The 61,868-nt window shown below is 39.7% G+C and overlaps 2 protein-coding genes and 1 non-coding gene across 4 annotated transcripts; 2 read left to right on the forward strand and 1 right to left on the reverse strand.

Annotated features, from left to right (window-relative positions):
* The first annotated feature begins 4,469 nt into the window (after nt 1-4,469).
* FAM151B (family with sequence similarity 151 member B) lies at nt 4,470-33,970 on the forward strand. 2 transcript variants are annotated; one of them, XM_069492178.1, is made up of 6 exons: nt 4,470-4,620; nt 14,403-14,528; nt 20,796-20,961; nt 25,868-26,085; nt 28,513-28,648; nt 32,441-33,970. In XM_069492178.1, the coding sequence occupies exons 1-6, from the start codon at nt 4,596-4,598 to the stop codon at nt 32,598-32,600; spliced, it is 831 nt and encodes a 276-aa protein (XP_069348279.1). In that variant the 5' UTR covers nt 4,470-4,595; the 3' UTR covers nt 32,601-33,970. The 2 variants fall into 2 exon arrangements, with proteins under 2 accessions (XP_069348279.1, XP_069348280.1); XM_069492179.1 differs by lacking the exon at nt 32,441-33,970 and adding an exon at nt 31,203-31,302.
* Nucleotides 17,684-17,790, forward strand: LOC138398472 (U6 spliceosomal RNA). Its single transcript, XR_011235964.1, has one exon. It is a non-coding gene; the product is annotated as a U6 spliceosomal RNA (small nuclear RNA).
* Nucleotides 33,971-44,230: 10,260 nt separating the features above from the next.
* ANKRD34B (ankyrin repeat domain 34B) lies at nt 44,231-45,775 on the reverse strand. The gene has a single exon (XM_069492177.1). The coding sequence runs from the start codon at nt 45,773-45,775 to the stop codon at nt 44,231-44,233; it is 1,545 nt and encodes a 514-aa protein (XP_069348278.1).
* Between the last annotated feature and the right edge of the window lie 16,093 nt (nt 45,776-61,868).

Below are 61,868 nucleotides of genomic sequence, written 5' to 3' on the forward strand. Positions count from 1 at the left end.
TCGTAGTGTACACAGCCTGGAACTTAACGCCACAAATGATTCTCCACCTCAGCCTCCTGAGTAGCTGAGACTACAGGTGTGTGCCGTCACACCTGGCTCCCTTGTGATTTATTATTGCATTTCATAGACTGGATAATGAGCTCAGAGGGAGTAATGTGCCCAAAGTCAAACAGCTAGGAACTAACTGAATTGCAATCTAAAGGAAAACTTTCTAGCAATTAGGACTCTTCACAAATGAAATAAGCTATACTTACTTATGCAGATTTTTTTTTTTTTTTTTTTGAGACAGCGTCTCACTCTGTTGCCCGGGCTAGAGTGCCATGGCATCAGCCTCGCTCACAGCAACCTCAAACTCCTGGGCTCAAGCAATCCTCCTGCCTCAGCCTCCCAAGTAGCTGGGACTACAGGCATGCGCCACCATGCCCAGCTAATTTTTTCTGTATATATTTTTAGTTGTCCATATAATTTCTTTCTATTTTTAGTAGAGACGGGGTCTCGCTCTTGCTCAGACTGGTCTCGAACTCCTGAGCTCAAACGATCCACCCACCTCGACCTCCCAGAGTGCTAGGATTACAGGAGTGAGCCACCGCGCCCGGCCAACTTATGCAGATTTTTATGGCTCTGCTTATAATTTCAGAGCCAGAAATAAAGGTAAAGATCATCTAATCCAATGTCCCTCCTTTTACAAATAAAGAAAATGAAGTCCTAGTTCTAGGTCACAATGGCTATTTATAAAGCTAGAGGTCATAGAGCTGAAACTAGAAGCTAAAGCTCCTAACCAGTGCTCCTCTTGATACACCCACTGCTCATAATCTAGAAGATGTCTAAGGTTCATTTTGAACCACATGATTCTGGGTTTTCATGTTTCTCTCAACATTGTACGAGGACACAGTAGCAACAATAATGGATAGATTTATGTCAAATTTAAAAAAATTTTAAGCAGCTAAAGGTATTTAGCTTTGATTTTCCAAACTCTTTGACTAAGTTTTACCCTGAAGGCCATTAAAATTCATTAAATTACATTAGTTTTGTTTTTGCTTTTAATCACAACTTAAGAAATTTATAATTAGTAGGATCTCTGGGGTTAGCATAAACTTATGTGCAGGAGAGAATATATTGCAATGAGTAAAAATTTAGCAGATGACTTTTAAGCATCTTTTGATAGGAAAATGTCCATTGAACTGCAAAATTAACCTGAGACAAGGGTCAAAATAAGTGGAAGCTGAGCATCAATGTAGGCACTTTTTAAAATAATTAGAAGCTGGATATGGTGGTGTAAGCCTGTATAGTCGCAGCTACTCAGGAGGCTGAGGTGGGAAGATTGCTTGTACTCAGGAGTTCAAGGCTGTAGTGAACTATGATTGTGCTATAATTGAGAGGAAAAAATATATATATACATATGTAAAATGCTGAAGGGAAAGTAATTAAATTCTAAGGTCAGCTACTTTCTTTACTCAAAAGTGAGTTATATACATTGAATCAAAGGTTACCTATTCTTATTCTACTCCTCTAATATACATAATCTCACCACCTCTACCCAGTTTGAGTCAACCAGAATTAATATTACACTATTCCTGTATAAATGTCACAAAAAGCAGCCCCGGACTCGGGTTGATGGCCATCTTTCACATTCTAATCCTGGTAAAGCTCTGTGTATCTGCTGTTCTTTCCCCAACACATCATATACCTTAGCCTATGAAACGTTTCCTTTGTGCCCCCCCTGAAAAAAATGTAATTAGACATATTTACTATAAAATTTCCAAACACTGAAAAGTAAAATAGTACGATGAAACTCTATATACATATCCTACAACAATCCTGAGAATGAACACATCAAGATTTGCCTCTTTTGCTTCATCTATCCCTTAATTTCTTTGCTGGAGAATTTTAAAGCAAGTCTCAGACATCATCATTTCATGCCACATACTTCAGTATGCAGCTCTAACAAATGGAGAGTAATTTCGAGTTAGTTACTGTAAAATCTATAAAAATATTGAGACAATATTGTGACCGATAGGTCATAAAAACTTTTGTACTGCAATGAATACCATCATGAAAGTGAAATTACAACATCAACTCTGAGCAAAATGGGAGAAAATATTTGCAAATCATGTATCTGTTAAGGGACTTGTACTCAGACTATATAAAGAACTTTCACAATTCAACAATAAAAACACAATCCAATTAAAAAATAAGCAAAGGATTTGACTAGACATTTCTCCAAAGAAAATATATAAATGGGCAATAAACACTTGAAAATATGCTCAACATTATTGGTAGAGAAATGCACATCAAAACAATGATGTACTACTTCATATCCACTAGGATGGCAATAATTTAAAAAAGACATATAACAGGTACTGGTAAGGATGTGGAGAAATTGGAACCCTCATCCACTAATGGTGGAATGTAAAATGTTATAGCTGCTTTACAAAACTGGGGTTCCTTACAAAGTTAAACATAAGAATTACCCTATGAACAAGCAATTCCACTCCTAGGTACGTACACAAGAGAAATATGTCCATATACGTCCACACAAAACTTGTCCATGATTCTTCATAGCAGCATTATTTATATTAGCCAAACAGTAGAAACAACCTGAATGTCCATCAACTGATAAATGCACAAATAAAATATGGCATATGCAAACAATAGAGTTTATTCCAACATAAGAAGGAAGTACTGATACCTGTTAAAACATGGATGAACTTTGAAAAGAAAGAAGCCAGACACAAAAGATCATATATTGTATAATTTCAGAATAGGCAAATTCATAGAAAGATTAGTGGTTGCCTAGGGTTGAGGAGGAGGGAAATGGAGAGTGATTGCTTTGGGGTGATGAAAATGTTCTAAGGTTGATTGTGGTGATGGCTGCACAACTCTATGAATATACTATAAATATATTGAATTATACACTTTATGCAACATTATTAATGTTAACGGAAAAAAAGCCAAACTGTAAAATAATTTTAAAGAGATTTACTGTGAGCCAAATTTGAGGATCATGACCCCGGAGGCCAGGCCCAAGAAGCCTTGAGCAGGTGGACTCACTGTGGTTGGGTTATAGTTTGGCTTTATACATTTCAGGCAAACAGGGGTTATAGGTAAAGTCATAAATCAATACATGGGAAACATACATTGGTTTGGCCAGAAAAGGTGGACCATCTTGAAGGGGGGGGTGTTACAGGTTATGGGTGGGTTTAAGGATTCTTTGACTTGTAATTGGCTAAAGACATGAAGCTTTGTCTAAAGGCTTGGCATGTTTTAACATAAGGAGCTGTTTATCAAAGATAAGCCACCTGACATATATTTGTTGTTTAAATTGAGGAGCTGCAGGTTTGTCTTGCATACCTTTAGGCCTGTTAAGGGGTTACAAAGGATGTCCCCAAAAAGGAGGGGGGCATGATGAGGCATGTCTGACCACCCTCCTCCTGACAGTTTTAAGATATTCCTTTGGCCAAGAGGGGGTCCATTCAGTCAGCCAGTGGTAGGTGAGCCTTAAGATTTTATTTTAGTTCACATTAGTCATTAGAGAATGTAATCAAATGCAAATCAATTATAGATCTCAAAGCTATTTTTAATTAAAAAGTTTTAATAAAAGTAGAAATTTTTAAAATTTTAAAATTAAAAATGTAATGACTTCAGAACTGACGTCATTAAGACTAGTGATTTCTGAAACTCAAGAAGTCTGAACTAGAGAACATTCAGAGACTATGGAGGCCTGCCTGAGGACAGATTAAAATAATTACAACTGAAGTCTAGAAAGACTTAAAAATATTAAAATCTGAAATGTTGGGCGAGAATAGCTACCATATGTGTTATGTGTCACGTAATGTGTTCTTGTCCTAATTTTACAACTGGCAAATTAAGTTGTGTCAGAGTCACAGAAGCTAACTAAAAATGGCTTCAGTCTGATTCCAAGGAACTCTTTCCTGAAGCAGGTTGGATTCAGAAAGTAAAGAGTTAAGGAAGGCCGGCTGGTCTCCCCCCTCCCCCGCCCCCCTCCCTGGAGGGGGGGAAGTTAAGGCCAAAAGTCTGTGGGTGGGAGAGCCCAGTTGTTGGGAGTACTTTCTGAGTGAACACTGTTAGACAAAGCCGGGGAGAGAAAACTTCGAAGTTAGCAGCTCAGTATCCTTCTGCGGAAGCACTCATTTTTATTGAGTAATGATTCCACATCTTTTGAGGATGTTATTAAAATTAAAAAGAAGATATATCCAATTTGAGAAATCCGTATACCACACCAGCAACTGCTTTCAACCTTCGGACATCATCCGCTCCCTAAAGCAGCCTTATTCCCGGGAACCACACCACCAGCGTCCTCTGAAGCCCTTCAGAAGAGAGAGCAGTGCGCGACACAGGCACACCGAGCAACGCGCACGGAAAACTCGAATCCCCGCCTCTGCGCGTGCGCGCCGCGCGGACTCCACCCCCACCCTCGTTTCGGCTCCACTTCGCATGGACAGCTGCGGAGGCTTCGCTGGCTGCTCTCCTGCCCGCAGCCTGAGGTCTGTGGAGGCAGGTTTCCACGCCGCCGGTGAGAGGCCTGGGGGGCGCCAGCCGCTCGGCGCCTGCGCAGACGGCGGACGTCCGCCACCATGACAGCACCCGCTGGGGGCCCGGGTAAGCGCCGGTCCCGCGGCTTCGGCCAGGCCCGGCTTCCCTGAGGTGGCCTCCAGCCCTGGCGACCCGGGGATGGAACCCGGTCCGCACTCTCGCAGCGCGCCCAGATGACCGGGCGAGAACTTTGCTTTCGGGTGGGCGTTAAGGGAAAAGCGTTCGGGGAAGCCAAGAATGGCAGGGTTATTGCCTTTTAAGGTCTTGGTTGAAAAGAAAGGAATATGACATTTTCTAATCCTTAATTTCAGCAGATCAAATGGAGAGGAGTTTGTGGTCAGTCCAGTTCCTCTTTGGGAATCAGGCGAAGGTTGAGAATGCAGACGGAGGGACGCGGCGGGGCGTTATTCCAGCCGCTCAGTGCACAGCCGCGGAGAGCTGCAAGTGTGTCTCGCTTGTTAGACCCATAGAATTAGAGACGTTTTAAACTGCAGGCGAACAATTCCACTCCAGAAGGTTACAGTATCTTTTTTTTTATTTTTTATTTTTTTAGGACAGAGTCTCACTCTGTTGCCCGGGCTAAAATGCTATGGCGTCAGCCTAGCTCACAGCAACCTCAAACTCCTGGGCTCAAGCGATCCTCCTGCCTCAGCCTCCCGAGTAGCTGGGACTACAGACAGGCAAGCACCACCGCGCCCGGCCTAACAGTATCTTTTATATACATTTAAATAGTCGCATGAGACAGCCTCAGTGACATTCTTTTATTAAATTTAGCTGTTTTTAAAAATTGTAAACACAATACACGCTCATTATAGAACATTTATAAAGTATATTGAAGTAAGGGAAAAAATCCCCATAATGCTGATACTTAGAGACACCACTAGTAACTTTTTGATATTTTGTAACAATCTTGACTTTTTAAAAATAGGGTTAAAGGCCGGGCGCGGTGGCTCACGCCTGTAATCCTAGCACTCTGGGAGGCTGAGGCGGGCGGATCGTTTGAGGTCAGGAGTTCGAGACCAGCCTGAGCAAGAGCTAGACCCCTGCCTCTACCAAAAATAGAAAGAAATTAGCTGGACAACAAAAAATATATAGAAAAATTAGCCGGGCATGGTGGCACATGCCTGTAGTCCCAGCTACTCGGGAGGCTGAGGCAGTGGGATTGCTTCAGCCCAGGATTTTGAGGTTGCTGTGAGCTAGGCTGATGCCACGGCACTCTAGCCTGGGCAACAGAGTGAGACTCTGACTCAAAAAAAAAATAATAATAAAAAAAAAAAATAGAGTTAAGATCATAGTAAACATGGAATTTTTAAATCTTGTATTTTCTCATAATATCTCTATGTCACACTATCTTTTTATGAACATTTAAATGATTAAAATTGTTTTATCATTCAATTATACTGTTAGTTTACTTACCCAATCTACTAATGTTAGGCATTAATAAGTCGTGGGTTTTTTTGGTTGTTGTTGTTGTTATTGTTAGAACTAATTCTGTAATGAACATCCTTCTATACTTCCTTGATTCTGATTTTTTTTTTTTTTTTTTTTACCCTGGACAGGATTCTTGTAACTGTAATTATTGAATCAAAGGGTCTGGACATTTTTTAAAGGCATGTGCCAAACCTCTGCCGAACATTTTATTCAGACCAGGGTTTTCCTTTTTTAAACCTTGGGCTCTTTACATCTCAGTATAAATCTTTTTAATGCATAGTTTTTCTAAAAATCCAAATCTGGGGCAAAGCTCACACTCTAGACTTTCACCGTTCTCATTATCAGGCTGTATAAATACAGGTTCTCTTCTAAATTGATGCAGCATTTACAAAATCTTGGAAAAAAATGTGTACTCAAGTGAAAAATGTTCCAGATCCCGACACATGCTATTTTTAAAACAATAAGTTCTGTTCTCATTACTGAGTTATTGGTGAGGCTAATTCTTCCATTATGTGAATGATTTTCTTCCCTTAACTTTTTAAAAAATAAGTAATACATTCTTAACATTAAAAGATTCAAAGGGCACGGTAGGATTTATAGTGAGAAGTTCCATCCCATGCCCCAACCAATTGATTCCCCTCCACATAGGTCCCCTATTCAGAGATTTTTTTGTATACATGCCACCATATACTATATATTTCTTTTTTTGTCTTTCTCCCATTTTTTTACCTACAAATTATTTTTTTATGGCATTAATTTTTAGAGGCATAGAGCAACATAGATTTATTATCTTGTAGTTCTGAAGGTCAGAAATCTGATAGATCTCACTTGGCTAAAAAAAAAGTGTCAGCAGGGCTGCATTCCTTCTGGAGGCCTAAGGGAGAATCAGTGTTCTTGCCTTTACCAGCCTCTAGAGCCTGCTTGTGTTCCTTGGCTCGTGTTCTCTTCCTGTGTTTTTGAAGCCAGAAATGACTGGTTGAATCTTTCTCACACTGTATCACTCTGACACTGACCCTCCTGCCTCCCTCTTTCTTTATTCTTTTTAAGGGCTGGGTGATGTTCCGTTGTATGGATATACAATAATTTACTGAATCCACTGTTGATGGACAGCTTTTTACTCTTTTATAAGTAATACTGCAATAAACATCCTTATATGAAATGTGTTGTTTTCCACATGTAAGCATATCTGTCTCTGGGGTAAATTTATAGAAGTGGAAAATATATAGATGTATTTTTAAAACTTTTCCCTTTTTAAAAAGTCTTTATTGATGTATAATTTATTTACCATACAATTCACTCATTTGAATAATATAATTTAGTGGGTTTTAGCTCATTCACAGACTTGTACAACATTACCACAATCGATTTTAAAACATTTTCATCTCACAAAAAGAAACACCACCCCTGCCACATATACCCTTTACCATCCTCAGCCCACAACCACTATTCTACTTTCTGTCTCTATCAATTTGCCTATTCTGGACATTCATGTAAATGGGATCATGCAATGTGTGACCTCTTCTTTCACTTGGCATAGTGTTTTCAAGGTTCATCCACATTATAGCATGTATCAGTATTTTATTCCTTTTTATGTCTGAATAATATTCCATTGTATACATATACCATATCTTGTTTATCTACTCATTAGTTGATGGACATTTTTCCATCTTTTGGCTATTCTGAGGAATGCTGCTGTGAACATTCATGTACAAGTTTTTGTGTGGCCGGCCATACGGCACATTATTTTTAATGATAAATTACTGCTGGTAGTCACTTTTGGAAACTGGAAGGAACCTTAATGTTTGCCTCGTCCAGGGGTCAGCAAACTTTCTATTTAATTGTATTTTTAACTGATAAATAATTTTATAAATATATATATTTATGAGGCACAGTGTTATGTGCATACATTGTAGAATGATTAAGTCAGGCTAATTAAGGTAATATATCCATTACTTCATACATTTATCATTTCTCTGTAGTGAGAACATTTAAAATCTACTCTTTTAGCAATTTTGAAATGTATAATATGTTGTTTCTTACTATAGCCACCATGCTGTGCAATAGATCACTGCAACTTATTCCTCCTGTCTAGCTGAAACTTTGCATCCTTTGACTAACAACTCCCCTGTCCCATCCAAACTGTCCCCCTTCCCCTATTCCTGGCCTCTGGTAACCACCATTCTATTCTATGAGCTCTACTTTTTGTGAATCCACATGTAAATGAGATCAAACAGCATTTTTCTGTGCCTGGCTTATTTCACTTAGCATAATGTCCTCCAGGTTTGCTCATGTTGTTGCAAATGATAGAATTTCCTTTTTAAGGCTGAATAATATTCTATTGTGTATATATACCATATTTTCTTTATCAGTCATCCGTTGATGGCCCTTAGGTTGTTTCCATATCTTGGTGGTCAGTAAACTTTTTCTGTAAAGAAGCAGATATTAAATTTTGGGCTTTGCAAGTCATAAAGTTCTGTTCCAACTAATCAACTCTGCTGTGGTGGTAGCTCAAAAACAGCCACAGATTTCACAGGGAGGAAGGTTGGGATGAATAGGTAGAGCACAGACATTTAGAACAGTGAAACTGTTTTTTTGTATGATTTTGTAATGGTGGATTCATGTCATTGTTTGGGTATACCTAATTTTATTGTGCTTTGCAGATAATGCATTTTTTTGGAAATTGAAGGTTTGTGGCAACCTGCATTTAGCAAGTCTATCAGTGCCATTTTTTTCAACATTTGCTCACTTTGTATCTGTCACATTTTGGTAATTCTTGCAACATTTCAAACTTTTTCATCATTATTATACCTGTAATGGTGATCTGTGATCAGTGAACTTTGATGTTACTATTGTAATTGTTTTTGGTCACCACAAATCATACCCATGTTAGACGGCAAACTTACTCAGTAAGTGTGTGTGTTCTGACTGCTTCACCACCCAGCCGTACCCCCTCCCTATTCCCTGAGACACAGCAATTTTGAAATCAAGGCAATTAGTAACCCCATAATGGCCTGTAAGTGTTTAAGAGAAAGGAAAATTCACATTTCTCTAACTTAAAATCAAAAGCTAGAAATGATTTACGCTTAATGAGGAAGTCACATTGAAAGCTGAGATAGGCCAAAAGCTAGGCCTCTTGTGTTGAACAATTAGCCAAGTTGTGAATGCAAAGGAAAAGTTCTTGAAGGAAATTAAAAGTGCTACTCCTGTGAACACATGAATGATGGGAAAGCAAAATAGCCTTATTGCTGATATGGAGAAAGTTTGAGTGATCTAGATAGAAGATTAAACCATCTACAACATTCCCTTAAGCCAAAGACTAATCCAGAGCAAGTCCCTAACTCCATTCTTTTTCTATGAAGGCTAAAGAGATGTGAAGAAGCTACAGAGGAAAAGTTTGAATCTAGCAGAGGTTGGTTCATGAGATTTAAGGAAAGAAGCCATCTCCAGAACATAAAAGTATGAGATGAAGCAGTAAGTGCTAATGTAGAAGCTGCAGCAAGTGATCCAGAAGATCATTGATAAAGGAAGCTGCACTAAATAACAGACTTTCAATAGATGAAACAGCCTTCTGTCAGAAGATGCCATCTGGGACTTTCATAGCTAGAGAGGAGAAATTAATACCTGGCTTCAAAGCTTCAAAGGACAGGCTGACTTTCTTGTTAGGGCTAATTCAGCTGGTGGTTTTAAGTTGAAGCCAATGTTCATTTACCATTTCAAAAATCCTAGAGTTCTTAAGAATTGTGCTAAATCAACTTTGCCTGTGCTCTATAAATGGAACAGCAAAGTGTAGCTGACAGCACATCTGTTTATAGCATGGTTTACTGAATATTTTAAACCCATTGTTGAGACCTGCTCAGGAAAAAAATATTCCTTTAAAAATATTACTGTTCATTGACAACGCATCTGGTCACCCAAGAGCTCTGAAGGAGATACGAAAGGAGATTGATGTTGCTTTCATGCCTGCTAACACAGCATTCATTCTGCAGCCCATGGATCAAGGAGTGTTTTTTACTTCCAATTATTACTTATTATTTAAGAAATACATTTTGTAACCATTTTGTAAGGCTATAGCTGCCACAGATAGTAATTCCTCTGATGGATCTGGGAAAAGTAAGTTGAAAACCTTCTGGAAAGGATTCACCATCCTAGATTCCATTAAGAACATGCCTGATTCATCGGAGGTCAAAATATCAACATAACAGGAATTTGAAAGAAGTTGATTCCAACCCTCATGGATGACTTTGAGGAGTTCAAGACTTCAGTGGAGGAAGTAGTGGAAATAACAAGAGAACTAGAATTAGAAGTGGAGCCTGAAGATGTGACTGAATAGTTGCAATCTCATGATAAAACTTTAATGGACGAGGAATTGCTTCTTACGGATGAGCAAAGAAAGTGGTTTCTTGAGATGGGATCTACTCCTGGTGAAGATGCTGTGAACATCATTGAAATGACAAAGGATTTAGAATATTATTTAAACTTAGCTGATAAAGTAGCAACAGGGTTTTAGAGGATTGACTCCCATTTTGAAAGAAATTCTGTGGGTAAAATGCTATCAAATAGCATTGCATGCTATAGAGAAATCTTTCATGAAAGGAAGATCAATCAATGTGGCAAACTTCATTGTTGTCTCATTTTAAGAAATCACCACAGCCACCCCAACCTTCAGCAACCACCACCTTGATCAATCAACAGCCATCCATACTGAGGCAAGACCCTCCACCAGCCAAGAATATGAGCTCAGATGATTGTATTTTTTAGCAATAAACTTTACAGAGTCTCACTCTGTTGCCCGGGCTAGAGAGTAGTGTCATCATAGCTCACAGCAACCTCAAACTCCTGGGCTCAAGTGATCCTCCTGCCTCAGCCTCCAGAGTATCTGGGACTATAGGTAATGCACCACCATGCCTGGCTAATCTTTCTACTTTTTGTAGAGATGGGGTCTTGCTGTGTTGCTCAGGCTGGTCTTGAACTCCTGGCCTCAAGCTATCCTCCAGCCTCAGCCTCCCAAAGTGCTAGGATTACAGGCATGAGCCACTGTACCCAGCCAGCAGCAAAATACTTTTTAATTAAGGTACATGCACTACTTGTTTAGATATCTGCTATTACATACTCAATAGGCTATAATATACTATAAATATAACTTTTATATGCATTGGGAAACCAAAACATGCCTGTGACTTGCATTTTAGCAATAGTCACGTTATTGCAGTGTTCTAGAACTGAACCTGCAATATCTCCAAGCTATGCCTGTACATTTGTCAACTCATACAATGTATACCAAAAGTGAATTTGAATGTAAACTATGGATTGCAGTTAATAATAGCATGTCAGAATTGTCTCTGGTTGTAATAGACATACCATACTAATGCACGATGTTAAAAATTGGGGAGCTTCAAATAAAAATTTTTTAATTAAAAAAAATCCAGGGAAGGCTGGGCGTGGTGGCTCACGCTTGTAATCCTAGCATTCTGGGAGGCCGAGGCAGGTGGATCGCTCAAGGTCAGGAGTTCGAGACCAGCCAGAGCAAGAGTGAGACCCTGTCTCTACTAAAAATAGAAAGAAATTATCTGGCCAACTAAAAATGTATACAGAAAAAATTAGCCGGGCATGGTGGCGCATGCCTGTAGTCCCAGCTACTCGGGAGGCTAAGGCAGTAGGATTGCTTGAGCCCAGGAGTTTGAGGTTGCTGTGAGCTAGTCTGATGCAGCGGCACTCTAGCCTGGGCAACAGAGCGAGACTTTGTCTCAAAACAAACAAACAAACAAACACGCCAGGGGAATTGGAGGGAAGGGTGGGAATCATGTGGAAACTCTATACTTTTTGATCAATTTTTTTCTATAAATCCAAACCTTCTCAAAAAAACTTACTCTTAAAAAATTGGAACGAATGAATTTTGCCTTCTTGGCCCTATTTTTAGAGTTATAGCCTATTTAAATTATAATACTAATACCCTAGATCATAGGTAATTGGATTTTTCTTAAATTTTAAGATATACACAGTTGTGTCTTAAGTACAAACTAGGGATTTCATCTAGTAAAAGAGCAAAGAGAACTTTTTACTTCAAATGTTTTTAAACTCTAGAGTCATGGCATTTTATTATTAATTTATAAGTTGCCTTTATAAAAGTCCTGAATGAAGAGTGTTTAGTTGAAAGGTGCTGTGGAAATGTCCAATATGCACCATTAACTAACATTTAGGTTTTTTCATGTAACATACATGATTATCATTTCTCTAAGTCATTTGGTACATTTCAAAACCTTTATGTTTAACAGCCACATTAGTCACATATTTTGTCATGAGTATATATTATGACTTAATTGTTTTTCTATTGTTGGACATTTTATAGCCAATAATGTGCCTTCCAAAATGCCTAACATTTTTTCTTTTTTCCAGAGACAGGGTCTTACTTTATCATTGAGGCTGGAGTATAGTGGCTTGGTCGTAGTTCACTGTAACCCCAAACTCCTGGGCTTAAGCAATCCTCCTGCCTTCGCCTCCCAAATTGCTGGGATTACAAGCTTGAGCCCTTCATCCAGCTGGCCTAAAATTTGAAAAATGATGGCTGCATATTGCCATCTAGGTCTGAAAGGTCTTGTATATGTCACCTAGGGCCATGTGTTTTGAGTAGGAGAGTGCTTAGGTATAGTGGATGCTCCAGCTAGCTTTCTTTTTTTTATCCTATAGCCCAATATTCAAAGTGGTCACTAAGTCCCATGTATGACAGAATTTATCTTTATATGCCCCTCCATTCTCTGTTTGAATTTTACTTTTTCTCAACGTTTTATTGGCAGTTTCTGATAGCCAGTTTTAGGTTTTTAACTGTTGTTAGGCAGAGTTAATAAATAAATAATTAACGGAAGACAGAATTTCACACATGGGGAATTTGCAGCCACTTGGTAGGCAGTTAAATGTTTAAATGAATGAATGAGAATTAAGGAGGTAAAATTATGAACAACTTTTTTCACTTTTTAGCTTTGTCAGTGTTATTTTAGGACATGGTATAGTATGGAGTAGATCTAGATTCCAGTATTTTTTCTACCACTTACCTTAGTCTTGTTTAACTCACAAATTTAATGCTTAATTAAGAGAAAATCTGGTATACCAAAAAGTAGTTGATAGATATGAAAATTATGTATATTTGTACATGCTATGTAAATCTGTTAAATGCTAATTCAAGAGTTTACTTAGTTACTCATATAAATATTGCTGAGAATCATCTGAAGGTGAATATACAGTAAAAATGTACAATTTAAATTCTAAATTGTTAATATAATATAGAATGGAGCTTCAGGTGAAGAAAACAATTAAGTTGTACAAAACTTAGAATTTTAAATATAGCTTTGGCTTTATGTAAATTTTACTTGTGGGGCCAGGATTATAGAGAACATCATATGAAATTTCCTGCTTTTAAATATCTGCTACTTACCAGTTTTATTTTTTTCCTACATACTTTCTTATGCTTCTGATTTTCAGGCTGTCCTATATGTCTACAAATTATTATTAACATAACATACAACATGTTTATATATATATATATATATATATATCATATACCTGTCACATAATAATACTTGATCTCTATTTTTAAAATCTTGTGTTTTTCCCAGTCTAATTATTTTGTTATTCTCCCTCAACATATCCTCTGTCCTTTTTTGTTAAATTTTTTTTACACCATAACTCAGCAATCCCTTTTCTGGACACATACCCAAAGGAAATGAAATCACCACTTTGTAAAGATATCTGCACTCCCATGTTCATTGCAGTATTATTCACAATAGCCAAGGTACGGAAACAACCTAAGTGTTTGTTGATGGACAAATGGACAAAGAAATTGTGGTACATATATACAGTGGAATATTATTCAGTCCTAAAAAGAAAGCGATCTTGCCATTTGCCACAATACGCATAAGTCTGGAGGACATTATGCTAAGTGAAATATGCGAGACCCTGAGAGAAAAATATTATTGCATGATCTCACTTTTATGTAGAATCTGAAAAAAAATTCAAATATGCAGAAATAAAGAACAAAACAGTGGTTGTCAAGGGTGGGGATGTGGGGTAGGTGGAGGTATTGGAAATGGGGATATGTAAGTCAGAAGATACAAAGTAGCAGATATACGGGATAAACAAGTCTGGAGATCTAATGTGCAACATGAGGACTATAGGTAATTAAATTGTACTGTATATGAGATTCATGCTAAATTAATAGATTTTAGCTCCTCTTGACATAAAAACAAAAAAAGCGTATGTGAGATGATGGATATGTTGATTTGCTTTACTGTAGTAGTCTTTTTCCTATCTATTTTTAATCCCATAACATCATGTGTATACCTTAAATATGTACAATAAGATTTATTTTAAAAGATTTTACCCCATAAAAAACAATATCCTTTTTCATGTAAATACTGTTATTTTAGGATCTTGGAGTGAAAATATACTGGAATATTTTCTGAGAAATAACCAGATTACAACAGAAGATGGCGCTGAGATCGTCTGGTATCATGCAGCTAACCACAAGGCACAAATGAATGAAGCACTGAAAAGTAAGTCACTACAGTTGCTTGGAATTTACTTTGGATAATAGATTAATTCTACTCCTTTTTTGACATCTAGGCCTATTTATAGGTACAAGAGATTTAGGTGATCTAAATGTAAGTTCTAGGATGACATGAACATTTTTATGAAGTGTTTCATTTTGTTTACAAAATGGGAACAAATTGCATAATTGAAGAATTTTCTTATTTTCTAGAAGTGATTTGCCTCGACATGTCTTACTGGAACCCTCATATATTATTACACTTTCTTACATATTCTAATGATTTGAATATAACTTTTAAGATCAGGATCATTGTAGTATCTTACATATCTGTGTCTTTCATAGTATACTAATGAGAGGCTCAATAAATATTTGTAGACTAGATGGATGAATCTGTTGATTTCTAATTCATAATTAATTGCTTTGGGTAGTATTTCTGACTAAGCTAGAAATCAAGCCTTTGGTTTGCTAATTCAACCTGTAGTCAAATGTATATATCCCTTCATTATATAGATCAACACTTTAGCTGTGCTTAGCAGTGTTTCTCAGCCTTTTCCTGTGAAGCACGTGTTAGCTGCAGCAGGAAACGACAATGAAAGCATATCACTAGAGGGCTGGGGCACAGCTTACAGTATCCTGGTCCAACAAGGAAACTTCCTTGAAGTCTCATGTTTTATTGTAAAACTTGATGCATTTTCTGCACTCCATTATATATCTGGGCTTCTTTTACTATAAAAACACTGTTATAACTTGTTTTTCTTTGCTCCTCAAAAGGAAGATCTTTGTTTTGTTTAATATTGAATCTCTAATGCCTAAAAACAGTACCTAGCATATAATAACCACACAGTGATTATTAAATAAATGAATTTTAGCAAAAGTTATGCTTCAGGAAAAAGTTGATTAGTGGTTATCAGGAGTTGGAGGGAGCAAATGCTAAGGGGTACATGGTTTCTTTTTTTGATTATAAAACTTTTCTGGAATTAGATAGTGGTGATTGTTGTATTAGTACAACCTTCTGAGTATAGTAAAAACCACTAACTAGTATACTTTAAAAGGGTGAATTTTATAGTATGTGAATCATATCTCAATTTTTTAAATGGAAAAAAATAGGAAAAGAAGAAATATAACTGTTATTCACAGACAATATGATTGTGTATATAGAAAATAAAATAAGATTCTATAGATAAATGATCATAAATAAATAGGTGAATTTAGAAAGTCTCAGGATACAAAGTCAAAATAGAAAATCAATTGCCTCTCTAACAACTGAAAATTTAGAAATGAAACTTCAAAAATTATACAATTTATAATATTAATAGTATATACAAAGCCCTTTTGATATTGCAGGTTGGGAGTAGTGAAAAGTTGCTTTTGCTCTGGTGTACAGGAGCTGGTGAGGCAAAGTGAAGCAAAGCAAAGTCTGGCTGTGGACACAATGTGGAGCTCCTGTGATTGGGTTGACATTTATCCTTTTGTACACACTTCTTCCTCTGGCTCTCCTTGTTATTTGAAACTATTGTGACTAGGCAGTCTCTCAAGCAGAAGTATTCCCTGACCTTCAAAAGCCTTATACCCACGGGCCAGGAATGGGAGAATCGAGAGAAGGGCTGGGCAGCTCCTATATATATGTCTCCAGGCCAGGCCTACCTCTCCTTAGTGTTAGTCTCTCTAGCTGCTTATTGATGTTTGTGCTTAGAGATCTCACATGCATCTCAACTTTAAGTTATTCAAAATGGAATTCTTGATTACATTTACTAACCTGCACTTCCTACAATCTTTCCTGTCTCAGGAAATGGCACCACAATCTACTTAGATGTTTGAATCAGAAATCTGAGAGTAATCCAATCTGTTTATTTCTTATATCTGATCTATCATGCAATCATTATGATTCTGTTTCAAAACACATTTTGAATTATTCTTCATCTCTCCATCTTTCTTATCATTATCCTAAAAGCCACCAGGATTTCTTGCCCTTACTGCTATAGTTTCCCAGTCTTTTTCTTGTAGGAGACCTTAGGAACATACTTTAAATAGTGCCTAAGACTCTTCAACTTGCTTTTTACTGATTTTTTTTTTTTTCTATTTATGGGAAACAAATGGAATTAACAGACCATGACTATTGCTCTTAAACAAAGGAGTCCATGCTGTCATGCCCCTTCATAACTGTACTGATGGAGTAGGAGATAGAATGCCTGCATATCTTTTGCTAAACACCACTTTTTTGAGAAATCATGCTTGCTTTTTTAAAAAAAATAAAATTAGAAGCTTGACCCATTACATCTTAAGTATGGCAGTAGAAAATTGGGTTGGATGATACCATGGACCCACAACTCCTCTTCTGCAACCTCATCCTGGGAAAAAAATAAAAGATCAGATCATCTGTATTTTTGTTATTCCGTTTGCCCTCTTGTTCTTTTTTGTGTGTGTATGGAAACAGAGTCTTGCTCTGTCGCCCCAGCGAGAGTGCAATGGCATCATAATAGCTCACTGCAACCTCAAATTCCTGGGCTCAAGCGAGCCTCCTGCCTCAGCCTCCCAAATAGCTGGGACTTACAGGAGTATGCTACCATGCCTGGCTAATTTTTCTATTTTTTTAATAAAGATGGGGGGTATCACTCTTGCTCAGGCTGGTCTCAAATTGCTAAGCTCAAGTGTCCTCCTGCAGTGCTAGGATTACAGGGATGAGCCACCATGCCCAGCCTGCCCTGTTGTTCTTATAGAAGTTTGGCCATTGGCTAAAAGACAGAATTCTCTGCATCTGCCCTCCCCATTGCCAGGTGAGCCACCCAAACATCAGGGCTTGGTCCTATATACATGGTTGAAGAATCCTACCTTTGGCCAATGGCTGGTTTGGATAGTACCTAGACAATCCTTAGAATTGCATTTGATAGAGAATAAAGGGAATATAAAACTCTCTGACTGGTCTTGATGTTTTGTTATTCTGTACTTTGTCCCACTGTAATTAAAAGAACCTAAATGTGATCTAGCTTAGGGAAGAGAAACATAGCAAATACCCATTGGCTGCCTACCTTATCACCATTCCCCTTTTCTTCCTTCCTAAAAGAACTGCACTTTTATTAAGGTATCCATTTCTGCTCCATACAAGTACATGGAAGCTGACTGCATTTCTAGCACCAGGGGTGGATTAAAATAAGTTAATCAGTGCTGGCTTCAGCAGCTCATATACTAAAATTGGAACAATACAGTGAAGATTAGCATGGCCCCTGCACAAGGATGACTTGCAAATTCATGAAGTGTTCCATATTTTTTGAAACAGTTCTAGATAGCAGCCTGGGCAAAGAATTTATGACAAAGACCCCAAGGGCAATTACAGCAACTACAAAAATAAATAAATAAATGGGATTTAATTAAATTAAAAAGCTTCTGCACAACTAAGGAAATAATCAACAGAGCAAATAGACAACCTGCAGAATGGGAAAAAATATTCACAAAGTATACATCCAATATCCAGAATCTACAAAGAACTCAAGCAAATTAGTAAGAAAAAGCAAAAAACCCCATTAAAGTGTGGGCAAAAAACATGAACAGAAGCTTTTCAGAAGAAAAATGGCCAGTAAACATGTGAAAAAATGTTCAGCATCACTAATCATCAGAGAAATACAAGTTAAAACCACGATGAGATATCACCTTATCCCAGTTAGAATAGATTTTATTAAAAGTCCAAAAACAGGATGCTGGCATGGATGCAGACACAAAGGAACATTTATACATTGTTGGTGGGATTGCAAGTTAGTACAGCCTGTATGGAAAACAGTATGGAGATTCCTCAAATAATTAAAAGTACACCTACCATTCAATCCAGCAGTCCCACTACTGGTATCTACCCAAAGGAAAAGAAGTCATTTTATCAAAAAGACACCTGCACTTGAATGTTTGTTGCAGCACAATTCATAATCACAAAGATGTGGAATAAACCTAGTGCCCATCAATTCATGAGTGGATTAACAAAATGTGGTATATGTATACCATGGAGTTCTACTCAGCCATAAAAAAGGATGAATTAATGCCTTTTGCAAAAATTTGGATAGAACTAGAGACCATTATCCTAAGTGAAGTATCTAAAGAATGGATATACAAACACCACATGTACTTGCTATTAAATTGAAACTAACCAATGAGCACAAATGTGTACAGAGGGAAGTAAAATTCAGTGGAAATCAAGCAGGAGGGAGGGGGAAGGAAACTAACATGTACAAGAAACACAGTTTGGGTGATGGGCACACTTATTGCCACGACTCAAGCATTACAAAAGCAATCCATGTAACCAAAAACATTTGTACCCTTTTAATATTTTGAAATAAAAAATAAATAGGCCAGGCACGATGGCTATGCCTGTAATCCTAGCATTCTGGGAGGCTGAGGTGGGAGGATTCCTTGAGCTCAGGACTTCAAGACCAGCCTGAGTAAGAGCAGATGCCATCTCTACTAAAAATACAAAAGTTAGCCTGGTGTCATGGCACACGTGTATAGTCCCAGCTACTCAAGAGGCTGAGGCAGGAGGATCACTTGAGCCCAGGAATTTGAGGTTGTGGGGAGCTATGATGACACCACTGCAGTCTAGCTTGGGTGAGAGAGTTAGACTCTGTTGAATGAATGAATGAATGTAAAAGTAAATAAGTAAGTTAATTGGCACTTGCAGTTTTCCTGATGATTCATATTGTTCCCATAGTGGGCAAGTGGTCTAACTAGGCTCAATCAGACCCAAGTAAAGTAATTTTAATTATTGAAGAACTTTTATGTCTTTTTTTTTTTTTTTTTTTTTTTTTTTGAGACAGAGTCTCGCTTTGTTGCCTGGGCTAGAGTGAGTACTGTGGCGTCAGCCTAGCTCACAGCAACCTCAAACTCCTGGGCTCAAGCGATCCTACTGCCTCAGCCTCCCAAGTAGCTGGGACTACAGGCATGCGCCACCATGCCCGGCTAATTTTTTCTCTATATATTTTAGTTGTCCAGATAATTTCTTTCTATTTTTAGTAGAGACAGGGTCTCGCTCTTGCTCAGGCTGGTCTCGAACTCCTGACCTTGAGCGATCCACCCGCCTCGGCTTTTATATCTTAAAACTTAAAATTGTGGCTATGAATCTATGTGGCCCCAGTGGTTGTTGGTAGCTATCTTATAATCATGAGATGAAATTAGCCTTAAGGTGAAGAAAATAACAAAGAGAGTGAAGAAAAAAGCCATAAGGACCCTGATAAGATCACTGAGTTGCTGATTGGCTCACACTAAGAGCTCACTGGACCTCCGGACTTCTAGTTATATGAGATGATAAATTTCTTTAGTAGCTTGAATCTGATTTCTGTTTATTTGCAGCCAGAAGCATCCAATAGGTTATGAGTCACCCCTTTGACAGATTATTTTCCCTGCTTCCACCCTTGTCCCCGTCCAGTTCCTTTTCCACCCAGCATCCACAGTGGTATATTCAAACATAAGTCAGTCCTTCTTTTTTCTCAAGTGGTTTTCCATTTAAAATTTTTAATATAATCATTAGAAGGAAACGCATTTGGTTCCACCACTCTAGTTTCCAAGAGAAGAGATTTCTCCCCAGATGCTTTGGCCTTTTACTTCACTCTTTATTTGTCTCATGGGGGTGAAGAGATTTTTTTTTGGCATGTAGTATAGCTAATCTATCAAATGTTCTATACAAAGGAATAAGTTCTCTCCTCTTCCACCTGGGCAGTGAGAAGCAGACCAGATGGGTATTTGTATTTGATAGACTATTGCTTTGAAGGGGCTATTCTAAAATTTGGACTAGGGGGTGACTGTGGCAGTTAGAAGTTAGCAGGCTTATTTAGCTTATTATCTGTTCAAAAGATATATGCTTTTAAACAGTAGCTAAGCTAAGTCAAAGAAATGAATTTTTAATGTAGAGTTTCAAACATAAGCAATAGATATCCATAGTTTCTAATTTGAGGAGTGAGAAGATAAAAGTACTATTTTTATTCCCAGAAAACTTCGACAAATACTTGTTAAGCCTCCCATTATGTACTCCCTTTGCTAGGTACTGGGAAGAAATTCACAAGTATGACAACAGCTTAAGCGCTATGTGACCTAGCGAAAGTCATTTAACTTCTTGGCACCTGTTCATCTGTAAAAAATAAGGACAATATCTAAAGGCCTAGTATAGTACCTGACATGTAGTAGTTACTCAGTAAGTGTTACTTTTCTTTCCTTTCTTTTGTCTTCCTCAAAAGGATACTGGGCATGGCATTTCCTATAGTTCTGCCCCCGTTTTATTAGCATTAACTTATTTGGACAGGTACTGCTCACATGATAGAGGCTGATGTCCTCCTGCCAAATGATGGATCAGAGCATGGCCAACCAATTATGGCCCATCCTCCTGAAACAAACAGTGATAATACCCTACAGGAGTGGCTGGCTGAAGTTATGAAAAGCAATAAAGGCATCAAGCTGGATTTCAAGAGGTATTTGTACAAACATGTTCAATTTTCTGGTTATTATAGAATAACTTTAGAGAGAAAAAGTAATAGCTGCATATGTCCATGCCTGACTACCTCTTTTTATATTTATCCAAACTGAAAATGGATTTGTACACTCTAATTAATGTTTCAGGAATGGATCTAAGATCCAATAAATTGTTTACTAAAATTGTTTTTGGGGGACCCTGATAGGCTAACGTTAGGTTAATTTTTATAAAGGAATTTATTATAAGTGACCATTGTGGTAACAGACAGGTAAATTTAAAATGCTACTTTTATTAAAAGGTAGTCCCGGAGAGTGAGAGTTGGGAGAATTTTTTTGAGGTTGTTAATGCATATCCTATTTGATTTACGTATTATGTTTGTAAAGGGGATTATTTAGAAGTCTTTAATAATGAAAGTGTTTCTTAATAATCACATTTTGGAGGCATTAACAATGAAGAGCAAGATTAAGGGTCGTTTCTTTTGCTGTGGCCATCACAGTAAATTTTACTTTTGTAGCATTTTGGCAGTGTAAATATTATAGATAAAGCCAGGAATACACTGTGACACCGCAGAAGCACGCCATAAGCCCCTATTATGGGTCTTAATAGAAGGCAGCTGCTATTGAAATTTAGGATCGACAGTAAATCTACCTCATCTCTGAGTAGTGTTTTGAAACTGAATTATCTCAAGGAATTAAGGACTTGGAATCTTGTAGAATTTTTTTTTTTTTTTTGAGACAGGGTCTTGCTCTATTGCCCAGGCTAGAATGCAGTGGCGTGGCATGATCATAGCTCACTGCAACCTCAAACTCCTGGGCTCAAGTGATCCTCCTGCCTCAGCCTCCTAAGTAGCTGGGACTACAGGTGCGTGCCACCACACCTCGCTAATTTTTTTTTTTTTTTTTTTTTGTAGAGACCAGGTCTTGTTATATTGCCCAGGCTGGTCTCAAACTCCTCGGCCTCAAGCCATCCTCCCACCTGAGCCTCCCTAATTGTAGGATTTTTAAGATGACTCTAATCATTTGTTGTGAAGCAAACTGTACCAGTAAACCTCATAAAACTGTTGGTAGATGAATGGATATACAAAATTTTGATATACAGGAGTTCGGGGATGATAAAGACTTGGAATTAAAGAATTATCTTAAGATCATAAACTTTTCAAGTGATGAATAGTTCAATTCTGTTTTATTGACAAAGAAACTTAGTCCCAGAGAGGTTAAATGATTTGCTTAAGGACAACAGCTAAGCTTTGACAGGCAAGCTAGACCAGATCCCAGGTCTCTGGGAGCCAGTCCAGTGTTCTCTGTACCATGAAATAAAGCATTTGCTCTTTAATGCCTAGTGACTTAAACTTTCAGATCTCCTTGCCTTGTCATGTGCTCAATTTTTTATTGTTTATTGTAGCCCCTTGCATTGTTCTCTGTGACGTATTCTTTGGCTCCTCGCCAATCATATCAGCTCATTCATTCCTAAATGCTAGCAGCTACCACAAAAGGGCAGAGCCACTAAAATAAACATTTTGCAAGTTTTTAAAATTATAACATATTTGGAGAGGAATAAATATAAACTAAATTATATGAACACCTACTATATGTCAGATACTGTTCTAAAAGTATCACATGTATTTTTCGTTTAATTCTCATAACAATCCCAGGAGGTAGGTTATTACTGTCATTCTCATTTTCCAGAAGAGGCAATGGAGGCAGACAGGGCTAAGTAGCCTGCTTGTGGTCACAGAGTTGGTCATGGAGAAGGAGAGCCATCAGCCTTGCCGGAGAGTTCACACTCTTAACCAGAGTGCTGCACTGCCTCTGTAAGAGTAGCTGAATGTTACCTCTGAGTCAAATTTTAGTAGTTCTTGTCTTATGCTTCTAAGTAATTCTGCTTAGTACACAAATAATAAGTAATATATTTTACATTTTTATCCAGAGTTTTAGCAAACTCTCCAGTGTTTTAGCAAAGAATTATTTCCCCTTAAAATGTAATTTTAAATAGTTTATTACAATTTTAAGTATGATTTTCATTTTGTTATCTCTAGTTTCTAAATGAAATTAATAGGAAAGTAGGATAAGATATTCACAAGCTTGATTTACAAGTAATTTTCTAGGAAAAAAAAATCTATTCTATAATAACTAAGTTTATATTATTTTCTAGGGATTTAAATAAATACTACCAAAGAGCAATTTTAGGTAGTTTTCTAATCAGGACTTTCTTCTTCAAATGATCATCCTGGCAAAGCTTTTGGCACTTTCCTTTGGGAAACTTGATACTAATGCATATAAAAGTTGACAATGTTGGCCCTTGGTATTTTAAATTAGAATTACATGGAGTTTGTAGATTAATTTAGAAAGATATGTCATTTTGTGATATGTACAATATTGAGTCTTCCAGCTAGGAACATGGTATGTTATTTTTTTGTAGTATACAGTAGTCCTCTGTTATCTGCAGTTTCTGTTACCTGAAGTTAAAAATATCAAATGAAAAATTCTAGAAATAAACAACTCAGAAGTTTTAAATTGCACACCATTCTGCATAGCACAATGAAATCTTATACCATCCCACTCCATCCTGCCCGGGACATGAATCATCCCTTCCCTTTATCCAGTGTATCCACGCTGTATATGTTACCTGCCTGTTAACCACTTAGTAGCCGTCTAGGTTATCAGATTGACAGATCACAGAAAGGTGAGTATAGTACAGTAAGCTACTTTGAGAGAGAAAGAGAGATCACGTGATGTTCACCTAACTTTGATTACAATATATTGTTATAATTGTTCTTCTTTAGTTATTGTTAATCTTTTATTATGCCTAATTTATAAATTAAACTTTATGATTTGTATATGTTAATAGGGAAAAGCATAGTATATATAGTGTTTGGTACTATCTGGTTTCAGTCATCCACTGGGGGTCTTGGAATATATTCCCTGCAGATAAGGGAGGACCACTATATGTTGTATTTTGTTGTTTGGAAAAGTTTGTCCTCAATCTTTTTATCAAAAATGTTACAGCTTTTCTTCCAGAAGAACTTGAGATGTTATTTTGTCAAATTCCAGAAAATAAGAGCTAAAATAACAAAAAGTTTTAGGTTTCTTAATAACATTTAGAATTTTTAAAAATATAGATTTTGTTTTTCTTATTTAAGTTTCTAGTAAGGAAAAATGTGATTACCCTCATCTATATTAGTGATAATTAAAATATTTATATATAAAATGGAATATGTACATTAAATTCTTGTTTCATTACGTTCTGTGTCATAGCTTTTTATATTTGCACAGTGCTTTGCATGTAGTAGGCACTAAATAAGCACTGGTGGAATTTCTATTTTGGGGAGAATATGCTGTTTGAGACTGGATATCATCACATGACAAATCAGTGTTAAACAGCCCTGTGTTGGCTTATTAAATTGAGAACGCCTAAGAAGCTCCCTCCTGAAATGTAAACTGGAAATCAGTGTTTAACCTTACCTCCACGGATGCCAGTTTTCTTAAGAGATCAGAGTCCTTTCTGGAAAAAGAGAGGAGCTTGGCAGCAGACATGCGTGGATTAGTTCAAGGTTTTCCCTTGCTCCACCCATGAAGAGCAAAACTCCATGGGGACTTGGCTGCTGCTGTAGGACTTAAAGAGATGCAAGCTTTGGAGTCACAGGTACAAGTTGCTTGCTACCAAAAATGGAGTTTTGTAGGAAGTACAGTGCCAGATCTCAGAATTGTGATTTTATTATAACATGGCATTGATGCAGTGTGAGGCAGGAAGCATTTAAAACAGAGGAGTGACAACATGTAAATTAGAGTTTGCAAGGTCCAGCATTAGAGTTTCTTAATCCACTAAAATCTAGAGCATTTATTTCAGGGGCAGAAGAGTGAGAAGAAGGAAGTATTCCACATGGGAGCAGCGTGAAAGAGGCTAGAGCCTGTTTCCTGTGGTTTTAGTGCATAGTATCCTTGCTTACTAGTAAATGTAACCCAATAAATAATAAGATTATTAATTTCTCCTCTTACAGTAGGAGGCCCAAAGGAGTAGAGAGAAGTAAAAGCATAGATAGAAGTACTGCAGTCCCTCAAGAAGAAAGATGGAAACATGAGGAGGGGTTACTGAGTGTTCTCTCCTCCACTATCCATCTCCAAAATTCTTAGCCTTTCATCACAATATTCACTACAAGCTAATTTTCTTATAAATGAACATAGGCTTTGAAGGTTCAGAAGATAATCAGTTATAAGTAGTATAGTTTTCCAACAAAGTTTGTCTGTATATTTTTAAAAAGCAAAAATTATGTAGGCTGCTTAAAACTTTAGTGTTTCAAAGTCTATAGGTGTCACTCTGCTCCCATGTGGGACACTTCTTTCTTCTCAGTCTTCTGCCCCTGAAATGAAGGCTCTAGGTTTTAGTGGATTAATAAGCTCTAAAGATGGACCTAACTCTAGGGAAGTAAAAAGAGTGAAGCTTCTTTTTAATTTAAACTAAAATATGCTTGCTGGAATCAGAGATACAGTGCTTGGGTGCACTTGGGTATTTCATAAATGTGAATTTGCGGGTTACAAGTGAATTTCATTTGTTATTTATACGTTCTGTGATGAGTGAACATTTGTGTCTTTTCTCAAATTGTTTTCATACTGAGTCATCCTAATATAGAGTTTTGAAACCTCTATTTTATCTACAGGTAGTGACATTATTCATATATTTATAGAATCTTTAAGGTACCTTCATGAATAATAAGAAATCAACATTTTGAGATATGGCATATATTATTAGCTTTTCCCTATGGTGCTATGTTATCTTTGATGTTATTTAATCCAGACATTGTTACATTTTTGTTATGAATTTAAGAGCATTAAAACCACTAGTCTAAAAGAACTTCTTTGTACTTTGACTTAGGAATATGTCTCATTGACAACAAACTGTGTTTTTAGTCTGGCAGCTGTAGAACCATCCATGATGCTCTTGGAAAATGTGAAGAGGCATCTGAAGTGTCCTGTATGGATTAATGCTGATATTCTTCCTGGTCCAAATGGAAATAGCAAAGTAATAGATGCAAAACCATTTATAGATACTGTGACATCCTTCTTTCCAGATGTGACATTATCCCTGGGTTGGACAACGGGATGGCATCCTGAGAAAGTCAATGAAGGTGATAATTCTAATAATGTATTCCTTGTTGGTCAAATTAAAATATCCTACAAATACAAAAATAACATCTTTAATACAAAGCCCAAAACATATCCCACAAAATCTTAAGAGCCTAATGGAGAGAAACACCTAACCCTACAGGTATGCGTAGACCCTTCTTTCTGTTATTTCAGATAGACAATGTGTTCATTGATGACATCTGTCATCTAGCTTCCATGGGAAAGATTTATTTGCAAGGTCTAGCATAACCAAGGCTGCCTCTTTACATACTTTGAACAAATCCTGAGTTGGTCTCTTTGAACTTGTAAAACATTCTAGACTCTCTTTATTTTTCCTTTTGCCATACCTTAGAGCAAGCTTCTTATAACAAATGAAAGATAATAGTGGAAGTGCTTGAAGCACACCAGTTCTGCTCTCTAGATATTGGTAGGGGTCCACATGTAGGTTGCTGAAACCTCGGTGCCCTATTATGCTCTCTTTGGCTGCGCAGGGGAGTGGGTGGCCCCGAGACACTCCTCTTGGTTGGATCCCTTCTTTTCCTACATCTTCCTATAGACGAACCAGACATTTAACTTCTTCCTGGTGGAAACTTATTATGCCATTGGATTTGCCTCTATTTTTTCACATATCTTTAGTTAGTGATTTCCAGGTAAACAGCCAGTAAACAGTGAAAGGCTCTGGGATATCTGACCACTTGGTAAAAATATTAAACTAAAAAGGTATTTAGAGCTTTTGAAGATGTTAACCTGTATCCTACAGTGTTCAAGGAATTCGTTTTTAACTCATTTGCTCTTACTGTTTTCAGCTATAAAGTTTTAACATCCAGCCTGAGGTCAGAGTAACTGTCATCTAGTGAGTAGTGAAGTGACATTTAGGCTATAACACCCTGGTCAAATAATTGATATAATTGAGAGAAAAAAATAATGTGCTTTAACTTGTCTATTTTAATTTTCTAATCATTTAAATTTTATTAGTTTCATTAAAGAATATACTGTGTAATTTGAAATGTTTGAAGAAGGAAAACCAGAAACCAGTACCTTCCTTACTGATTCTAAACTCCATTTAGTCATGTTTAGTATGACTTTGGCCTTAACCTCAGGCATGAACTGAGACAAACCAGGTCTGCGTCTTTAAGTCATGCTGGTGTTGGATGTATCCAGGCTGCTCACCACCCCAGCGCTCTCCCCCATCCTCTTGTCATCACCAATATGTGCTTTATCCTCCCTTACTTCTTATGCTGTCAGTTTTAAAAAAGAAAGTTCATAGGTTATAGTCATATAGGTATAGCGTCTATTAGCAATGCCTTTTTCTAATTAAAAAATATAATTTTCCAGATTTTAAAGGAAAGTAGGCAATTTCCCTTTTCTTCCTCAGGAATTTAGCTTAGAACTTCTATAAAATGTTCCTTTATTGACCAATACTTCTTTTATAACCTGCTTTTGATAGAGTTTAGGGTTATTTAAAAAAATATAAATTTTTTGTCCAAAGCTGTTTATAAACAGACAAGTGTGTTTTCCCCAATGTCTTAACATGATTTAAAACACATATATAGGCTGGGCATGGTGATTCACGCCTATAATCCTAACACGCTGGGAGGCCAAGGAGGGAAGATTCCTTGAGGTCAGAGTTGGAGACCAGCCTGAGCAAGAGCAAGACCTTGTCTCTACAAAACATTGAAAAAGTTAACCTGGCATGGTGGCGCATGCCTGCAGTCCTAGCTACTTGGGAGGCTGAGGCAGGGAGCCTTGAGCTTGGGAGCCTTGAGCCCAGGAGTTTGAGGTTGCTGTGAGCTAGGCTGATGCCACGGCACTGTAGCCTGGACAACAGAGCGAGACTCTGTCTCAACAAAACAAAACAAAACAAAACAAATATAGTCAATTTTACTACTATTTCCACTTTAGGTAAAGTGTGTAAGTAATTTGAACTAGCCAAAAAGAAAGTTGATTTGAAGTTAATTATCACTTAAACAGCTAGTAAATACCTAGCAGCTACCTTTTCTTGAAAAAGAAAATTTAACACAAGTAGAAAATCTAAGTTTATAGAGAATAATAATGATGAAGATGTACCTAAGAGAAGAGCCTTAGAATTTTTAAAGTAAATAAAAATACAGTAGCATCAGATTTGCTTTTTTTGTACTTGAGAGATTAGTGACACCCTTTTAATATTTTAATTTTTTTTTAAATTTGCTCTTGGTCACTTATGAAATGATTTTTTTATCTACATTTTCCACTCAAAGTATTTTCATGCATTAAGTGGTATTTTAATTCACCCTGAATCTAAATGGAAAAGATTATGGATTACGTATGAATTCACCTGTGAATTTATGAATTTTCTATGGATTTACCTATTTATAGGTAATTTAGTTTTTTATTTAATTGACTTTGAGGATTTCAATCAGAAAAGTTAAATTTCTTTGTTTTCATTTAAGGATACAGTTGGACAATGGTGAAAGAGATGGAATATATATGTAATGAACTAAATCAGCCTGTAACATTCCCTGTGAGAGCAGCATTAGTCAGGCAGTCTTGTTCTCAGTTACTTTGGCTGTTAAAGAAATCAAACAGGTATGTATTAGCTTAACAGTATGGTGTGTGCATGCGAGCGTGTATGAGAGACAGAGATAGGAAGGGCATGAAAATTGGTTATGTAAGGACAGTGTGGGTGAGAGAGAGAATTAAAACTGGTAATGCACAGACTCCCTCACTAGATTGAAGCTCCTTGATGAAGTTTAACTTACTTGACATTGGGTCCTTCACCTCTATTCCTCACAAAAGTTTTTGCACATAGTAGGTGCTCAATAAATATTAGTCATCTTTTTCATTATGTTATACAGTGACATAAAGTTATGAGTAGATAAAATAGTTTCTCTTTGAATTTCATCAAAATTTCAGAATTCTTTTCCGTATAAAAATTTTATGATTTTAATATGTAATAAGAATTAGACCACCCATTAATTATTAAAATATATTATAAAAGTATAGATATAAAAACCATTTTGGTACTATTTTTTTAATAGACTAATCAGTAGAACAAAAGAGAAAGTCTAAAAAATAAACTCAAATCTATCATGGAATTTAGTGTAGACACAAGCTGACATATCAAATCACTAGTATTAGGACAACAGGCTATGTAGGAAAAACAAGGCTAACACCTTTCCTTATTCCTTCCTCCAAAATAAATTCCAGATGAAGTAAAGACTTGAACATGAAACAGTAAGTGAATAAAGAAAAAACAAGGGATGATTTTTTAATATAGTTTCAGAATGGAGAAGACTTTTCTTAGTACTAAGGCACAAAACCTAGAAACTGTACAAGGAAATTTTGATACATTCAAATACATAAAAATAGAAAGATTCTGGTAATAAAAAGATCCTCAGTATATATGTAAGACAGATGTAAAGAACTGTAACAATTAAAGAATTTTTTACAAATCACCCAGAAAAAGGCCTCGTTTGGTAATTCACTATGTTGAAGAGAGTAGAGGAAGCAGACACTAATACATGGACAGGAATGTAAACAGGCCAATAATTTCCTAGGAGAGAAATTTGGCATATACTTATAATTTCACTAATGAGAGCTTGTCTTACTAACAGAAGTTCACAAATGCACAGAGACACAGCTACAGGGATATTCTTGAAGCATTGTTTGTAATAATAAAAGACTTGAGGCCGGGCGAAGTGGCTCACGCCTGTAATCCTAGCACTCTGGGAGGCCGAGGTGCGTGGATCGCTCGAGGTCAGGAGTTCGAGACCAGCCTGAGCAAGAGTGAGACCCTGTCTCTACTAAAAATAGAAAGAAATTAGCTGGACAACTAAAAATATATAGAAAAATGTAGCCAGGCATGGTGGCGTATGCCTGTAGTCCCAGCTACTTGGGAGGCTGAGGCAGTAGGATCACTTGAACCCAGGAGTTTGAGGTTGCTGTGAGCTAGGCTGACGCCACGGCACTCTAGCCCGGGCAACAGAGTGAGACTCTTGTCTCAAAAAAAAAAAAAAAAACTTGAAACATTCTAAATATCTACCAGTCAGAACTGATTGAATAAATTATGGTATGCCCATATGATGGAGTATTATATACCTGTTATAGATAATGCAGTAGACCCTATGTTTTAATATGGAATGATCTCTAAGCTACATTGTTAAGTAGGTAAATTAAAATGCAGAATGATAGGTGCATGATTCCATTTTCATGAGAAAAAATAGATGTGTAAAAATGTTTATAGATGTATTGAACTTAGAGTAATTTGAATCAGTGGCTGCTAACATTATGCTTAAAGAGAAACATTAGATGGTACCAGACACTATACCAGCCAGTTTCTTAGTTTAAACCAACTGAAACTAATTTGGGGTAACTTAAGCAGAAAAGAGATTTATTGAATTATGAGGAGACCTTTATTTTTTTATTTTTTTTTTTTTTTTGAGACAGAGTCTAACTCTGTTGCCCGGGCTAGAGTGAGTGCCATGGCGTCAGTCTAGCTCACAGCAACCTCAAACTCCTGGGCTTAAGCGATCCTACTGCCTCAGCCTCCCGAGTAGCTGGGACTACCGGCATGCACCACCATGCCCGGCTAATTTTTTGTATATATATTTTAGTTGTCCATATAATTTCTTTCTATTTTTAGTAGAGACGGGGTCTCACTCTTGCTCAGGCTGGTCTTGAACTCCTGACCTCGAGCGATCCACCCGCCTCGGCCTCCCAGAGTGCTAGGATTACAGGCGTGAGCCACCGCGCCCGGCCGAGACCTTCGTTCTTATAGTATACTGTGGCAATATTTGCCATTCTCTTGTTGCAAACATGTCTTTATTTATTAACTCTTCTTCTAGTTTTGTTTGTTTTCATTAGTATCAAAGAAGTGCACTGAAACCAAATAGCATAATGTATTAAGTTTTTAAAGATTATCATTGAAATTAAAGCATTAAATTAAGTTAATTAAATTTTAAATTCTCATGGAGAACTAGAATCCTTGAGAGTGTATCCTCATACCCCTATTTGAGAAACATTTACAATGTAGATGGACTCTATTTTCTTGGAGACATAGTACTCAAATAATCATGTGTACAAGTACTGTAAGACTGTGGCCACATTTGTTTGTTTTCTTTTTTTTTTTTTTTTGAGACAGAGTCTTGCTCTGTTGCCTGAGCTAGAGTGCCACGGCATTAGCCTTCGCTCACAGCAACCTCAAACTAACTCCTGGGCTCAAGGGATCTTCCTGCCTCACCCTCCCACGTAGCGGGACCACAGGTGTGTGCCATGACGCCAGCTAATTTTTTCCATTTTTAGTAGAGATGGGTCTCACTCTTGCTCAGGCTGATCTCAAACTTCTGAGCTCAAGCAATCCTCCCACCTTGGTCTCCCAGAGTGCTAAGATTACAGGTGTGAGTCACTGTGCCCGGCCCTGTGGCCACATTTGTGAGAAAATTCTGCCAAGGCTAAATTCCATTTGGATTTATTTTATTTTTAATGATGTCACATTGATTTTCACATGATCATGTTCAATCCTGTTGGAACTTTCAACTCACAGAGGCACCTAGTAACCCAAGAGACCTCAGTCAGAAATAAGTCTTTTAAACATACTCCAAATGGGTCTTGTGAAAACTGAATTAATGCAGACTATGTTGTGGGCATGATAAAAATTATCAGCTGCTAACTGGATATTTTAGGCTGTTCAATGTAGCAAAGTTAGTCTAAGAAATTTTAGAACATTTTTTTTCCACTGAGCAGAAATTACATGTTTCTTAAATATCTAGAGTTAGGTCTTTCAAACTAAAAAATATTGGTTTCTACAGAAATAATTTGTTTTCATCTATGGTTTTTCACACGTAATAGGCCATAACAAAGAGCTACTTAAACTACTTAGACAATTCTTTACAGGAAAAGTAACCATACCTGACTATGAGTGTTGGGAATGTCAGTGACATTTGTGTCTCTTCACATTTCCCTCTCACTGTGTTTTTCACTCTGACCAGGCTACCGAACAAACCCAGGTTACAGCTGTAAATTTTTGTGGGGGAACAGATTCCTTGATCAGCAACATAGTCTCTTTTTTCCTTTTTCCAAAATTAGACCCATTTCCATTGCCACCAGTCTGGGTTTCTAAGTCCATTTAACATTCCTGTAATTCAGATAGAGCAGTTACGTGATTCAGACAACAGCAATGTGGTTTGTTTTTGTCTCTAGCCCCTCTGCTGTTGATGAAGGATTAAATAGGAAAGTACAGTTACACCACTGCTGATTAATTTTGTCATCTGTGTGGATTTGGGTTAGAGACAAATGAGAGTATTTTTAGGCTTATTGAAATTGCTCATCACTTTCTTATTTTCACTTTGAACTGTATAATTCTATTTTATTTTAATGCAGGTACAGCCTGACTATTTGGACTGGAAAAAATGATGACTATTCCATTGAAGATTTACTTTATATTAGAGACCATTTTGACAAAAACCAAGTTTTCTATGACATCTCGGAACCACAAAACCTTCAATTTAAACAAGCCATTGGAATCAAAGTTAATCTCTAAGAAGAGGAGTCTTCCAAATTATTTTCTGTGCTTTAGTTTCATAAGCCTTCTCTGCATTGGTCTGAATTAATTATCATGTAAATTATGATTATAGGCTTAGGCTCCAATTCATCCAATCAGGAAACATTTATTGTGTGCTTACTCTGTGGGCATATGTTCTTATAAAATAGTGCACTTATGTAAAAGATTTGGAAAGGAGATTTCAGTGGCCTGGTCTAATAATAATTTAGGAAAATGATACTCTGAACCTCTTTATAAGAAGTAACTTTGAGACTGAGCAAGAGCAAGATCCCTTCTCTACTAAAAATAAAAAAATTAGCTGGGCGTTGTGGCATGTGCCTGTAGTCCCAGCTACTTGGGAGATGAGGCAAAAGGATCGCTTGAGCCCAGGAGTTTGAGGTTGCAGTGAGCTGTGATGATGCCACTGCAGTCTACCCAGGGTGACAGAGGGAGACCCTGTCTCAAAAAAAAAAAAGTATTATATACTGAAGACTAGTGGGAGAATCCACACGTCCTAAAACAGGTATAAATCACATTTTATTGCCACTTACATTACAGAGATTACGAAAAATATGGCACTCTCTTTGCCTTTTTCTGGGAAAACTGGGAGATAACAAAAAAGTAGGAGGGCTTTAAAAATGTTTTTGACTTTCACAGGGGTGAGCAGCTGTCTCATACCAAGAACTAATCCATATCCTGAAACTATAGGTTAAATTAGATGGATTTAGAATTTCCATATTGGGAAACATACTGGCAGCTAAGTATATTTTTTGTTTCTATAGTATCTTATCTATAGTGAACAATATACTGTTGGAGAGCAGTTTTAAGCCTTGTAATATATCATTTGTTTTCCAAGTTTGTCACTCTATTCAGGAATACCCCTAAGTTTTGCTGCAAAACAAAACTTTCTTGAATACTTTTCTTTATGCAAATAAAAAAACCTTCAAGGGCTTAAATTCAATTTTACTCAGTTTCCCTCTTTCAAGACCCTTCATAATGTGGTCCCACCCTAAAAGTCGATTTGATGTGCTCTAGCACAGCTCCTTTATTTCAAAAATTCATTCAACATCAATGGTCTTTAGATCTTACCTTAACAGTTCATTTTGACTATTTGATTATGTTCACTAATTGTGCCATGCATGTCTCCTCAGCTAGATTGTAACTCTTTCATGGTAAACGTGCATACTTAAGTGTCCTTTACAGCGCCTGTCATAGTCAGAGCAAAGTATTCAAAAAAATATATTGCTTCCTTGATTTGTTAAAAAGAAATTTACCAGTGAATGCCCTAAGATATGTAATTTTGCCTTTTGTTAATCAACCATTTTTCTCCCAGAAAATAAAGTAGTTCTATATAGAGAAAAGAGCTTGGACTTTGAGTTCAGACAGACTTCCCTCACAGCCCCACGTCTGTCCCTTACTAGCCATAGACTTTGGGAAGTCTTTAATGTCATTAACTCTGGGCTTACTCATCTGTAAAATGAGAGAAAGATGAGAATTCTTTTATAAGGTATGTGTGAGGATTATGTGAAATTCATGTGATAGAGACCATCTAGCTCAATAACACAATAAATGGTTAACAGATGAGGTTAGTTTGTCTTCTTTTAGACTTACCATATGATTGTGTCCATTATGGATTGACAGATAGCACTAAGAGATACAACATGAAACATGGTAGACATATAAGTACTTAAAGATAACAGTTACAGTATTTCCACTTTAAGCTTCAGCTCTAGTTGAATGGAGTGCTATTTGTGAAATAATACCTAAAACTTTACTTCTTATGGTTTGCTAAAGGCAAAAGGTACAATTTTATTATAAAATTTCAACAGAGAATAATTTTTTAATTATAAAAATTATTTAACTTATACATTTTCTACATGACCATGCATTACATGCATTACTAAAGACATTTGAATATATAAATGACTTGCCTTTTGTTGAAGTTTGAAATAAAATTCATTTGTCCAGAATATTATTTTTACTACTTATCTTACCCTTGATAATATTTTTTAAATTGTTAATATTATGGTGAAATTATTTTATATTGAGAAATCTAAATGCCTAATGTCACTTAGATTAAGATTTAAGGTATATTTTAAACTGCTTGCAGGAACAAAAACACATAAGAGAATTGTAAAATGTATTCTGTTGAAAAGTAAATTTTTAATGGCTATCCATATGGAAAAAATAACCTACCTCACACCATACACAAATAATTTGATATGGATCTTAGGCCTAAATGTGAATGCTAAAATTATAAAGCATTTAGAGGAGAATAAGGAGAATGTTTTCATGACTTTGGAGTAGGTATTGGTTTCTTATAAGCCACAAAGCACTGGCCATAAAAGAAAATGTTGATAAATGGACTTTATCAAAATTTAAAACTTCTCATCAAAAGACACCCTTGACACATATCTGACAGAGGGCTTATATTCACAATATGTAAAGAACTCTAAACTGAAAAGAAAAAAAACAAAAAAAAAACCCACCTAATTTAAAATGGGCAAAAGAACAGATACTTCACAAAAAAATAGATACTCAAATGGCCAAAAGTATAAGAAAAGGTACTCAACAGCATTATTCATCCAGGAAAGGAAAATTTAAACCATAATTAATACCAGAAATGCTAATATTATAAAAATGGATGATACCTTTTAGGGAAAAAGGGAAAGCAGTGTGGCAGTTTCTGATAAAATTAAGTATATCTCTACCTTAAGACCCAGCCATTCTATCTATAGGCATATACTCAAGAGAAAAGACCTCATATGTTCACATAAAAAGACTTATACAAGAATGTTCATAGCAACTTTATTCTTAATAACCCAAAACTGAGAACAACCCAAATTTTCATCAACAAGAGAATTGATAGATAATGGTAGATTCATGCAATGAAATTACTACACAGCACTTAGAACAGTTTGAACTACTGATACGTATAACAATATAGGTGAATATTAAAAACATTGTGCAAAAGAAGCAGACACAAATACTATGTGGATCCGTTTATATGAATGAGTTCAAGAGTAGCCAGAGCTAACATATGCTGCTAGAAGTCAGAATAATAATTACCTATGAGGTTCTGTGGGGTGTTTTCTGGATAGGAGCATGTGGGAACTTTTTTGAGTGATGAAAACATTCTATATCTTGTTCTGCAGGTAGTTATTTTGATGTGTACATAGGCAAAAATTATTGAGTTGTACATTTAACATTTGTGCATTTTACTGTATGTAAATTATACATCAATTTTCAATAATATTTTTAAAGGCCTTGTACAAAAATGCAATAGAAAACTATGCAGACACTGAAAAATTGACATGGAAAGATGTTGCAGAATATTGTTGCAGGTTGTTAAAGCATGAATAGTGTAATGTTTATGTAAAACTGTATGTTTTATATGCATAGAAAAATTTTGGAAAGATGTTCAAACATACAAAATAAGTAAATGGTTAAATACCACCTATGTGTCCCCTCTAGATTCAGGTCTAATATATGGGTGTGGATATGCTATAGCATCTGAAGGCTAGTTCCCAAGGCAGAGCAATCCTAACTCTAGAAGAGACTTTTATTAGAGATCCGATTGTCCAAAAATTCAAAGGCTTTTAATAAGTACAGTAGCGTATGGTCCTGTAAGAGTGATATAATTGCTAATTAGCCAGATATGTACTCATTTATACAGTGGGAAATTTATTTAAAGTAATTTGTAATAGTTTGCTTGTTTGTTGGAGTTGGGGTCTTGAGGTATTTTGTGGTTGGTTTTTTTTTTTTTTTTTTGCTGTAATTTTAAAAATTGAATGTCTAGTGAATATATAGAAAAATGCTTTGGGCTGGGCACAGTGGCTCACACCTGTAATCCTAGCACTCTGGGAGGCCGAGGTAGGAGGATCTCTCGAGGTCAGGAGTTCGAGACCAGCCTGAGCAGGAGCAAGACCCCACTCTTGGGAAAGAAAATGGAAAGAAATTATCTGGACAGCTAAAAATATATATAGAAAAAAATTAGCCGGGCATGGTGGCACATGCCTGTAGTCCCAGCTACTCGGGAGGCTGAGGCAGAAGGATCGCTTGAGCCCAGGAGTTTGAGGTTGCTGTGAGCTAGGCTGATGCCATAGCACTCTAGCTTGGGCAACAGAGCGAGACTCTGTCTCAAAAAAAAAAAAAAAAATAGAAAAATGCTCTGTCTCTCACTTTTTTGTTTAAGATATGAGCCTGCCTGGGAGGAACCTACAGTCTACTTACAATCTTAAATTCATGAATCTATGCAAGAAAGATAGTTGAGTGTTAAAAGGAAAGATGAGGACCGTAGTGCTAAAGAAATTCTTTATGTAGAAAATCGGAGTATAATAAGTGAACCCAAGAACTGACAGGTCTTGGCAGATGCAGGGTGGGGTCCAAGGGAGCCCCCGGACCTCAGCAGCAGGAGCCCAGGGTCTAGTGCTCAAGTGCTGCACAGCAGCGCCTCTCTTACTCTGCACTGTAACCTCTTCTCTCTTAATGATACCCGTCAGCCTTTGGCCTGGGGACCACAGTGTGTCCAGTCACCTGTGTCTTTCCTGAGGGTATCTCATGACAAGACTTCACGGCTCAGCAGGAACTCTGGGGCCAGGGGCAGGCATCCAGTCAGTGTCTGCTGCGCTGAGGCTATGTAAGTGACGCAGAAAGTGTTCCCGTAGAGTTCAGAAATGGAGCTCACAGTCTAGTAGGGGGAGAGAGACAAATGACAAGCTGAATATTTGCTAAAATGCCTATGATGGAACTATATACTTGGGTTGTGGTGAGAGCCCCAAAGAGATAGCAGTCTGTTTTAATTTGAAAGGGGCTCACCCAGCCGCCTGTCCTCTCAAGGAGCCTGCCTTTTGTGTCTGTGCTGCTGCTTGCTGGAGGAACCAGTCTGACTAAATCTGCAGACTACGCTGTTTGGGTTTGATTGCTGCTGGAGAATCTTCATCAGAGCTGGTCATCACCCCTTTCTTCTTTATCCCTTCCTTGAAGTGAAAGAATAAAATCAAGTACAAAAATTTATTAATAATTGACATATTGGGTGTGAGACTGTTGCCATTTTGTCAATCTAGGGGGTAGTATTAATAGAAAAACTCTGGATAGAATAGAAGCGCGTGAGCTCTTCAAACCATCCCCAAGGTGAGGCTCCTTCAAGGCAGGCCTGTGGGCTTTCTCTTGATGGCTGTGAGCAGGATCAGATAGTCAAGAAAGTTGAGCCAGGTGTGCGGGTGTGTGCCTAGCTACATGGGAGGCTGAGGTGTGAGGATTGCTTGAGCCCAGAAGTTTGAGACCTGCCTGGCCAATATAGCAAGACCCCATTACTAAAAAAAAAAAAAAAAAAAAAAAAGAGTAGCTGGTGGTGTAGCCCTTCATTCTTGGGAGTTCAAAGGCCTTGATAGTCCTGCCTGTGTGAAACTGTGATAAACTGCATTTACTACTGGCCATGATAATATCAGGGGTGCCCCAGTGAGTTCCCCAGATTCTACCCGTGCTCCTTTTAGCTCCCATTTTGTGGTTCTGAGAATCGTTTTTGCCAACATCATGACCCCATTTTCTCCTGTGAAGGAATCTGGAGTGACCAGGTAGTTATCTCAGCGTCTCATCGCCTACTTCGGGGGAATGCTATAGTGTCTCTTGATGGAAGTGTTCTTCCCTTGGATGCCAAATTCTTTATATCAATAGGACCCAAAGTTGCAGTAGTAGGATAGCAATTTTTTTTTTTTTTTTTTCTTTTTGAGACAGAGTCTTGCTCTGTCACCCTGGGTAGAGTGCAGCGGTGTCATCATAGCTCACTGCAACCTCAGACTCCTGGGCTCAAGCCATCCTCCTGCCTTAGCCTCCCAAGTAGCTGTGACTACAGGCACTTGCCACAACACCCAGCTAATTCTTCTATTTTTAGTAGAGATGAGGTCTTGCTCTTGCTCAGGCTAGTCTTGAACTCCTGACCTCAAGCAATCCTCTTGCCTTGGGCCTCCCAGAGTGCTGGGATTACAGGTGTGAGCCACTGTGGGCAATTTTGTATTTTGAAGTTGACAGGAAGATCCTTCTTGAAATGTTTAGCCTGGCAATCAAAATTTAAATTTGTTGGCTGGGCGTGGTGGCTCACGCCTGTAATCCTAGCACTCTGGGAGGCCGAGGTGGGCGGATCGTTTGAGCTCAGGAGTTCGAGACCAGCCTGAGCAAGAGCGAGACCCCATCTCTACTAAAAATAGAAAGAAATTATATGGACAGCTAAAAATATATATGAAAAAATTAGCCGGGCATGGTGGTGCATGCCTGTAGTCCCAGCTACTCGGGAGGCTGAGACAGGAGGATCGCTTGAGCCCAGGAGTTTGAGGTTGCTGTGAGCTAGGCTGATGCCACGGCACTCACTCTAGCCCGGGCAACAAAGTGAGACTCTGTCTCAAAAAAAAAAAAAAAAAAAAAAAAAAAATTTAAATTTGTGCCACTACAACCAACACTTAATTAACATCATGAAAACAAAGCTAGAAAGTCATGTGGATGATTAGGCCCCCAAAATCGAATTTCAATCCTTAGTTTTCAGCTTTTCCCACTAAATCTAGAGCTGTTTAAAAGTAAAGATTATCTCAAAGAATTTTGCAGTTGAAAAGACTTTTAAAGATTATTCAATAAGTAGAATCTCTTTTGTTAAATCTCTGATCAACATCAGTCCTCTCTGCCTATTTCCAAAAATGGTGATTCACGTCTTCCTGGGACTGGCTTTTTCTTACACAGACAGCTCCAGTAGCTAACAGAGTGCTGCAATATTTCTGTAACTTAATTTTACGGTGCTAGTTTATCTTTATTTGAGGACTCTGGACTGAGTAATTGCATCAGTCCTTTCAGTATTTAAGGCCAGACATCTAATCTCAATTGAGTCTTTTTATCCCCAGGCTAAACAACACCAATTCTCTCATCTAAACATTTTTTTCCCAGACTCTATCATCTTTTTCAACTTCTTCTGTATATTCTTCAGTTTAAGATGTGGTATCTAGAATTAAGAACAATGTTGCAGGTCTGATCTACGAGTGCTAAGATTCTGTAGTAGACCCTCATTAATCTTATAATAATGTGGTCTTGGCCCTGTTAACAGTCTCAATAAACCTGGATTATATTAAGTTAGTAATTAACTGTCATTTTTTTCCACATTGTTGTAATTTGGGATTTTTAAGATGGAGAGCATGCCTTCAGTGATTATGAGAGACACAAGATGGAAATAGAGATTTTGGGGATGGGGGAGCACAAGAGAAAAATAAAGAAAAAATGTTTAAAAAAAGATTTTATTACTTACAAGTCCTGGGGGTACACAGCACAGCTGACACACGAGGATGTCATGGAGCTCATGGAGAGAGAGAGGAAGGGACCCTGGACCAATGCCTCCAGGGTATTATCTAAACATGTTTCCCACAGGGAGTTTTAATTTGTGGGTTTAAAGCAAGCAGGTGCAAGTTCCAGGAGGTCACACAGTGACTGAGAGATGGTCACTTTGGCACATATGCATAGTCCAAGTGGGGAGTGAGGGTCAGCGGGGCCAGTCGAGCGGGCTGCATCTGGCAGTTCCATAGCCAAGTGGTTACCAGGAAGCAGCCGTATGAGCCAGATAGCAGGACTGACCACACTGAGCACCTGGGAGAGGTGTGGAACTGGTAACTGTGTCAGAGGTGATGAGCCTGCTTCCGGTAGGAGACAGTCCAACTTATATTCAAAGTGGATGCTAAGGCAACATAAAATAATAATTCACTACATACATAAACTGTTGATTATCCTAATCTTATGCAACTGATTTCAAAACCTAAATGTAAGTATTCATGATCGTTAAGCTTTAGGTTATTGGTTTTGATCCATTGTTTCAGCTAGTTTATATTCTTTTAAATTGTTTTTGTTCGTTGTGTTCACTATTCTTTCCAGCTTTTCCTTTCCTGGCCTTCCCTTTAAGAATGGTAGACATTGAAAGATGGTATACAGAGAGACAGGATGTCACCTTGGAGAGGGTGGGCAGCGCCTACAAATCTAGTGGATTTATAATTGTCTGTGATCAGGGCCTCTTGGAGACTCAGATATGTGATCTAAGGAATACTGGCACAAGGCTATATAAACTCCAATATTAATTTGCTAAGAATTATGACTTCCAGTTAGACTGTCTTCTTGTTTTAAAATGTACGTTTTATTATTATTCAGGTATGGGGAGGCCAACAGATCAGGAGACGATTGAAGACATTTGTTATTCTCAGCCCCGGAGAGGAGAGGAGGGAGAAGGGGAGGGGGAAGAGGGGGAACGGGAGGGGAGGGGGGCGCACCACACTATGCAGCGCCACATGGGGAAGGACCAGGGTCTCTTGGGAGGCAGAAGGAGCCAGGGGAAAAGCTGGGCAAGAGCCTTTATTGTGGTGTCTGTGGGAAGAAGTAGGCAGGCAGGTAGGCAGGTGGGCTCTGGGGTGTAGGCGCTGTCTCTACCTGTTACCTGGCCTGGGGAGATTAGGGCAGGGGAGAGTGGCCTGTGAGAGCCCCATGAAGGAAGTGGTTGGGCTCTGGGCTGTGGATTGGTTGTTTGCATATGAAAGGTGTGTTCCGTGGGGGAGTGGTTTTCTATCTCTAGAAATTAGTTAACCCTGGGAGAGGCTATCCCTCCAGTGTCAGCGAGGGCCCAGGGTGTCAAAGCATCTGAAAATACAAAAATCAAAAAACATGATGAATTTATTTCTCATCACCCTGACATTTATTCTCTCTTTTAATAAAGCAAACTATATGGGAATCCAATTATTAAAAGGCTACACAATGAGTATTTAATCAGAATAAGGGTAGTTTTATCATTTGAAATTTTAAAAGATTCAAGTATTAGATTCCTGATGGGTGAGTCTCTACTAAGGAATATGCCAGGCAGGTGTTCACCACTTCCCTGGGCACCGCCTGTATGGGCTCTGTCAACACACTCTCAGTAACTGGGGTGGCCCTATGTCCACAAAATGACTCCTGCCATGAATCAGTAGTAGCTGTACTCTGAAAATCCTAGTCCCAAGTAGCTGTAAAATGAATAAATGGTCTAATCATACCTTTAAGTAAAAGTTAAATCATACTCTTACATGAAGTTAAAATATAACCAAATGCATTTTAAAATATATACATATATACATATCTGATTCCTGTTGCAAACAGGATCTGTGACTCACCATTGAGATCACAATGATACATTTTACTTAACTGAGTAAAAAGTCCCATGGGATGACTTTACAACCATACTCAACACCAAAAATGTTCTTGGGATTGCTAGCAGGTTAAAAATTCTTCCAGGCCGGGCGCGGTGGCTTAGGCCTGTAATCCTAGCACTCTGGGAGGCTGAGGCTGGTGGATTGCTTGAGGTCAGGAGTTCAAGACCAGCCTGAGCAAGAATGAGACCCCGTCTCTACTAAAAATAGAAAGAAATTATCTGGCCAACTAAAAATATATATGAAAAAATTAGCCCAGCATGGTGGCACATGCCTGAGGTCCCAGCTACTCGGGAGGCTGAGGCAGGAGGATCGCTTAAGCCCAGGAGTTTGAGGTTGCTGTGAACTAGGCTGATGCCACAGCACTCATTCTAGCCTGGGCAACAGAGCAAGACTCTGTCTCAAAAAATAAAATAAAATAAAATAAAATAAAAATTCTCCCAAATATGGCCCCAAAAGTTTTGATACTGTTAAATATCTTTTTCATGTTGGGATGAGAACAGCAATAATAGTTATTCTTTCCTCATTTTCTATTTATTCAAAGTAAACTTTGGCACAATTTCTCTTGAAATTATGTTGAAATATTCTTAGTATTTGAGATAAATAAAAATCAGCAATAATCAAAATGATATTTTAAGTCTTTATTAGTACCATTTTGTTTATGAACTAATCTATTTACATATTCTTCCAAACTGCATCCTTACAACTTGAAATTAACTATTTTTCTCAGTATTAAATATAGAAAGCATTTAGCTACCTATATAAACATCAGGTACAATTCTAAGTTCTGAATCAAAAAATACTTCCAATGTAATTAATGTTAATGTTCTTCAAAACATTAAAAGGAAAAAAACTGCAGTTACTTTTTAAAATAAAAGCCACAAATAATTAAATAATTACTATGTACATTACAACTTACTTATATCAAATTACCAGGAAAAGCATCACGTCAATTATTAGGATCACCTCTACTCACAGAAGGCAAAAAATATTATATATGACAATCATCAAATTAATACACTCAGGATTTATATAGTCTGATTTATTCTTTGTTGAGAAACTGCTCGGTTGAATAAGGACTTTTTGTATAAACATCATACCTTTAAGTTATATAGATAATTTAGTTATTTTATATTTTATAATAGCATGGTATTCATTTATTTTGTTAGAAGTTATTCACAGGTCCTAAAATACTAGATTGGAATGTCACATTAAGGAAAGTATCATTATATATTCTTATTATATAAATGTCTAATAACTACATATCCAAAATAAAAACATACCATTTAATATTGACTGAATATTTTGTGATTAAGTTTCTATTGGCTTTCTTAATTTTAGCTAACCTAATAATCAGTTTTACTTTTAAAAGCAAAGCAAGCACTTAGTTTCTATTTGTGATAAATCCCAAACTTTTTTTTTGGTTGTTTCTTTTGAAAGACAAGAATAATTTGATATAAGTAAAGAGGAATGCTTTTTAACTTTTGTATTATATTACCTTGCTATTGGAAACCTATGGCTTGGTTTCCAAAAATAATAATAATTGCACATGATAACATTATAGGTAAGTTTATTTAAAACAAAAAAAAGCAAAAAACAGCATACAAACAATAGGACTAGGCATAGATTTTTAGTAGCTTATAAAACTCTGACTTGCCAGTTTGACACTGATTAAGCTGATACCACAAATATTTTAGTTGCCCACTCTACTATAGTGCTTAAACTTTAAAAATTTTAATTAGATTTTTACCTACCTGCAGTCAACATTTTTAAAAAATTAGTTCATTCTTTCTTTGTAGCTTAGGTTTATAGATCTTAGAACATTTTATCGCTGTTAAGAGTTTTCTGTTATGCTTTTGGGATCATAATAAATCACAATCTTATTTATTGACTTGAAATGTTAAAAAAATTTATTGACTTGAAAACTGGTTCCTAATAGAATATTTAGCCAATCTGAAATTAAAAAAAAATTATCTTCAACATATGTGGCCTTCTTTCTTTGCTGATTTTTGTTTACTTATTTTTTTTTTTAGAGGCAGGGATTTCGCTCTTGCTCAGGCTGGTCTCAAACTCCCGAGCTCAAGTGATCCTCCTGCCTTGGGTTCCCAGAGTGCTAGGATTACAGGCATAAGCCACCTTGCCCAGCCATGATTTTTGCTTAAATGACAAATTTGGACCACATGAAGGTTGTTAAATATTGGAGGTTTTAAGAAAAATAGCTTTCATTTTGTTTAAGAGAATTCCCTTAGCAGAAACTATATATTATTTGTGTATTTATGGTGACTAGTACAATACACATTACATTTTGATCTGCCTATCCATTATGGACTAACCAATTACAAGATTTAAAGGGATGAATATTTATGATTTCTTCTCTAATTCTATATTTCTCTCATAGAGACATTCGAAGAAAATGTGTTTTCTATCCATCTCTTAAAAATTTACTAATTGCTTAATTTGTTCTGTTTGCAATGATTGTCTCCTTAACAACATTTTTTTACTTTTGAATTCTTTAGGGAAAATAGGAACTGTTGGAACAAACACTTTTTGACCACAAGAAAGAAGGCTGCAAATCTTGTTGTTGACATTGATATCTGATACAGGAGGGTGAGGATTTACATTTAAGGGTGGCAGAAATCCTGGTCTGGTTTGAGTAATGTTGTGATCTAACGGGAAAGCTCCCGAACCACGCCTTTCTAGAACTGCATGATTTCTCCTGCTCAGGACACCTGGAGGCATATTCTCCAACAATTCTTTGGATCCCGACACCTGTGAAGGAGATGGTGAAAGGATCTTTTTCTTTCCTGTAGGTGCTTTGCCATCTTCTAAAGCTGGAGGGGTAAGACCCCCTGAGAGCTGGGAATCGGAGCTGTAGTGATTTGCCCCCGAGTTTCTTTTTTGAACTATACTTCTTAAGGTGGAAGTAAATATTGTCTGGTTAGAATCTGGGTCCTGGTCAACAGGGATTTCAATGCATTGCTGATTTCCTTCTGAAAAAGGAGACTGATAATTTATTTCATCATATGACATCTTCCTTGAGCTGGCCTGATCAAAGGCTCTCAGCAAATGTACAGTGTCTTTTACATCAATGCTTTGGTGCCTAGTGATGAATCGCTTGGAAAGTGCCAGCGCATTGGTTTTATAGGATAATTCTTCCTCTGGAGTAATATCCTGTAGCTCCTCTTGCAACGAGGCCACTCTGTTCTGGTGCATTAATGATGGGGGACTCTTGAGCCAGGGAGGAGCCTGGGTTAGCTTGGACCCGTTAAGGGCCACAGCAGGCTTCCTCCCAGGGGAGCTTGGGTCCCAGGTATCATCAGTGCTTCCAGAGAGCTCACGATCCTTAAAGCCATAAAGTGTCAGTTCAGTTTCAGCAGAATGTGAACGTGCCAGTGAGGCTGTTTTGATGTCTACTTCTGAAGGAGTGGTGCAGGAGGCTGGGGAATGACTCCCATCTATGTCCACGGGCGGCATATTTAAGTACTGTTTGGTAGTGTGCTTCCCAGAGGGTGATTTCGCTGTCGTGATGATGATGACCTCTTTCCCTTTTGCTTTGCAAGCACTAAGCAGAACTTTCAGAGTCTCTCTATCTTCCGAATTTATAGCATAAACAAGAGCCGAGTAACTAGAATGGTCTTGCAAGCTGAGGTCAGCCCCGCTCTTGAGGAGCAAAGAAACAACTTCGGGACCAGCTTTTTCTAAGCAAGCATGCATCAGAGCAGTTTTCCCAGATTTGTCCTGTATGTTGGGATCAGCATTGTTCTCTAACAGGTATTTAACCATTTTGGCTTTACTGACACTCTGGTGATCAACATGTTTGGTCTTACAAGCGATCATTAAAGGTGTTTCCCCACGGTCGTTGCTCTCATTAATGTAGGCACCGCCTTCTAGCAAAAGCCTTGTGAGGCGGAGCCGGCTCTGATGGACTGCTTTGATCAAGGAATTTCCATCACTTGAAACTTCTATGCCTTCATCCATCTTCAAAAATAAAAAATCAATACCTAGTTATCAGAGAAGATGAAGACCAAACGATTAGCCAGAATCAACACCCCAATTTATATTCATTTTTTTACTCATAATTAATTTCTGAAATATATACAAATAGGACATAAATGGGATTATGCTATTGATAAATGCAGAACATTTATCAGTGAATTGCAAAATAAAAGAAGTTTTAGCATAGTAATGACCTTTAGGGAGTTACAAACTAAAATTTATGTTCAAAATCTTCATTTAATATTTATGATGTAACACCAACACAGTACTTTCCTAAATCCCATATTAAACAATAATCCACTTATTTTCTATGTATTGTGAAAAATATTTTTAAAATTAATATTGGCTGGGCAAGGTGGCTCATGCCTGTAAATCTTAGCACTTTGGGAGGCCAAGGCAGGAGGATTTCTTGAGGTCAGGAGTTTGAGACCAGCTGGAGTGAGACCCCACTCTACCAAAATTAGCCAAGTGTGGTGGTGCACACCTGTAGTCTCAGCTACTAAGGAGGCTAAGGAAGGAGGATCATTTGAGCCCGGGAGTTTGAAGTTGTAGTGAGCTATGATGATGCCACTACACTCTATCTAGCCCAAGGTGACAGAGTGAGACCCTGTCTCAAAAACCAAACAAACAAACAAAAAAACCAAACATGGTAGCTTAATGTAAAGACTTTAGTATTAAATTACTTAAACATGCTCTTCAATAGATAAAGCAAGTGATATTTAGATTTTCAATTTGAGGGTATTTTTATGTTTCTTTCAAAGGATGGAAAATTGAACCATGAAACATTAAAATGACTGACACAATGTCTGAAATTCACACTGAGATTGGAATGGTGAGCATGTGATTATGCATTTTTCTTGATTCCATTATTTAAATCATATACTGACTAGATTATGGGTTAGCAACAACTACTGGGTTAAATTCTGACAGCAGTACATTTGCTCTACAAAAGGAGTATTATAGGCAAGAAGCAAGAAAGGAGCCATGCAGACTTTGTAAACATTTTAATTTTTATCACTGGAACTGAAAAAATTTATGTTTAACTTATTTAAATATTTTAGATTCAAAGTCCTTTAACAGATAATTCCATTAGGTGGTAAGAATTATGTCTTTATCTAGGGCTAAGGACAATTTTGTCTTTTAACAGTCCTTAGAGTGGGGGAGAAAAATCAGATAAACAAACGCAAATATTTTAAATGTAGATTTAAAATATTTAAATCTATTTAATTAATTTGGTAGTTTTTAGAAATTGAAAAATATTTATTCTACCCATTTACTTATTAAATTAAGATTATGGGCCATGAATTTCTATTTGATACTAGAATAGATAACAAATCTAATAACCTCTTAACAGAAAAAAAGAAGAAAGAGAGCAGATAGACAGTGAAGAAAAAGAGAAAAGTAGGTATGCACATAGAAATTAATTCCATTGTTAAACATTTAAAAGATCTTGATATGTGCTAGGCACTGAGCTACAAAGATACAAGCCCTGCCCATGAGGCGCTGACAGTCTTTTAGAAGAGATGTTGTATAAGCAGCTGGTTATAGGAAGAGTCATGAGAACACAGAGCTTTAACAATTTAGGGACTGGGCCGGGCACGGTGGCTCACGCCTCTAATCCTAGCACTCTCGGAGGCCGAAGCGGGAGGATCGCTCGAGGTCAGGAGTTCGAGACCAGCCTGAGAAAGAGCGAGACCCCCATCTCTACTAAAAATAGAAAGAAATTAGCTGGACAACTAAAAATATATATAGAAAAATTAGCCCGGCATGGTGGCACATGCCTGTAGTCCCAGCTACTCAGGAGGCTGAAGCAGAAGGATTGCTTGAGCCCAGGAGTTTGAGGTTGCTGTGAGCTAGGCTGACGCCATGGCACTCTAGCCTGGGCAACAGAGTGAGACTCTGTCTCAAAAAAAAAAAGTCAATTTAGGGACCGAAAGTGACTTCACAAAAGCGGGTCTTGAAGACTGTATAAGAATTTGGCAGGCAGACAAAGGAGGAAGGAAGAAGTGAGAGCACTCCTTGTGCAAAGACCTAGAGGCATAAAATAGCAGTTTGTTTATAGAATGAAACAGGCTCTATTTACACAGATATAACCAAACTTCAGGAAAACATTTCAGCAGATGGTTAGAGTTAGGGTTAATATGGCAGAATGCACATATCTTATTTTGTTCCTTCTTGAAACCCCCTAAAACTAAAAAAAATGTTGAAAGGACATAAATTCATGCCTATAGAGGGAAAAGGAGGGAAGATGGCAGCAACAACATTTTGGAAACCAGAAAGCAGATAGGCCAGTAGTAACTGACTCAGCCAACGTGAGAAAGCCTTTAGAACTGGGGGCGGGAGTGGGGAGTGAAGAATACAGCTAAAATAAGGAGGACTAGGTGAAAAGCTGTTAGAGAAGCAGATAGATTGCTACGTCCTTGCTACTCCTTGCTACTCGAAGTGTGATCCTACCCTGGACAATTCTGTTCTCATGGTATTATCAATAATATTTGTGCCTAGATTTTCTTTTTTTTTTTCTTTTTTGAGACAGAGTCTCGCTTTGTTGCCCAGGCTAGAGTGAGTCCGTGGCATCAGCCTAGCTCACAGCAACCTCAAACTCCTGACCTCGAGCTATCCTCCCGCCTCGGCCTCCCAGAGTGCTAGGATTACAGGCGTGAGCCACTGCGCCCGGCCTGTGCCTAGACTTTCAACTGGAGTTTCAACTAACTGTAGTAAGCTCCCGAAAGGCAATATTCAAAAGAACATACTTGTTCATCTCTACTTTGGTATTATTCATGATGCAAAGCAAAGAACAGCTACTCCATATATACATACATAAATACAATGAAAGTGAATGCTGTAATTTTATGTCCCCTGTGCCACATTCTATAAAAGCTATTCCAGAGCCAGACATACCTGCAACTCAGGAATTTAGGAATGTAGGATCAGTTGACAGCTTGGGTCCCAACTTGGAGATCTATTCTGAATGCAAAGCATCTGAAAAGAGCTCATGTGAGACAGTGATCACAAAAGAAACCCTCTTTTAGCATTTTGCATATACAAATGAGTTTATTAGAGCAAAGAAACTTAGAGAAACAAGCTAGAACATAATATCAAATATAGAAACCACTTGTAATGGCAATTCAAGAAACTATAGAATACCAATCATAAAAAAAAAAAAAAACCTTTGACCAAAATTAGCATTTGAAAAACAGATATTGAAAGAAGAACAAGTTGTTAGATGCCAGATTTCAATATTACACTCTCATATAGTTTCTAGTATTTGGACCAATCTTTTTTTTTCTTTTAAAGTCTTACAAGAATCTTTTGGGAAAGACTTTCTACTTTTTGCCCATCCTCAAGTAAAGGCCTTTCTCTACAATGCTAAACCTGAGCACTTTCTGTCATAACTTTTCTGTCACCAAGGTTGGCATCAGGAAGTTCTGGGAGGAGAAGGGGGCTGGCAATGTCCTAGCGACTGGTGTGCCTGAGGAGGACAGTGGCCCCGTGGTGGTCCTGTGGGAAGGGACGGTGCTGTGGGCTCCAGCATCTCCAAGAAGCTGCTTAATCTGCCCACCGTGTGGACGGAGGCAGACCCCTCCCCTGAGGACTAGAGGAAAATGATCCCATGTGGTTTACTCTTTCCTCATTATAAAGACTTTTAAAGCCATTTGGATTTTTAAAATTTAGCAGAGCGGCCGGGCGCGATGGCTTATGCCTGTAATCCTAGCACTCTGGGCGGATCGTTTGAGCTCAGGAGTTCGAGACCAACCTGAGCAAGAGCGAGGCCCCGTCTCTAAGAAAGAAATTAGCTGGACAACTAAAAATATATAGAAAAATTAGCCGGGCATGGTGGCACATGCCTGTAGTCCCAACTACTCGGGAGGCTGAGGCAGGAGGATTGTTTGAGCCCAGGAGTTTGAGGTTGCTGTGAGCTAGGCTGACGCCCGGGCACTCTAGCCGGGGCAACAGAGTGAAACTCTGTCTCAAAAAAAAAGAAAAAAAAATTTAGCAGAGCAATTATAAAGTTGTTTAAACACTAAATTTTTCAGGGAAAAAAGCTGTGAAATACTTTATTCTCCAAATGTCTAATACATGTTTGGGTTCTTGTCTTGCAATCAGTACCTTAATGGAATAATCCCCTGTCTTTAGGCCTTCATCCTTTTCAGCTGGTTCTTTTATCTTGCCCAACTATTTGTACATCAAAAATGCCAATATTTAAGTCTTAAACTCTCTTTTGATTCTTGCCTAGAATGTCCTTTCCTCCTGTGAAACATCCTGACTGAAGGTCCAGTGCTGACATCTGTCACATTAACATTCAGTCAAAGCCTTTGTTCTAGCTCGCTCACAAGCAATCCCCAAATTCAGTTACACCTTCCATGCAGATGACAGTTCACCTGGAGAAAGTTTGGGGATCAAACAGACCCAGGTTTCAATCCTGACTCTCCAGCTCTCCTACTTATCAGCTGTATGCCCTGGTCAAGTCTCTCGGCCTCTAAGAGTCTTGGGTTTCTCATTGTGGAATGACAACCATATAACATTCATTCCATAGGTTTGTGGTAATTAAATCAGACAATGTCTAGAAAAAGACTTTTTTGTTGCGCCTTCCTCTTCACTGCATTCTTCTTTTTAAAAATTTTATCTCAAGATCAGCTTTCCTCACGCCTGTAATCCTAGCACTCTGGGAGGCTGAGGCGGGTAGATCGTTTGAGCTCAGGAGCTCGAAACCAGCCTGAGCAAGAGCGAGACCCTGTCTCTACTAAAAAGTAAAAAAAAAAAAAAAGAAATTAGCTGGACAACTAAAAATATATAGAAAAAGTTAGCTGGGCATGGTGGCTCATGCCTGTAGTCCCAGCTACTTGGGAGGCTGAGGCAGAAGGATTGCTTGAACCCAAGAGTTTGAGGTTGCTGTGAGCTAGGCTGACGCCACGGCACTCTAGCCAGGGTGACAGAGCGGGACTCTGTCTCAAAAAGAAAAAAAAAAAAAAGATCAGCTTTCCTTTACTTATTTATGTATTTATTTATTTTTTGAGACAAGGTCTCACTCTTTTGCCCAGGCTAGAGTCCAGTGGCATCATCATAGCTCACTGTAACCTCCAGTACCTGGGCTTAAACGATCCTCCTGCCTCAGCCTCCTGAGTAGCTGGGACCACAGGCACACACCACCACACTTGCCTGGGTTTTCAATTTTTTTGTAGAGACAGAGTCTAGCTATGTTGCATAGGCTGGTCTTGAACTCCTGGCCTCAAACAATCCTTCTACTTCGGCCTCCAAAATTGCTAGGATTACAGATGTGAGCCACTGCACCTGGCCTTCTTTTTTATCATGTCTCTAATCCACAGCCTATTTAAGTAACAGATAAAATCTTGAAAATTTATTTTTTAGGATCTATAAATAATGTTTTATAAACAGAAGTGGAATCTAATAAATGAAATATAGAAAGAATATATCCTTTAAGTATATTTTCCTTATAATTTCCAAATATCATAATTTCAACATTATTATAAGATATTAATTATTAAGCAGCTGGATAAACTTCTTTTTATTTTAAAATTACAGTGTCTTTAACATCAGTGGCAATTCATCATGGCGTATTTACCATCCTTTAGTGCCTCTCCCTACTCCCAAGACCCCACCAAACTTATAGTTATTTAGTTATCTTAAAAAAGATTTTAAAAATATATTTTTTCAGCCAGGAACAGTGGCGCATGCCTATAATCCCAGCACTTTGGGAGGCTGAGGTGGGAGGATCACATGAGGCCAGGAGTTTGAGACCAGCCTGGGAACATAGCAAGACCTTATCTCTACAAAAGAAACGTAAAGGGTTCTGGACTTTTGGCCTCCAGAACTTTGAGAAAATAAATTTCTATTGTTTAAGCCAAAAAAAAAATTTTTTTTTAATTAGCCGAGCATGGTGGTGCACGCCTGTAGTCCCAGCTACTTGGGAAGCTGAGGCAGGAGGATTGCTTGGGCCCAGAAGTTTAAGGCTACAGTGAGCTATGACCATACTACTGTACTCCAGCCTGGGCAATAGAGTGAGACCCCATCTCTAATATATTTTTTTTTTCAAGAAAAAAAAATGGGCCGGGTGTGGTGGCTCACGCCTGTAATCCTAGCACTCTGAGAGGCCGAGGCGGGTGGATCGCTCGAGGTCAGGAGTTCAAGACCAGCCTGAGCAAGAGCGAGACCCCCGTCTCTACTAAAAATAGAAAGAAATTATCTGGCCAACTAAAATATATATAGAAAAAATTAGCCGGGCATGGTGGCGCATGCCTGTAGTCCCAGCTACTCGGGAGGCTAAGGCGGCAGGATCGCTTAAGCCCAGGAGTTTGAGGTTGCTGTGAGCTAGGCTGACGCCGTGGCACTCACTCTAGCCCATGGCACTCACTCTTGCAACAAAGCAAGACTCTGTCTCAAAAAAAAAAAAGAAAAGAAAAAAGAAAATATGGAGAAATATCATCGGATGAGTGATTTCAAACAAGCTTTGGGAACAGAAGGGAATAGTGGAGTGGTAGATGGCCTTCACATAGCAGAAGAGTGGGCAATATAAAGAGCCAGGAGAGGTGGGCCCTGGTGGGATGAGAACCATGAAATTTAGGACGTGGAGGTCCCAAACACCACTGAATGTGGCAATAACAAGGCCGAAAACAAGAGGATGATTGAAAGTCTGTGGACAGAACAACCGGGCCCCCAGCTATTTTACCTCACCCCAGGTAGCAGGCAATAACTTTTCTAGGCAAGAAAATGAAGATTCCTCTCTGAACAAATTGATCAGAAAAGCTCCAAACTTACAAGCAGCATGCTGAAAACGGGGGGTTTGAAATGAGAGTCTGCTGGCTGAATGGTGGCTTCCCCAGCTCCCTGCCCTGCTACCAGGGGACTGGAAGCCAGCAAAAAGAGGTAAAAAGCACTGCATCTTAGAATTCTGAGCTCTGTTAAAAATATATGGTGATAAATGAAGCAATTCAATAACTTCACTCACCCTTCCAGACACCCACTCTAAATGGAAATAGAAAGTTACCTGAAAACATCATTCAGAATTTCATACTTCGCTCTTGTCTCTTCTCTCCCTGGATGAGTTCTCTGCCAGCCAGCTGTCAGTGCCTACTGAAGGAAATCAAAGCTATTCAGAGTTACATAAACACCGATAATTTGTTACACGCATCTTTCCCATTTGGCGTCTAGTTTTTTAATTCCTTGTTAAGAAATCCCTACAGTGTTTGTTCAGTTCATCATATTTCACTGATTATGAGTTTGTACAAGTGTTTGGAGTAGATTCTATGTACAGCAAGCCAGTCCGAGTCTGTCTGCCAGATGGTGCCTGCCCTGCCGGGGCTGCAGAGGCCTCACCTGGCCCGGCCCTGTTTCATGCAGATGAGGCGGCTGGAGAAGGAAAGGGGAGGCAACTCGCCCAAAGTCACTCAGCTCACTTACTTGCTTGCCAGGGTTCAATGACACATGTGTCCTTTATCTTACTGACCAGCTTCCCACGGAGCTGGGTTCTGTTTCGAGTACCTGATTTGTGCAGCATCTCACACAGTAGTGCCGCAGGGGCAAGCCGTCCTGGGGAGGATAGGCTGGGCCTTTCCTGTGGCTTTTTCTCCCTATGCCCCAGTTTTCATTAGGACCTTTCATTAGGACCAGAAAGTTACTTTCTTTTGTGCTTCTTATTCTACTTCCAAATAGGATCCATGTTTCCTCCCATAAAATTCCTTGTCTGGGCAGGGAAAAGGGTTAGAACTTAACAAATGGGTTTGAAGCTCAAAATTCAGCCCCTCACCCTGGCCCCAGTCCCTGCCTTTGTGCTGGTCCCCCACAAGCAGACTGGAGCGTGCTGGAAGAGGCAGCAGGGTGTATATCGGGGACCTGGGCTCTCTCTCTCTCCAAGTTACCAACCTCTGAAAAGTCACTCGTTTGAGCCTTAGTTACCTCATCCCTAAAATGGGGATACTATCTCCTTTACAGTAGATGATTGGGAGGAGTTTTGAAGTCTAATGCACTTGCCACTTAGGCATTCAAAAAATGTCCGTTTCTAAACATGCATCACCAGATACAGGTGCTGCATATGTGCATCTTCCGGGCTGGTGGGGTCTAACGATGGGAGGCCAAGTTCGCTAACCCAGTGGGTTCTCCTTTTGTAGGCCTGGAATCACAGGAAGAGCCTGTTAAAAATAAAATTCCAGGCTCCACTCCCAGATATTCAATCGGAGGTGCCTCCCATGCATACTTGGAGAAAATCTGAGGCAAACTCTTCATTTCTCATTCCAGGCCCGCTTCCTGTGTGCTATCAACCCCTGCCTCAGAGTCACACAGGCTGTCTCCATCATCACTTCCCAGTGGTTCTAGCTCAGCTCCCTGCAGGAGCCAAGGGCAGGGATGGCTGCCACAGCAGAGACAGGGGTAAAGGGAGCCCACAGGTCCCAGAGAAGAGGACAGCCTGGAGTTAGAACCGGGCAGGGACTGGAGGTGTGCTGCCCTGCCTTTCCCAGACAGGTCTGAAAAAACCCAGAGTCCCAGTGGGCAGCCCAAGGCCAGGATGCAGAGGCCAGCTGCACCGGCAATGAGGCAAGCCTGCCTGCTGCACGCAAAATATGTCTGCTCCCCACAAGGAGAGGGGCAGGGCCAGAATAAAAGAGATTGCATCTGAGATTGTCCCAGGAAGTGTAAGGACTGGCCAGGCAAAGGGCTCTTCTCTGGCCCCGTCTTGTAAGAAATATTTAGAAACTGCCCAAGGAGAGGAGTAGCTGGTAAGGTCTGCTGTGTTTCCCACACATACCCCCAAAGGACTGGCTGTCTTCTCCCAGGCCTCTAGGGCTGGGCCCTGGGGCACCCACACCCCAACCTCTGTCAGTAACCTCTGACAGATTTCCCTACCCCTCAACACACACACACACACACACACACACACACACACACACAGAGAAAGAGATACCAACCTACACCTCCAAGTCTCAGGGAAGACTGGGGAACCAAGGATGTCCAAGCTGTTGAGGATGCTGGCAGCGTCTCCACGGTCACCGCCGGTTCCTGGAACCGAACGCAGTTCCTTAATTTTTCCCGAGAGCGGGAGGAAGTGAGCCCAAGGTGCTGTCGGAGAAGGGCAAAAGAAGGTGACTGGGGCGACAGCGCCAGGGCACCAATGGGGGCGGGGTGCGCGTTTCGTCTCCTCATCTCTAAGCCAGGGCGGGCAGGAGCTGGTGGGCTGAGGCGATCGCCATCCGCGAAAACGGGCTGTGTCTACCCGCCCGGAGGACGCGGCCCTCCCTTGGACAATGGCGCGTCCGAGGGGAGCAGCCACGGCCCCCATCCCGGAGCAGGCGCACCTCTGCACCCTGGCTCTCCGCTACAGGGGTCCGGCACCCTGGTGCCAAGGCTGTGCGCACCGGAGAGGCGCTGAGACCCGGCTGTCCACCCCTGCGTGGCTGCCGCTTCCCGAGCCAGCGCTGCAAACGGCTCCGCAGCCCCCCGCCGCCCGCCCTCCACGCCCAGCCGGCACCTCCCGCTGCCCCGCGGCCCGCGGCCCGCGGCCCGCGGCATCTGCGGAGACGCGCCCAAGTCGGACCCTCCGACCCGCGCGCTCCTGCGGCCGGGCGCGCGCCCCTTCGGCTGCGGCGCCAACCTGCGCCCCCGAAGACCCTGCCCAGGATCCTCCTCTACATCCCGCGGCCAGGCAGCCCGAGTTCGGCCCCGCCGCGCGGCTGGGCCGAGAAGGAGGCGGAACCCGCATCATTGAGGGGTCCAAGCCCAAGCCGCCGCAAAGCTGGAGCCGACCACGGGCGGGGACTGCGGGAGGCGCGAGGGTGAACTTGGGTGGAGCGCGCCCCGGGGCGGCGGGATAAAGTCTCTGGAGAGGACCCTGCAGCCTGGTGGTCCCCGGTTGGCTGGGTCTCGAACCCCGCTCAGGGCACTGCAGTGTCAGGGTGCGCGGCAGGTGCGGGCTCCCAGGGCCTGTGCGCACCAGGCGGGCGCACGGAGGTCGCGCGGCCGCGGGGCCCCGGGCTGCGCCCTCGGTGCCCTCTTCCCGGCGGCCGCCACTGCAAACCAAAGTTTCCCCAAGTGTAGCCGGCAGAGACGGCGCCGCACACTGACCTGGGACGCGCTGTCGAGTTGGCGGCGGCACTGATTGCCTCCCCGGGGCCGCCCCGACTCTTCGTGCGGTGGCCCTAGGGCCCCGTCCGAGCTGGGTTGTGATCTTCAGCTCCTCGGCGGCTCGAGTCGCAGATCTCGGTAGATGCCGCCCTGTCCCCGCCCCTGCTCGGCGGAGAGAGGCGGGCGGCGGGCGGCGGGCGGCGAAGCGCTGGAGCGGGGGCCGGGAGGCGCGCACCTACCTCGCCAGACGCCCGGCCGCGCGGCGCTTCCGCTGGGAGTGACGCGCCGGCTCCCCGCGGCGCTGCAGGTGAGGGCGGCGGGGCCGGTCCGGACTCCAGGGGCCAGAAGCTGTTTCTCGAAGCTCCGCCTTCTATCACCACAAGCGCCACCCCCGTCCCCTCCTGCGGCCACCGCGCTTTGGCGAAGGCGACTTGGCTGAGAGTCGGGGCGGCAGAGTCTCCCCATTGCGGAGACCTGCAGCATGGTCCCTGGGCGCTGCCGTCCGTATCCCTCCCCTCAGCGCATATCCCCTGCTGGTCCTCGGTCCATACCCCACCGGCGCCTCCACGTCCCCGCACCCCCGTTAGGTAAAGTCAGAGCCTCACTTCAGTTTGGGGTGTCGGCGGGACCAACCAACTGTTCTTGTTTTTAGGAGTTTAGAACTTTATTACACTATTATTAAAACATTAATAGAACACTTTAACAAAATTTCACAAAATACATTTCATGTATTAAACGCCACTGAGAGATAAAGAAAGGGGAAATTAAGTCAAAGAAACTTTTTTAAACTCTTCATTTATCTTGGAGGATCTGGTGGAAAAAAGATCATCACTATCTTTCGTTGTTCAAGGAATGTCAATCAAAACTAGTCTGTAGTTTTGAGTCCTCAAAGGGGGAAAGTAGGTTTATCTCTGGACAGGCTTCCCTTATTAAGGAAAATAACCCCCTGAAATGGGCTCTTTAGTAAACATACGGAAAGCAAGTTCACAGGACGTTTGACCCCAGAGTTGGGCTCTAGGGAGTTGGAGTCCTGGATGTGGGTTGCCCTTTGCCTACACTCACTGTCTGGAGGTTACCAGGAAGGACTGGGCGACTCCCCCTTTACCAGCTCGTTTTGTTTTGTTTGTTTGTTTTTCATTTTAATCAATATATAGTGTATGTATTAAAAGCACCTTTCGCAAGTTCAATGATTTTGCACAAACCGAAGCATTATCCAGATCAAGAAACACTACCAGCTCCCCAGAAGCCTCCCTCGTATCCCCCAGCGGAGGGAGAAATGGCTTCAAACAGCATAAATTAGCTGTGCTAGTTTTTAAACTTTACAGCGATTGAATCATAAAGCAGATACTCTGTTATTTGGCTTCTTTCACTCAACATTATGTTTAAGAGATGTACACTGTGTGTGGTGGTGGTTTGTTCATTCTTTTTGCTGCATAGCATTCCATTGTGTGAAAGTACCTCAGTTCTCAAGTTGGGGACATTACAAATAATGCTGCTATGAACATTATAGTAGATGTCTTTTGGTGAACATATGTATGTATTTCTGTTGGGTACATAGGAGTGGAATTGTGAGTCATGACGTACGCATATGTTCGGCTTCTGCAGATATTGCCAGACAGCTTTTCAAAATAGATTATCCAGTTTTCATTCCTACTTTATTAGTTTTCTATTGCTGCTTGTTACGACAAACATCGCCACAAGTTTAGTTGCTTAAAACAATACAAATTTATTCTCTCACGGTTCTGGACATTAGAAGTCCAAAGTGGGTTTTATGTGGCTAAAATGAAAGTGTCCACAGGTCTGCATTACTTCTGGAGGCTCTAGGGGAGAATCTGTTTCCTCACCTTTCTAGCTTTTAGAGGCTGCCTGCATTCCTGGGCTGGTGGCCCCTTCCTCCATCTTCAAATATCCCCTCCTCCCCCAGTCACTTAACTCTGTTTCTGTTGTCACGTGTTTTTCTCCCTCTGACTCTCCTGCCTCACTTTTTTTTTTTTTTTTTTTTGAGATGGGGTATTGCTCTGTCCCCCCCAGCTAAAGTGCAGTGGCATCATGATAGCTCACTGTAACCTACAACTCCTGGGCTCAAACGATCCTCCTGCCTCAGCCTCCCAAGTAGCTGGGACTATAGGTGTGTGCCACCACAGCTGGCTAATTTTTCTATTTTTTGTGGAGACAGGTTCTCACTCTTGCTCAGGGTAGTCTGGAACTTCTGGCCTCAAGCAATCCTCCTGCCTTGGCCTCCCAAAGTGCCAAAGTGCTAGGATTACAGGCATGAGCCACTGCACCTGGCCTTGCCTCAGTTTTATTAGGAGCTTTGTAATTACACTGGACCCACTTGGATAATCTAGGACAATCTTCCATCTCAAGATCTGTCCTTTAATCACATCTGCAAAATTCCTTTTGCCATGTAGAATAATATATTCATAGGTTCCAGGGATTAGGATGTGAACCTATTTGGCAGTCCATTATTTAGCCCACCACACCTATCAGCAGGGTATTGGACATGTTGCATGTCCACAGAAAGGACAATGGAACCTCAAGATACAATTTACCTAGAGCATTTTCCCTGTTGACCTGGGTGCTGTGCCAGGACTGCTGGGCAGGAGAGGGAGGCCGATGAAAGAACACCACTTCTGGCCACCACATGTCTGGGGCAAGGGGCTTTCGTATAGAGAACGAGAATCTGGATTGATTTGTGCCGGGGGCACCTGTGCTGAGTTAAACATCAGGGAAGGCAGAGCCTCCTCCACGGAGGGTGGTAACAGCAAGAAAATAGTGGTGGACACGTCACTCCACATTTCGCACTGTGAACAAGGCCCTGTGGTCAGTGGACAGTGCCCCCAACCTGTGCCACAACCCTTTCCATCCTCCAGCACTCAGGACGAATCTGTCCAGGGTTGCTGGTGTAATCGTGGAGACTGGCTTCCCACAGTGGAATAGGTCAGGTGGGGGCAGCATGACACTACAAAGTCTGTGTCCCCCTAATCTGGGCAGGGGTGTCCTTGCCATCATTAAAGGAAGATGACTTTAACCTTCAAAGTTTGAGAATGAGAATATCTAGATTATACTCACTTCTGGTCTCATTTTAGTCCAGCAGCCACACCCTTGAAGGAGACAGGACAGATATTTTTATCCCCATTTTACCAATGAGACCACCAGGGCTCCAAGAGGCGCTTTGTCTCCCTTAAGGAGGCTCAGGAGTGGAACCAGGGGAGAAAGGAGCCTCACAGCTCTTCCCGCTGTCCTGTGTGCTGTCCCACCTCCCTGGTGTGTAGATTCACTGACCCAAGGTGTTCGGGCCAAACTGGCTATATCCTAAGTCATCGGTGATAAAGTGAGCTTATCTGGAATGTGGGACTCCCTGTCCTCATAGATTTATGCCATTAAAAATATGTTTTAGGAAGAAGTAAAAGTAGATGCATGTGCTTGATAAACATCTTCATCAGAACCCCCTCCATCTATTTTCTGTCTTCTAGAAATATGCTGAAATTTCTGTCTACTGATGAAATCACCCCAGTTCTCTTCACAATTGCGGTTTATACTACAGTTCATGTACTCGCAATTTAATTCAGATCTCAAGACAGAGAGATGTGTGGTTAGTCTGCCATCATGAATCCCATGGTTATCACCATCATAGGCCACATCATCAATATTTTATTAAAGGAGATAGAGTCCTAAGCTTACAGGGAAGACATCTTAAAACCACCCACTGACAATCCAGAAACCCTAAAATACTCTGAAATTGGTAGCATTAGTTACCTTAGAATTGGGAGTGAAAAGGAAATTAAAACAAGAACTGGTTAAAACTCTGTTTTACCCACAGTGCACGTAACACTTAAGGGTAGAAAGCTGAAAGCTTTCCCCCTAAGATTAGGAACAAGATAAATGCACCAAACAAATAAACAAACAGAAATAGCAAATTTTGAAGGAAACAGACAATGCAGGGAGAGGAAAACACCAAAAGCCATCATTAATATAATAGATGCAATATTTTAACCATAAAATAAGAACAGAATATTATAAAAAACAAATCAGGAAACAAGAAAAGCCTTTTGAAATTTCAAAATTAAAAGCAGATATGAAAAACCTGAAGTAGATAACCTCAAAAGAAGGATTAGAAGGCCGGGCACAGTGGCTCACGCCTGTAATGCTAGCACTCTGGGAGGCTGAGGTGGGAGGATTGCTTGAGTTCAGGAGTTCGAGACCAGCCTAAGCAAGAGTGAGATCCAGTCTCTACTAAAACTAGAAAGAAATTATATGGACAGCTAAAAATATATATAGAAAAATTAGCCGGGCATGGTGGCACATGCCTGTAGTCCCAGCTACTCGGGAGGCTGAGGCAGGAAGATTGCCTGAGCCCAGGAGTTTGAGGTTGCTGTGAGCTAGGCTGACGCCACGGCACTCTAGCCCCAGCAAAAGAGTGAGACTCTGTCAAAATAAAAAAAAAAAAAAAAAAGAGGGATTAGATGATGATAAAAATAATCTCTGAGAAAGTACAGCCCTCTCCCCAGAAGAGGGAGAAAACAATAAGAGAAAAATGGGAGCCACGGATTTAAAATGTCCAACATCTGACCATAAGTTCCAGAAGGAGAGGATAGGGGAGACATAGGAGGAAATCATCAACAGGTTTTAAGAAAATTTCCCAAAACTGAACATGAGTTCCTGTATGTAACTTACTAAGTGCCTAACATGATACATAAAAATAGACTCAGACTAAGGCAAGTCATAGTGGAATCTGAGACCACCATAGAAAAAGAGTAAATCATACATGTTTCCAAAGAGAGAGGGGGAAACGTCACAAATAAAAAATTATAATAGGAATAAGAATGGCTTTAGATTTTCTCTGAATAACTCTGGGAACTAGAAAACAGAGAAATAAAGCCTTCAGATTTCTGAAGGATAATTGTTTTCAGTTTAGAATTCTTTTTTTTTTTTGGGAGACAGAGTCTCACTCTGTTGCCCAGGCTAGAGTGAGTGCCATGGCGTCAGCCTAGCTCACAGCAACCTCAAACTCCTGAGCTCAAGCGATCCTCCTGTCTCAGCCTCCCGAGTAGCTGGGACTACAGGCATGCGCCACCATGCCCGGCTAATTTTTTCTATATATATTTTTAGCTGTCCATATAATTTCTTTCTATTTTTAGTAGAGATGGGGTCTCGCTCTTGCTCAGGCTGGTCTCGAACTCCTGAGCTCAAACGATCCGCCCACCTCGGCCTCCCAGAGTGCTAGGATTACAGGCGTGAGCCACCGCGCCCGGCCCAGTTTAGAATTCTATACCCAAAAAACTATCAAACAAGTGTTAGGATAGAAATAAAGACATTTTCAGATATGCAAGGACTCAAAAATTTACCATCCACATGCCTTTCTCTTTTCTCGGGAGACGTGCACCAACAAATACAGGAAGTATATTACTAAAAGAGGAAGACACGGGACCATAGAACTGAGTCCACCCAGGAGAATCACTGAACGAGGTCTCAGGGCCAACAGCAGAGCAGCATTCTCAGAAAGTAGTCAATCAGCATCAGAACAGGGGATGGAAAGGAGGATTCCAAAGATTCGATACTATCCTTAGGCGTGTGGAACAACTTAAGTAAGCAGTAAAGGCAGGGAAACTTAATGAGGGTGGAAGGGAAGACAAAAAAGTTCTGGCTGGAGAAAAAGCTGTTCAAGAAAGGAAAGCAGTTATATGCAGTGCCGTGAGCAACACATACATAGTCACAGTGGTACGAACTCTCGACTGCTAACTTTAAAGACAAAGCACTGAAGACTTCATCATGATTGCAGAAGAGAATAACCTTTTATTAACCTTAATGATATAAAAATAAAAGTACAGATGACAGAGCAGGAAGATAGGAGAAAGGAAGTGAGAGAAAAGGCAGGTCTCTGACATCCTCATCTTACAAAGTAGGGGTGGCGGTGAAAAGAGCTATCCACATCGTCACCAACACTTCTTTTCTTTCTTTTTTTTAATTATAGCCATCCTAATGGGTATGAATCTAATGATTT

This window comes from Eulemur rufifrons, chromosome 17 (assembly GCF_041146395.1).
Source record: "Eulemur rufifrons isolate Redbay chromosome 17, OSU_ERuf_1, whole genome shotgun sequence".
Lineage (NCBI taxonomy): Eukaryota > Metazoa > Chordata > Mammalia > Primates > Lemuridae > Eulemur > Eulemur rufifrons.

Coding starts and splice junctions, on each gene's coding strand:
- ANKRD34B (XM_069492177.1), bottom strand. CDS start 45,775: ATGGATGAAGGCATAGAAGTTTCAAGTGATGGAAATTCCTTGATCAAA.
- FAM151B (XM_069492178.1), top strand. CDS start 4,596: ATGACAGCACCCGCTGGGGGCCCGG. Junction 4,621..14,402: donor AGCACCCGCTGGGGGCCCGG/GTAAGCGCCGGT, acceptor CTGTTATTTTAG/GATCTTGGAGTGAAAATATA. Junction 20,962..25,867: donor ATCAAGCTGGATTTCAAGAG/GTATTTGTACAA, acceptor CTGTGTTTTTAG/TCTGGCAGCTGTAGAACCAT.